The 60,948-nt window shown below is 34.6% G+C and overlaps 3 protein-coding genes across 3 annotated transcripts; 1 reads left to right on the forward strand and 2 right to left on the reverse strand.

Moving 5' to 3' along the window:
* The first annotated feature begins 23,941 nt into the window (after window positions 1-23,941).
* Window positions 23,942-25,521, forward strand: LOC147387460 (malonyl-coenzyme A:anthocyanin 3-O-glucoside-6''-O-malonyltransferase-like). Its single transcript, XM_086421915.1, has one exon. It carries the CDS (start codon window positions 24,004-24,006, stop codon window positions 25,363-25,365), a length of 1,362 nt encoding a protein of 453 aa, XP_086278041.1. The 5' UTR covers window positions 23,942-24,003; the 3' UTR covers window positions 25,366-25,521.
* Window positions 25,522-25,664: 143 nt separating this feature from the next.
* Window positions 25,665-48,147, reverse strand: LOC147387461 (zinc ion binding protein). The gene is made up of 25 exons (XM_086421914.1): window positions 47,963-48,147; window positions 46,656-46,763; window positions 45,714-45,900; window positions 44,698-44,910; window positions 44,454-44,593; window positions 44,182-44,277; window positions 43,661-43,728; window positions 41,666-41,767; window positions 41,308-41,452; window positions 40,474-40,617; window positions 40,262-40,381; window positions 40,057-40,113; window positions 37,718-37,777; window positions 36,023-36,130; window positions 35,424-35,566; window positions 33,361-33,439; window positions 31,824-31,886; window positions 31,447-31,577; window positions 30,098-30,203; window positions 28,887-29,075; window positions 28,207-28,434; window positions 27,430-27,585; window positions 26,927-27,088; window positions 26,194-26,313; window positions 25,665-26,052 (listed from the first exon to the last, which is right to left on the reverse strand). The coding sequence occupies exons 3-25, from the start codon at window positions 45,874-45,876 to the stop codon at window positions 25,876-25,878; spliced, it is 2,970 nt and encodes a 989-aa protein (XP_086278040.1). The 5' UTR covers window positions 45,877-45,900; window positions 46,656-46,763; window positions 47,963-48,147; the 3' UTR covers window positions 25,665-25,875.
* A 2,888-nt stretch (window positions 48,148-51,035) lies between these two features.
* LOC147387462 (cyclic nucleotide-gated ion channel 4-like) lies at window positions 51,036-59,802 on the reverse strand. The gene is made up of 7 exons (XM_086420960.1): window positions 59,193-59,802; window positions 56,989-57,204; window positions 55,316-55,626; window positions 54,606-54,714; window positions 53,562-53,798; window positions 51,843-51,929; window positions 51,036-51,752 (listed from the first exon to the last, which is right to left on the reverse strand). The coding sequence occupies exons 1-7, from the start codon at window positions 59,691-59,693 to the stop codon at window positions 51,237-51,239; spliced, it is 1,977 nt and encodes a 658-aa protein (XP_086277086.1). The 5' UTR covers window positions 59,694-59,802; the 3' UTR covers window positions 51,036-51,236.
* Window positions 59,803-60,948: the final 1,146 nt, after the last annotated feature.

Below are 60,948 nucleotides of genomic sequence, written 5' to 3' on the forward strand. Positions count from 1 at the left end.
ACTCTTAATTGTAGTGAGAACATCAAGAGTGACTGTATTAGTTTTCCCCCATTAGTTCTTATTATAACTTTGTTGAGAGGCCATTAAAGAAGGAATCAAGTTGCAGTTCTGTTTTACACTCTCTTCTCCGTCTATTATTTTCTTTATTTTTTGTTACAACTATGAACCTTGCAATGAATGGCTAGACTCTTCTTAGGGAGGTCAAGAATACCAGAGCAAATTCATCCCTCTAATGTAGTTTTAATTATATATTCTTGCTTTACATGTTAATTATTCTGAAAATTCTCCTATGAATAGATAATCTAACTTATATTTTTGATTCAAACTTTGATAGACATTGCTTAGATAAGTTCAAGAATGGCTATGTTCTGTGAAGAATTTAAATATAAGTTAGGCAATCTCAATTAAATCAGGATTTCCATGAATAACCTTCAATGATTAAACTGCTCCACCTTCCAATCCATGAACAATAACTTGCTACATGGATTGAGTTATTCTTAGAATTAATCTACATTATGGATGGTTTGCAAATGTTGAATTGACTTCTCTAAGTACCCTTTTCTTATATCTTCAATATCTATTTTCTGTTTTAATTTCAATTACAAGTTAATTTCCATTTTCTATTGTGTTACAAATCTGTTTTGTTTTCAATCAATCTGTTTTAAACTCTGTTTTGGTTTACAACTCGAATTACATCGATCAAGACAAATACAACTAACTATTTTTGACAAAATAATGGAATGTTTACCACTGAGCCGGCAAGATACAATGTATATCAAATGACTGAAATATTTTTTTGATTAGTTAGATTAGTAGATTATACTAACTTACATAGATCAAATCTTACCTTACCTTGACAATAGTTTCAAGACTTTTCCCAACTTTTCTATATCATAAATTTACAAGTCCATTGTATTGAAGAAATTCTCCTAAGAAGTTTTCCTCATAATCATCAAATCTTTACTCCAAATATTTGGTGTCGGCTAAGCGAATCCTATTCTTCCTTTCTATTATATTTAGAGCTACGGCTTATATTATTGAAAGCTCTTTCAGGCCTTTCTTTATTTTTTGAGAAGCTTCAACTTGTATATTTCTTTTAACTAGGGTTGTGATCAAACTTTGTTTAAATTTACTCATGTCATCTTAATTGAGTTTTTTTAGTACATTTTTATAATGCGTTCATTTATAATTTTATCTTTCCTTGTCTTTCCCCTCATCCATCTCAACAATTCTTGTCTTTGTTACATTGATCTATTAATAAGATGCTTCTTGAGAGTAACTATCATTTTGTAAAATTTTCACTTTAATTTGATTGCTATGTTAAGTCAAAAAGCATTCTAGAACCGGATTTCCACTTTAAACATCTGGCTATGATTTTATAGGTGTTAAGAAACCAAATACTCCAAAAGACCAATCTGTTGGAGAGTGGAAAAACTATGAATATATGGGGATCACGGGGTTTAACTGAGGCATGACACACCGGAGAGTGGAGGAAAATATGCACTCAACACTACCCCTCACCCATAAGGGTGGAAAGAATGGAACACATCGTTAAGTGTTGTGGTATCTGCCTCCCTTCCTAGGTATCAGGTACATGCTCACGTATCGTGCCCCAGTTCAACCCTATAACCCCTCTTATATTCATAGTTGCACTTTCCATATCATATCAGTCTTTTGGGGTAAATGGTTTGTTAATATGGTATCAGAGCGCTAGGTCACGGGTTTGAGGTTCCTCGAGGGAATTTTCCACCCTTATGGGTGAAGGGGAGTGTTGTGTTATCCGCCTTCGCTCTCGGGTGTCACGTGCGGACGTATCGTGCCCCAGTTTGATCCGTGACCCTCTTATAATCGTAGTTGTGCCTTCTCCATCAGATCGGTCTTTTGTGGTAAATGGTTTGTCAACACCCATGATGTATATGAACCTAGTGCTCTGATACCATATTTACCAACCAACTACTCCAAAAGACCATTTTGTTGGAGAGGGGGAGAATTAAGAAAATAAGGTCACAGGGTTTAACTGGAGTATGAAACACCCGAGAGTGGAGTAAAATATACACTCCACAATAGGAAGCATCTACCACAATCTCTCCATCCTAAATAATATTTTTTTTATTTAATGAAATCTTAGGTCTTAATACAGTGTTTACATTTATAATATACTAAGAAATAACTAAACATCAAACTTTAAGTGTGCTGATTTTAAAGACCATATTGATTGAATGAGTATTCATTTAATTACAAGACATAACAAGTTCTAAGCAAACAAGAGCTAATATAGATAAGATTGATAGATAGATATAATCTTCATTTAGGAAACCTTCTAATCTTGATGTAGCAAACAAGGGGAACATACTAAAAAGTCGAGTACTGATTTACATCGTTTGAAATTTAAGACATTTGAGATGCAATCATAGTTTAGTTGAACTCCATTGAAATCGGCTCAGGTATTCAAAGTATCTATTTAAAAGTTTTTATTCGAAGTTCAGTTTGTTACAAGAAAAAGATTGTAGACACAGTCTAGGTGTTTTCTATTGCCCTACAGAGATTCCTTACACTTAGTTGACATTTAGACACAAATTTGGGATAATTGCATTTTGAGCCATTTTGGCCTTCGAAGTTTTACAAATCTTTTGGAGAACTTTGAGACAATTACAATAACACTTATTTTGTTAGAGAATGTACTTTGAATTATATTATTTAATGACAATATTTTACATTCTCCAAGTTTATCACAGATAATTTAATTAGATCTAGTATTGCTTATTAGGCTAGTATTAGTTCTGCTAATCTGTAATTCATCCAAATCTTTTAAAATTGTTATGTGCAACATATAATAGAAAACTGAAACCATCTATGTCGATCAACAAATTGATCAAGTAATTTTGTTTCTATTATTGCTTGTTGTATTCTGATATTATAAATTCATATTGGGCACTTTTTCAACAACTAGTATCAGAGTGCCTGTGTATTGGGTCTTCATTCATGACAATTGGTATCAAAGAAAGAAGAATAACAACTTTGCAAGAATGATGATTGTGATCGAGTGATGAGTTTGTGCAATTTTGCAGGCAAACAACCATTGTATCCATTTTTTTCTTTGACATAAAAATTAGGAGCTACTAACATCCAATTTAAAGAATCTAGGCCTTGGGCTACTTGTAGACTGCTAAGTGAATGGAAGGCATAGTATGTTAAAAGATCGGTAAAAGGATGAGAAAATAAGATAAACAGTGTGTCATTATTGATCATACTACACATTATTAAATTGGATCCCTTCTAGGACATAAATGAAGCATATATATCCCTTTATTCATGCATGCATACTTCATTGTTCGATGAAAGCATCTCATCAACTCAATTGACAGTCCCAACAATGCAGAGCCATTGACCCACGAAGAGCTTGTTACAGTCTAGATTGGGGTTGATCCCATCAAAGAATTCTGTGGTAATGTTGAATAATTGAGTGATGGAGAAGCATGTGTCACCCTCTCCGACTCCCAAGACTAATTCACATTCTGGGCTTGATTGCAGCTTCTTGGACCCGACTACAGATTACAATGATCAAAAAAGAAAAAAGAGTCATCTCATCAATAATCATTAATTAATACTCATAATCCTTTTCTTAACCAACACAAATAGGAAACTTTTACTAAGATCCAAATATAAGAAAACAAATGACAATCATGATTAGACTATATCTGGATATACTGAAAGAAACCCGAACTCAACCTCTATCAAACATCTTTTATTACCCAAATCATAAATAAAGAAATCATACTTGTGTCCCCTTGATCTGCACCACTTGATTTTGGTGGGATCAAAGCCTATTGAATGATTAACAACATCCAGTCCAAGTACACTCTTAAATGAAAAAGTAATGGAGTTAGAGTTAGGGGGTATTCTGACTGGAAAACAAACATTGGAGTCGTGATTAACTCTCATTGTCAACTTTCAGAAGTTGAACTTCAAAACGTCAATGATCACATATAATCTAGTGGGTGACAACAGTGAGTTGCATGCCTTACTAGGACGTGATCATAACTTGATGTGAGTGCTTGATGCATAACAATTGGATTAGATGCAAATGAATATTAATTAATAATCTTTCGCCCGAAATTTAATTTCAAAAGATAAATCCAAGCTTACCACCAAATTGTCTTCCCTCGGCCATGGAGATAAGAACAAGAGCAGAGAGAATCAAAAAAAGATTAAGAAAAGTGGTTGCTTTAGCCATGGCTTTCCTTTACCTTTTCCTCAAGTGTTATGCTCACTCTGAATTACTCAATTGAAGGGTCTAAACATCTTAGTCATTTATAGTAAGTAAGATGTACATAGAAGAGACAGACACTTAAAATTACGATATTCTCAATGAAGAGGATGTAAGACAGAAAACCATTATTTTCTATATCAAACAATGATGCCGGCTTATAATATCTTATATTCTATAGTTTAATATAACTTTATTATCTTTGTATATTCTCATAAGCTCTACAATGCACATAATGTTGACAAAATAATGGAATGTTTGCTACTGATCTGGCCAATTACAATGTTACTGTAAGAACTGAATTATTTATTTATTTATTATAGATTGTTGAGTTTAGTCTCACATCGAACACTCATTGCTGTGTCTCTCTCCTTATAAGCTCCTGGGCCTCTCCACTCTTTGCCAATTGGTTTTGAGTCAGACCCCCAAAATTAATATAGATGAGATCAAATCTTACTTTACCCATACAACAGTATCAACTTTTCCCTACATTTCAGCAACCTAAATTTACATGTCCATGTACTTAAGAAATGCTCCATAAAGGTTTTTGTCATCATCTTCATCATCATCATCATCGAAGCTTTAGCCCAAATATTTGGGGTTGACTAAGAGAATCCTCTACCCTCCACCTAATTTTATTTAGAGAAATGTCTTTTGTCATTGAAATTGTATTCATATCCGCTTCTATTATCTTAATCTATGTTCTTTTGGACTTTTCTCTCATTTTCTTTTAGAAGCTTCAACTTGTATATTTTATTTTAACTAGCACTGTGATCAGGCTTCGATTAAATGTGCCCAAGTCATCTTAATCGATATTTTTTTACTTAGTTTATCATCTAATAGAGTTACTACATTTTCTCAAATGCGTTCATTTGTAATTTTAAGTTTCCTAATCTTACAACTCTTCTATCTCAACATGCCCATCACTCTCTTTCCATTTTAGCTCCTAATGCCACTTATTGCAGATATCTTCCTTCTGTCGCAGCCCTTCATCTTTTTCCTGGATCTCTGTCCAAGACCAAGTCCATCTTTGCTACGTCAATCTATTAATATGATTCTTCTTGACATTCCAACATTCAGCTCTATAAAAGCATAGATGGTCTTACTATCATCATAGAATTTTCCTTTTAAATTGATTGGTTGTTAAAATTCAACACCAGCCCAAATTGGAAAAACCCACATTTATTGTCCAAGCCCAATAGTTATTTATAGCCCAATTCTAGAATCTTCCTAGAAAAAACTCTAGATGTCTTTAGATAAGAGAAAAATAGAAGATTATAGAATTATAGATATTTTGGTAGAAAACTCTAGACTAATAGATATTTTTAGAAAGTTCTAGATGACAAAATTGTAACCACTAGATTAAGAATGTGTTGGCACAATCCTAACCATTAGTTAAGGAGGTGCTACTAGTATAAATAGGGGTAAGTCCTCTCATTTTGTAATCAAGTAGTAAGAAACAAGTTGTGAGAAATAAGTTGTGAGTAAGAAGTCTTGAGAGGTTGTAAAAAGTGTGAGTGTTTGTAAAAAGTGTGTTTTTCTTAATAGAGTGTTATTTTCTTCTTCAATTTGTGAGTGATATTTTTATTGAGAGTCTAGTACAAGTAAATTGTTTACTTGTTTATATCCAATATTTGTGCATTTAGAGTCAAGTACTCTAGATTTTTCCTCAACATTGGTATGCTAAGTCAACATCTTAGCATAGAGGGTCTTAAGCTCCAGCTTTGATTCTATAGGCAACATCTTCCAAAACCTCTCCATCCTTAAAATCTGTTTTACTTGATGAAATTCTAGGTCTTAATATGATGTTTACAGATATAATGTACTAAGAAATATCTAAACATCAGGCTTAAGTTTGCTGATTTTAAAGACTGAATGAGTATTTCTCACACTTCGCTGACATTCAGACCCAAATTTGAGATTATTGCATTTTGAGCTTAAAAGTTCATAAATCTTTTGGAGAAATTTGAAACAAGTACAACGACGCTTGTTCTGTTAAAAAATGTGCCTTGAGTTCTATTCTTTAACCCGTTGTCCATATTTTACATTCTCCAAGTTCATCACAGATAATTCAGCTGGATCTAGTATTGGGTATTTTTTTTTCACTAGAAATTGCAGCTTTTGATGACAATTCTGGTTATTAAGCTAGTATTTTTCTGTGAATATTTGTAATTCATCAGAAACTTTTAATCCTGTTATGTACAGCATATAATGGAAAAATGAAACCATCTTTGTCAGTCTACAGATGGATGGATCAACTAATATAATTATTGCTGTCGAATTCTGGTTTTATAAAATTGTGCTGTGCACTCTTTCAACAACTTGTGTCAGCGTGCCTCTGAACTGGGTCTCCATTTATAACAATTGGAATCTAATACCTTTCTTCTGCTTGGTACATGTGCAAAACTTCCCCCTTATTTGGAAACAGCCCTTGTGGAACAGTAGTAGTGACTTTTCAAGCATTCTATCCTTTTTTTTTTCATGAAAACTAGGAGCTAGTAACATCCAATCTCAAGATTCTAGGCCTTGGGTTAGGTGTAGAGTGTAAACTTCTAAGTGACACCAAACTTCCATTGGAGCTATACTAAACTCCCATAACTAAATCTGGGCTGAATTTTATCATAAATGGAAGGCATAGTATATATGTTAAATTTTATCGGTTTGATGGACCTACGTTCCTAGACTGCTTGAGAGCTCTCACATTTTTATTTTTATTTTTTTTAAATTTCCTACCTACTTCTGTAATGGGAGTGGATCATTTGTAGTTTTTTACCCCTACAAATTGAATAATAAGTATCTATCATTTTTTTCCTTTTATGAAAACTAGAAGTTAATAACATCCCATGCTCGAAAAATCTAGGCCTTGTCCAAACCACCATTGAAGCACTATCAAACTCCCATCATCATATTTGAGTAAATTTTCATCATAAACTGAAGACAAAAAAAAGATCAAAAGAATTGAAAAATGGTAGGAAGAACATTGAGAGAAATGAGTTTTGTTTATTGAGCATGCATGTTACAACATTTATTAAATAGAATCCCCCTACTTAGACACAAATATTGAAGCATATGTATCTCCTTTTATTCATGCATGTATTTACCACTACTAGAAAACTGTAACACATAAAACTCAATTGACAGTCCCAGCAATGCAGAGCCATTGACCCACAAAGAGCTTTGTACAGTCTAGATTTGGGTTGATCCCGTCAAAGAATTCCGTTGTAATGTTGAATAATTGAGTGATGGAGAAGCACGTGTCGCCCTCCCCTACTCCAAAGACTGATTCACATTCTGGGGTTGATTGTACCTTCCCGAACCCACCTGTTGATTACAATGATAAAAAAAGAAAAAAAATAAGGTTCATCTCATCAAGAATCATTAATTAATACCCATAATCCTTTTCTTAACCAACACAAACAGGAAAATTTTAAATATAGAAACCATTAACTTTCATGATAAGCATATATAACCTTCATTTTGTTCTAAGAGCCCATTATAAGAAAACAAATGGCGATCATGATTGGACTATATCTGGATATATATATATACTAATAGAAACCCGAACTCGACCTCTATCAAACATTTTTGTTTGAGTCGAAATGGAGTGACCTCAAAATTGACCTCATTTCACACTTTGCTGACGTGGAGATGCGCACAGAGCCATAGATGCTTTTCACTAGCATCTCAATGAAAAACATCTATGGTTCGTACACACCTCCACGTCAGCAAAGTGCGAAATGAGGTCAATCTTTGAGGTCACTCCAGCACTATTCCTTTTGTTTCCCAAATAATAAATAAAGAAATCATACTAGTGTCCCATCGATCTGCTCCACTTGATTTCTGTGGCCCAAAGCCTATTGAAGGATTTACAACATCCAGAGTCGAGTTGTAATTAACTATCACTGTCAACTTTAAGAAGTTATACCTCATAAGTTCAATGATCACAGATAATAAAGTGGGTGAGAGCAGTGAGCTGCATGTCTTAGTGGGACGTGATCATAATTCGATTTGGGTGCTTGATGCATAACAATTGGATTAGCTGAAAATGGATAATAATTAATCTTTCCTCAAAATTTAATTTCGGAAGGTAAATCCAAGCTTACCACCAAATAGTCTTCCCTCGGCCATGGAGATTAGAACAAGGACAGAGAGAACTAAAACAAGATTAAGAAACATGGTTGTCTTGCTTGCTTTCGCCATGGCTTTCCTTTACTTTTTCCTCAAGTGCTATGCTCAGTCTGAATTCAATTGCAAGATCTAAACATCTTAGTTTTTTATATAGTAAGATGTCCATGGAATAGTTAGACACTTACGCCAAAATCACGTTATTCTCAGTGAAGAGCATGTAAGACAGAAAACAATGATGCCGGCTTATAATATCCTGTAGTTTATAGTTTAATGTAACTTTATTATCTTTGTATTCGCATAAGCTGTACAATGCTCATGATGTTGACAAAATAATGTAATGTTTTGCCATTAAGTCGGCCAATTACAATGTAACTCGAACAACTGGATTATTTTAATTTTTATGATCGACTAGACTAATATATTCTACAAACATACAGAAATCAAATCTTAGCTTATGTAGACAACCGTGTCAAGACTTTGCCCAACTTATTGAAAGTGTATTCATTTACACTTTTAGTATCTCAATCCATGTTCTTTTGGTCCTTTCTGTGTGTGTGTGTGATAGAACCTTCAACTTGTATATTCTATTTTAACAAGGGCTGTGATCAGGCTTCGATTAAATAAGCCCAAATCATACTAATCAATTTTTTTTTAAAACTTAGTTTATCATATATTAGAGCTACTACATTTTCTCGAAACCGTTCATTTATGATTTTATCTATCCTAGTCTTTCCACTCATCCATCTCAGCATCCCCATAGTCGCTATGTCAATATGTTAATATGATGCTTCTTGACAGTCCAACATCCAGTTCTGTAAAGCATAGATGGTTTTACTATAGTCTTATAGAATTTCCCTCCAATTTGATTACTAGCACTCCATAACCACACTTCCACTTTAAGCATCCAACTCTGATTCTATAGGAAACACATTCCACAATCTCTCCATCCTTAGGAAGATCTTTTTAAATTAAATGAAATTGTATGTCTTAATTAAAGGGCTGATGAGTGGAGCTGTTCCATGGTCTTTGGACTGTTGGATGTATTGAATTCATAAAGAGCTTTCAAAGGTAGCTTGGAAAGACCAACATGTCTCCGTAGCTGATTCACTTGCAAAATTTGGAGTGCAAAGTTCAAGCTCTACTAAGTTTGACAGCATCAATAGCCTTCCTTTAATTACAAAAAAAAATGTCTCTCAGGGGATAGGCTTGCTTTAACTCAGATTAGAACTGTTAATTATGGGGGTTTCCCCTCTAGTATATTATTTGATTCATTAATATAATTGATAAATCTGGGGGTCCAACTCAAAACCAATTGGCAATGAGTGGAGAGGCCCAGGAGCTTATAAGGAGAGAGACAGGGCAACGAGTGTCCGATGTGGGACTAAACTCAACATGCCCCCGCATGTGTGGGCTGGATATATGAACTAGGTCACGTGGAGGAGAGAAGGAAGGCCCGCTCTAATACTATGATAAGTTTGGGGGTCCAACTCAAAACCAATTGGAAATGAGTGGAGAGGCCCAGGAGCTTATATAAAGAGAGAGACAAGGCAATGAGTGTCTGATGTGGGACTAACCTCAACAACAATCTTTGCTTGCTTGGCAAAAAAAGAAATTCTAAGTCTTAATTCGCTGTTTATGGTTACACAGTACTAAGAAATAACTACACATCAGACTTCAGTTTACTGATTTTAAGACCATATTGATGAACGAGTATTCACTCAATGCGAATCCCTTGGGCTTACAAGACAACAAGTTCTAAGCAAATGAGAAGTGACATAGATAAGATCAATAAACAGATACAATCTTCATCTAGGAAACCTTATGATCTTTTTGTAGCAAAAAAGGGGGATGCTTAGGTTAAACTCGAGTACTGATTTACATTGTTTGAGAGTTAGACATTTGAGATAAAACCACAGTTTAATTGAGCTCCACTGAAGTCGGCTCAGGTCTTAAAAGTATCTATTATATAAGTGTTACTGAAGTTCGTAGCAGGAAAGAGATTGTACACACAGTTAGGCTTTTTCTTAGGACCTACAGAGATTCCTCACACTTAGTAGACATATTGATCCACCCAAATTTGATTTGATAGCATTTTGACATTTGAAGTTCTATAAATCTTTTGGAGAAATTTGAGACAAGTACAACAGTACTTGTTCTATTCAACAATGCACCTTGAATTCTATTCTTTAACCCATTGGTCATATTTTTTCATTGTCCAAGTTCATCACAGATAATTCAGTTGGATCTAGTACTGGATATTAGGCTAGGATTGGTTCTGTGAATGTTTGTAATTCATCCAAATCTTTTAATCTTGTTATGTACAACATATAATGGAAAACTGATGAAACCATCCTTGTCATTCAACAGATGGATCGAGTAATTAATTTTTTTTGTCATTATTGCTAGTTGTACTCTGGTATTATAAAATTGTGATGGGCTCTCTTTCCTGTGAATCGGGTCTCCATTTATAACAATTGGAATCAAAGATACAAAAGAATGTAAGGGCTTGATCTGATAGTACACTTGAAAAACTTCCTCCTCATTTGGACCCAGCCCTTGCATACACAATAGTAACGACATTTCAAGCACGTTGATTGGGATCGAGTGTTGAATTCATACATTTTTTAAAGCCAAACAACCATTGCATCTTTTTTTCTCAAGATTCTAGGCCTTGGGTTAGGTGTAGACTGCTAAGGGACACCAAACTTCCATTGAAGCTCTAGTATGAAGCTCCCCATCACTAAATTTGAGCAGAATTTTACCGTAAATGGAAGGAAGGCATAGTATGTTAAATTTTATCTATTTGTTGGACTTACATTCCTAGACAGCTAGAGAGCTCTCACATTTTTTTTTTTTTTGATTTCCTGCCTACTCCATCGAAGTGCTATCAAACTCCCATCATTACATTTGACTAATTTTTCATCATAAACTGAAGGCATAAAAAGATCAAAAGAATTGAAAAATGATTGGAAAACAGAGAGAAATGATGAGTTTTGTTTATTGAACATGCATGTTACAACATTGATCAAATAGAATCCCTACTTAAGACACAAATGTATCTTCTTTTATTCATGCATGTATTTTAGACTACTAGAAGATAGTAACACATAGACTCAATTGACAGTCCCAGCAATGCAGAGCCATTGACCCACAAAGAGCTTTGTACAGTCTAGATTTGGGTTGATCCCATCAAAGAATTCTGTTGTAATGTTGAATAATTGAGTGATGGAGAAACAGGTGTCACCCTTCCCTACTCCGAAGACTACTTCACATTCTGGGGTTGATTGCACCTTCCCAAACCCAACTGCAGATTACAATGATAAATTTAAAATAATAATAATTAAAAAAAGTTCATCCCATCAAGAATCATTAATCAATATGCATATTAATCGTTTTCTTAACCAAGACAAACAGGAAAATTTTAAATAGAGAATCACACTAACTTTTATGATAAGCACATATAAGTACTTTAATTTTGTTCTAAGAGGCCAATATAAGAAAACAAATAACGATCATGATTGGACTATATCTGGATATATATACTGATAGAAACCCGAACTCAATTTTGGTGGCCCTAAAGCTTATTGAAAGATTTACAGCATCCAGTCCAAGTACAGTCTAAATTGACAAAGTACTCAAGTTGGAGTTAGGGGTGGATTTTGACAGGCAAACAAACATTGGAGTTATAATTAACTCTCACCATCAACTTTCAAAAGTTAAACTTAAGAAGTTCAATGATCACAGATAATTTACTGTGTGACAGCAGTGAGCTGCACGCCTTACTGGACGTGATCATAACTTGTTGCATAAAAATTGGATCAGTTGCAAATGGATAGTAATTAATAATCTTTTTCTCGAAATTTAATTTCGAAAGGTAAATCCAAGCTTACCACCAAATAGTCTTCCCTCGGTCATGGAGACAAGAACAAGAGCAGAGAGAACCAAAACAAGATTAAGAAAAATGGTTGTGTTGTTGTTTGCTTTAGCCATGGCTTTCCTTTACCTTTTCCTCAAGTGTTATGCTCACTCTGAATTACTCAATTGAAAGGTCTAAACATCTTAGTCATTTATAGTAAGTAAGATGCACATAGAAGAGACGGACACTTAAAATTACGTTATTCTCAATGAAGAGGATGTAAGACAGAAAACCATTATTTTCTATATAAAACCATGATGCCGGCTTGTAAACCATGATGCCAGCTTGTAATATCTTGTATTTTATAGTTTAATATAACTTTGTTATCTTTGTATTCTCAAAAGCTCTACAATGCACATAATGTTGACAAAATAATGGAATGTTTGCCACTGATCCGGTCAATTATAATGTTACTCTTAAGAACTTTCATATTTTTTTATGAAAGATTAGATTAATATATTCTACAAACAGAGATCAAATCTTACTTTACATATACAATAATGCAACAGTATCAAGACTTTTCCCTACTTAAGAAATGCTACATAAAGCTTCGTCTCATCATCATCAAAGCAAATCGTATACCTCCATTCAATTTTATTTAGAGTTGTGTCTTATGTTATTGAAATTGTTTTCATATCCATTTTTATCATCTTAATCTAAGTTCTTTTTGGCCTTTCTCTCATTTTTTTAGAACCTTCAACTTGTATATTCTATTTTAACTAGGGTTGTGACCAGGCTTCTTTTAAATGTGCCCAAGTCATCTTAATCGATATTTTTTTTACTTAGTTTATGTTTCCTAATCTTTCTATTTTATTCATCTCGACATGCCCATCTTTTTGCTACATCAACCTATTAATGTGATGCTTTTTGACCGTTGAACATTCGGCTCTATAAAGTAAAGATGTTCTTACTATTGTCTTCTAGAATTTTCTTTTCAAATTGATTGCTAGGCTAAGTCACATAGCACTTCCACTTTATTCATCCAGCTCTTTTTCTATAGGCAACATCTTCCATGATCTCTCCATCCTTGACAATATCTTTTTTACTTGATGAAATTCTAGGTCTTAACATGCTCTTCACAGTAATAATGTACTAAGAAATAATCTAAATATCGAACTTAAGTTCGCCGATTTTAAGGACTATATAGACTGAATGAGTAATCACTCAATGATGAATCCCTTGGGTTTTCAAGGGCATAACAAGTTATCAGAAAATGAGAAGTGACACGGATAAGGTTGATAGATAGATATAATCTTCATCTACGAAACCTTTTGATCTTAATGTAGCAAACCAGGGTGGCATAGGTTAAAGTCGAGTACCAATTTACAAAGTTTGAAAGTTACATGTTTGAGATACAATCACAAAAGTCGGCTCAGATCTTCAAAATATCTATTTTAAAATTGATACCGAAGTTCGTAGCAGGAAAGAGATTGTGAGCACACCGTCTAGGCTTTTTCTTTGGACCTACATAGATTCCTCACACTTAGCTGACAATCTGACCCACCCAAATTTGAGATGATTGAATTTTGATCCATTTTGACCTTTGAAGTTGTATAAATCTTTTGGAGAAATTTGAGATAAGTACAACAACACTTGTTCTGTTCAAGATGCAACTTGAATTCTCTCTTCGATAACCCGTTGGGCATACTTTATGTTCTTCAAGATGTTCATCACAGATAATTAATATATGGTACTAAAAATTGCAGCTTTTGATATGAGAATTCTGGTTATTACAATTGGTTCTGCGAATGTTTGTAACTCATCCGAATCTTTTAATCTGGTTATGTACAGCATATATAACAATTGGTATCAAAGATACAAGAATCTAATGGCTTTCTTCTCCATCCTTGACGACTTTTCAAGCATGATGATTGTGATCGAGTGGTCGTGACTTCATAGATTTTTGTGGACAAACAATCATTCTATCATTTTTTTTTCCTTCCTTGAAAGCTAGGATCTAGTAACATCAAATCTCATCATTCTAGACCTTGGTCTAGGTGTAGACTGCTAATTAAGTGATACCAAACTTCCATTGAAGCTCTAGTAGTCCCAATTTCCATCACCCAATTTGAGCAGAATTTATCGTAAATGGAAGGCATATTTCTTTTTGATGGGTAAGCTAGACTTAAACCCACGACTTCAAGGTTGCCTTGTAATGTGTCAAACCATTATGTTAAAAGATTGATAAAAAAGGATGAGAAAATAAGCTAACCAGTTTTTCATTATTGAGTCGAGCATGTTACAACCTTATTAAATTGAATCCCTTCTAGAGACATAAATGAGGCATATAATATAGATATTGAATCCCTTTATTCATTGATGCATTTATTTTCCATCACTAGAAGACAGTAACACAAACTCAATTGACAGTTCCAGCAATGCAGAGCCATTGTCCCACAAAGAGCTTTGTACAGTCTAGATTTGGGTTGATCCCGTCAAAGACTTCCGTGGTAATGTTGAATAGTTGAGTGATGGAGAAGCATGTGTCACCCTCCCCTACTCCAAACACTAATTCACATTCTGGGGTTGATTGCACTTTCCCGAAACTAACTGCAAATTTACATGACAAAAGAAGAAAAGGTTCATCAAATCAAGAATCAGAAACCGAGACAAGCAGGAAAAGTTTTAAGTATAAATTTGTTTTTGAAATACTGCACAGTCTTATATCTCTAATAACACCTTATGAACTGTTGGGTGCCTTGCACCCTTCCCTCTACATGATCATTACTTGATATGGGTGCTTTGATGCTTAACAATGGTATTAGTGGTTAATGGCTAATTAATATTCCCTCCAAATTTAATTAAAAGATGGTAAATCCAAGCTTACCACCAAATAATCCTCCCTCGGCCACAGAGACAAGAACAAGAACAGAAAGAACCAAAACAAGATTAAGAAACATGGTTGTGTTGTTGTTTGCCTTAGCCATGACTTTCCTTGACTTTTTCTCAAGTTCTTTGTCTACTCTAAAGTCTAGACATCATAACTATTTATAGCAAGAAGTCCATGAAGGAGACAGATACTTATGCCAAAATTCTGATATTATCCATGAAGAACATGTAAGACAGAAAATCATTATTTTCTATTTTAAATGATGAAGCCGGCTTTTATTAGTGTGGAGAACAAGATAGATTAATTGAGTAAATTATGGAATGTTTCCCTCTGAGCCGGCCAATTACATTGCAACTCTAATGATTATGAATTTATTTTTGTGATCAATCAGATTAATATCTTCCACTGCAATACAAAGATGAAATCTTCTCTTATCAGGACAAGTTAGAAGTGTCAAGACTTCCAAACTTTTCTACAACCTAAACTTACAAGTCCATTGTAGATCAGGCAGTTAAGTATTTTCTGAAGAAAGGCTCCTTGGGAAGGTCTTTTCTACTTAAAATGATAGTTGACATGTATATTGTACCAACAAAATAACTAGACTCGCTGATTTGTTGACAGCTTTGGACCAAACAAATGGGCAGTTATGGACCTTGCAAGACAGGCTTAATTTTCCTGTTTTTTAACTTTGACATCCAACAACTTTAATGTATTCCAAGGACAATTAAGAAATAAACTGCCTTGTAGCCAATTCAATGCTATGGGACTCATAAAATATTGTTGGTAGGTCTTTATCCCAGATAAGAAATTTGGACTATATTAGATTGATACGCAGAAAGGCTGGGATGCTTGTTTGGGTGCAGGTCGGTTGGCTCAAACTTGATTGATTGATCCACTATGCTCGAGCTTGACTTTTTCAGAACAATGTATGAAGAAAATAGCAAACCAATAAAATTTAAAGTAAAAGAACACCAAGATTTACGTGATTTGGCTTTAAAGCCTACATCCCCGGCCATTATCAGATCTTCACTACGAGAAGGGGAACAAGTACAAGAAAAACACTTAAGTTGGAATACCAAACCCCATCCCTGAAACCGACACATATAAAAGGCACATAAATAACAGGCGTGACAACAGGCTTGGTATCGGGCAATCCGATTTGTCCAAATCCGAACTTAATATGATTATAATTTAAAACTATTTCTTATCTTGACTTCTTTCACACTAATAATTCATATTTCAATATGTATGCTTTTCTTTATCTATATATTAAAACTCATGTATGTTTATTTTCATTAGACAAATAATTGCTTTGTTATTAATGCTGTATTTCAAGTGTAATTTTATATTGTCATACAAATATTACAACTTTAAATGTTTTTTCTTTTCTTATAAATAAAAAATAATTATCTTAGTTAATTTTATTATTTTTCTTCTCTCTTTAAATTTGATTATAATTTTATGTATATAAACTTTTGAAACATATTTTTAGGAAAAATAATTGTAAATTTTAAGACACCCCACTTATCTTTATATACCCTTACCAATACCAAGTTACCTAGTATTAATGTGGAATGAATTAATCCGAACAACCCGACTTGGCTAGGGTTTGGGTTGAGCATTTCATGCCCGAGGTTGAGTTGGGCAAGGTCACGGGGTTGGTGTTTGTCAAGTTTGGGTTGGGCACTGAGTGATCCCGAGTTGCAGCAGTCGGACACAATAAAGCATGTATCCCTTTATTCATCATGCATGTCACCCTCCCCTACACACTATTCACATTCTGGGGTAGATTGCGCCTTCCCGAACCCAACTACAGATTACATGATCAAAAAAGGAAAGATTAATCACATCAAAAGAAAATAACATCCATGGTTAATTTATTAACCAAGACATACAAATTGGGAAAAGTACACAAAGCAGGGCAGGATGCAAGAAGCCAAAATTATCATGCCCTACACATTTTAAAATTTTATACTGTTTGGCCATGTGGATTCCCACTTTGGCCAAATAACACCTTAGCCCTCTAGGGTTCATTGCTTAGATAAAAATTTTAAAAGAAACAAAAATTAAAAATTAAAATCTGGTGCAATCAAAGGTTTTGAAAATGGACACCATTCAAATCCCAAATTTAAAATTCAAGTCCAACAGTGAAAAAATTACGTTATTTGATTAAATGTTTTTGAAAGTTCTTTAAAAAAAATTACTCTATTAATTATCAGATCATGTTTTTGGAACATAGGTAGCCATGCATGGAACTTTACCAAGTCAAGAAAGAGTTTTTCAAAGGTGTAAAAGTAAAGGAAACGTTGTACAATAGGAATCTTGTTTCGTAAAAATATTCATTATTAAATAGGGGGCATCTCCCCTATGTACTAAACTAGCGGATGCCTGTGCCTACGGCAAGTGTGTGACACGTGCACATATTCCTTCCCTCTTGAATTTTCCTTACTAATTAAAAATTTAATTAAATCGGTAAAACATCAAACCAAATAAATCAAACAATTACATTGAAAAAACACAGCCTCTAGATGCAATGGAAAAAAATAATTATATTTTGAAGAAAATAGAGTTGAAACTTCTTTTTTTTATTGGTCTTTAATCAAGTTTAGGAGTTACACTTTTCATAAATTTCAAAACGGTGGTAAATGTTAAAAAAATTACTAGTTAAGATGGCTTGATGTTCACTTTTCAAAAAAGTTAATAAATTTACATATAATTATTAAATTATCACATGTAAGTTTTATAAACAAATATCTCTTACAATTACAAAATATATATATATATATATGGGTGGCGTTGAAGGGCCAATTTTTTGGCAAAACATTTTTCAAAACATGAGTTAGAAGTTTTGGAATGGGCTGATTTTTGGTGAGGATGATCTCTACGGTGAGGAGATCATCCTCACCAAAAATCAGCCCATTCCAAAATTTCTTACCCCATCAAAAATAGTTATAAAAAATGGACGGTCCACGATTTTTCAACTTGTAAACATGGGTTAGAAGTTTTGGAATGGGCTGATTTTTGGTGAGGATGATCTCCTCACCATAGAAATCATCCTCACCAAAAATCAACCCATTCCAAACCTTCTAACTCATGTTTTGAAAAATGTTTTGCCAAAAAGTTGGCCCTTGAACGTGACCCTATATATATATATAGGGGGGCGTTCGCTGGCTAACGGTTTGGCAAACGGATTGGCAAACTTTTTTCAATCGTTGGATATAGGATAATCGGACGGACCAGATTCAAAATAACAGCTGATCGGTTAAGTTATAAAAGTATAACTTATTTATCGCGCCATCCCTCTCTTTCATAATAATTAGTGTTTCCTCCCTCCTCTTTTAAAATCCGATCGAACATAACAGGGAGTTCTCTCTCTCTCCATCATCAAGAACTCTCTCTCCATCGTCTCTCTTTGAACATAGCAGGGAGTTCTTTTCGAACTCTCTCTCTCCATCATCACTCTTCGAACTTAATTGCAGCCGAAATCCTAGAGAAGAGTTTTGCAGCGAAATGAGATCGTGCGAGGGTGAGGTAGTTGCAGCGTTCGTGTTCATGTGAGAGAGAGGGTTTCAGCGTTCATGTTTCGTCGATGGAGTTGCAGCGAGGTCAGCCGTTCATGTTTCGTCGATGGAGTTGCAGCAAGGTCAGCCAATCATGTTTCGTCAATGGGTTTCAGTGCGAGGGTTTCAGCGTGAGTAAGTGTGTGTGTGTGTGTGAGAGAGAGAGAGAGAGAGAGAGAGAGGCAGCGAGAGTGAGAGAGAGTGTGAGAGAGGGCGAGAGTGAGAGAGAGGGTGAGAGCGAGTGAGAGAGGACGAAGAGAGGAGTGAGTTCGAAGAGAGAGAGAGAGAACAGAGAGTTCTGTTCTCTCTGGTTTAAAGAGGAGAGGGAGGAAGCATGAAATACTCAATTTTTAAGGGATGGCGCTATAAATATGTAACTTCTTATTATAACGCGTGAAATTAAATAACGTCTGTTCGATTACGTTAGATCCAGCGGTTAAAAAAAGTTTGCCAAAATGTTTGCTAAAACGTTAGCCCGCGAACGCCACCCATATATATATATATATATATATATATGGGTAGCGATCAATGGCCAACAGTTTGGCAAACATTTTGGCAAACACATTTTTCAAAACATGGGTCCCGTTCGGCACCCTAAGTTTTACCACACACTTTAACAAACGCGTTTTGTCTTACATGGGTTAGAAGTTTCGGAATTAGCTGATTTTTGGTGAGGATGATCTCTATGGTGAGGAGATCATCCTCACCAAAAATCAGTTCATTCCAAAACTTCTAACCCCATCAAAATTGATTTACAAAAAATGGACGGTCCACGATTTTTCAACGTGTAAACATGGGGCTAAACATTTCGGAATGGGCTGATTTTTGGGGAGGATGATCTTCTAATCATAGAGATCATCCTCACCAAAAATCAGCTCATTCCAAAACTTCTAACCCATGTAGGACAAAAAACGTTTGTTAAAGTGTGTGGTAAAACTTAGGGTGCTGAACATTTCCCATATATATATATATGTCGATATAAAAAAATTACAAACAATCACACTCATATAAAAATCATGACCCCACCTCTTGCCCAAATAAAAATAAAATGGGAGAGAAAGAGTGTGTGTGTGTGTGTTAAGCGTAAGACCTTTCCTCCCTCCTACTGTTTTCGTGTGGTCATTTTTTGAAAAAAAAATGATTTTGGATTTCAAGAATGGAGATGATGGTTTAAGAGAAATGGAGGGTGAGGTAGTTTCAGATAGTTAATTGGTTTTAGGTAGATATTTTTGTTTTGTTTGAGTAGGAAACAATATCCACCTTAGGATCTTCTCTAATAAATCTAATACCGTAGATTATGTTTATGTCTGAGACAAAAACCCTATTTTGTATAATAGACAATTTAAAAACGCCTATGGCATGGTAACATTGGCTTCTTAATTACTCCTGTTTTGTATAAAAGTATCAATAAGTTTTTGTAAAGCACCTATAATGAAGAATTAAGAGGGACCATGGCGTGTTGTGTTGGAAGATTAAGAAAGATTATTGTGTGGTTGTTTGCCTTAGCCATAGCTGTCATTGACTATTTTCTCAAGCTAATTCTGTGGTGTAAAGTCTAAAACATCGTAGTTATTTATAGTACAGTAAGACGCCCATGAAAGAGATGGACATAACTTAACACCAAAATTCCGTTATAATTTTCAATGAAGAGCATGTAATATAGAAATTAAACCATTACTTAATTTGTGGGTTAACGGTGAGGCGAGCTTCTAATATGTTGTTCTTTATAGTTCTATCTAATTTTAATATCTTTGTATCATTCATTAGCAATTTGTGGAGGACAAGACACATTTTATTAGAGAATAAGATGCACTGTATTAAAATGCATGAGATACATTATATAATTGTTAGTGTATCTTACCCAAATGGAAGGTTGTGACGAAAGATATTCTAGAATATATATTGATATTTAGAATATATCAATTAGGATATTCTAGAATATTTATATTAGGTAGTTTTCATATATCTTGGTTGATGTAATGCCTATAAATACCCTATTGGGACTTTTGTAATATTCATCCAAGAATCTCAATAAATTCAATTTCTACATGGTATCAGAGCTCAAGCTCCACTGAGCACATCGATCTTGGTGTGTCATTCTTCGGCGATGGCGCCATTGCCATCGCCGAACCTTAATCATTTTGTTATGTTATTAGTATTTTTTTCAATAAAAATACCGTCTTTCTCTATGTTTCGGATCTAGATATCTTTTATTCTCTTCTTTTCTATTATTCTAAGTTTTTTGTTTTTCCAATAAAAATCACAACTCCTTCTATATCTCTACAAATCTCCCAATTTCACACATTCATGTTACATGATCTCATTTTTTTTTTCCTATATAAAATCTCTCCAACGAGAGTTTTTTCATTTAAATGGCACAATCCTACTTTTTATGCTTCTGGGAGAGATCATGACAGATTTGGTCTAATAAGCCACCGGCTCCGACAGACTCAAAACGAGCGGGATGCGACAGTGATGGACTTCATAGACAGACGGTGACCTCCAGCAAGCACAATTGACACTTCGACGATCAATAAACATATCCATTATTGAGATCAAGCAATTATTCAACAAAACCAATTGCATATTCCTTTTTCAAAGGACCATGCAATTGTGGGAGGATATTAGAGAATAAGATGCACTGTATTAAAATGCATGAGATACATTATATCATTGTTAGTGTATCTTACCCAAATGGAAGGTTGTGACGAAAGATATTCTAGAATATATATTGATATTTAGAATATATCAATTAGGATATTCTAGAATATTTATATTAGGTAGTTTTCATATATCTTGGTTGATGTAATGCCTATAAATACCCTATTGGGACTTTTGTAATATTCATCCAAGAATCTCAATAAATTCAATTTCTACACATTTGATAGAAAGATAAACAGACGTTGAGTTGGAGTCACGATCACATTTATTGCAATACCATACTGTGTAGGTGACGACCTCCGACTAATTAAGAGACCAACAACGGTATGGAAAAAGTAAATTAATTGCAACTTTTATAAATAATAATAACAACTTACATGACTTAATTGGAAAACTTTCATGAGATTGGGACATACGATCGTAGGGATTAGTCCCATCCCAACAAGGTGGGAATACCCTATATTGTCAAAAAAAAAATAAAACAAAATCTTACATGACATAAGTTGTACACGACCGTACGTACTTGACAATTATAATTGAACACTCTAGTTTAATTTTTAACGACTATTAGAATGCTAGTGAACCAAGTTTCGGTTCATAGCAATCGGTATCAAAACTACAAGATTATACATGAGTGATTCTGTCACGCCATCCCTTCCATATCAAGCGTGGTTGGTTTAAGGGGTCGAGCCACTTTGAGAATGTTTGAATTTTATCCTTCTTTACACCTCGGCTATATTTTTTATTATGAACCCAACCAATTGGTCCTTATAACATTATAGGATTGTTATTTTCATTTTACTGAAGAAAATATGGCTTTGGTGCAAAATCCTAATTGGACCATACTTGGGTTAGACCAAATAACAAAATATATACATAGTTCAACTACTGGTTACGCCCACATGTATTGAAACTTGATAAATTTGGTGGTCCAGCCCAAAATCAATTCGTAATGAGTGGAGAGGATTAAGAGCTTATAAGAAGAAAAACAAGGTAATTTGTGTCTAATGTGGGACTAAACTCAACATGCCCCCGAAATGTGTGTGTGCTGTATTGAACCAAAACACGTGAAGATATGACTTAAATGATGTGGAGGAGAGAAAGGCCCGCTCTGATATCTTGATAAATTTAAGAGGCCAACTCAAAATCAATTGACAATGTGTGAAGAGTCCCATGAACTTATAAAGAAAGAGAGACAAGGCAATTTGTATATGAAGTGGGACTAAACTCGACAAAACCTTTTTCCACTCTGGCTGTTATATAAGTTATTGGGTTGGACTACCCATCAGACCTAGGTCCCAAACCCGACTCATGACTCGGATGAGTGGACTCGGTCATCTTGTCTCTATTGTGCTAGTCCATTTTTATTTGTGTGGACGCTAGTGTTGATTGATATGTGTTTGTCGTGATGTCACTCCCCATGACACCTGAGGAAAGTCATAATCACGTGCCAACCACCGTTGAGTAGAACAACAATCCCAACCATCTCTTTCCCTTCCAACCATTTTTAAACATATGGGTCTTGTTGACGCGTGGCCTTAAGTGCGATAAATACACTTTTGAAATTGAATTTAATTATTGCACTTTAACATGTGCCCCCACCAAAATTTTTAAGGGTGCACAGGTACCCACTATATTTTGAAATTGATGACAAGCCCCCCTTGATCCTGGTCTTCTCTTACAGACTGTAGAAAATTGTTCTAAATGCCCCCAATCTTCAAACTTTACCGAAGTTGGTCATCTTCAAGCTCTTTGATCGACAAATCAATGCATTAATCCGTGATTTGCAAATTCATCATCCCAGCCTCAAGATTATATCTTTTTTAACATTCAAATCTCAATAACAAGATTGGATTTTAGGGAGGTTAGAATTGATGGATTTTTTGACAAAATCATTATCTTTACTCTTATAACGAGATACAACGGAGCATATTTGTTTCGACACCAAAATTTGAGTGGTCATAAAAGCACCCCACTTTTACATTTAAATTTAATGTAATCATGGTTATTTTGGTATAATAATAAAAAAATTGTAACCTATGATGGTATAATCACGTCACTTACTTTTCAAAATTACAAAAATATATTATTTTTACTAGGTAATCTTAAAAAAATCTTTAATCAATATTTTAAATTACAAATGAGTCATTTTTATGCTTGTGCACATGCCACCTTCTACTTTATATGATACCCAAAAAAAATTTGAAACTTTTTCAAATTTATCCAAATTAAATCAAATTAACCCTAAAATAATTGTCAAATCTGAACCTGTTTGCCATGCAATGGGTTAAAGCGAGGTTGAAAAAGAAAGATTAGTGATGACGCTGAATTGATTAAAAATAATATAACATAGATGTTGAAGAAATTCAAGATGAATGGTTTTTCAAATAAAAATAAAAGGTTTTCCACTAGAGGTTGTAGATGAGGATATTTAGGTCATTTTTCATTTTTCTACAAAAGAAGACTGTGATCATGCCAGCATGTCTTCATTTAGAAAACATAAAGTGGAAGAATATTTCTGACTGACCTTTTTTTCTCTACAATATATATATCTGGTTTGTGAACTTAAATCATAACAAAACACATCTCATCCCCACTACTCCCCTCTCCCTTCTTTCTTTGACACACATACACACACATAATGGCCTTGCCTTACACAGTGGCACTACTTGAGCAATGCCAAGTCTCACCGCCACCAGCCTCTGTCCCCCAAACATCTCTCCCTCTCTCCTTCTTTGACCTACACTTCATAGGCTTATCACCTGTCCGTAATCTTTACTTCTATGAGTTCCAACACCCCAAGACTCACTTCATGGAATCCGTTCTTCCCAATATCAAACACTCTCTCTCCCTCACTCTCCAACACTTCTTTCCTCTTGCTGGACACCTCACTTGGCTTCCGAACTCCACCAAACCCGAAATCCGTTACACCGACGGTGACTTCGTTCTACTAACCGTTGCCGAATCCAATTACGATTTCAACCATCTCTCCGCCAACCATGCCCGACCCGCAAGTGAATTCTACCCTCTTGTCCCTCCAATGTCAAATGTATCCGGCACACAAGTAGTTGAATATCCTCTACTTGCCTTGCAAGTGACATTGTTTCCCAACTCGGGCATCTGCATTGGTGTCACCATTAGCCATGTCGCTGCGGATGGTCTTTCATCTATCCATTTCATCAAATCTTGGGCATCAATTTGTAAATTAGGAGGAGAAAACTACCCTATAACGTCAGAGTCGCTCCCATTCTACGATAGGACCGTGATCAAGGATCCAAAAGGACTTGAAATGATTTACTTGAACGAGTTATCAAAGCGCAATGTCTCTCAACAAAATTTCAAAATTCCCAATATTCCCAATATTCCAATTGATACTGTTCTAACTACTTTCGTAATGGGTCCTCCTGAAATCGAGAAACTCAAGCAATGGGTCTTGAATCGACTCGAGATCTCACCATCACCACTTCATTTATCTAAACTCGTACTAACATGTGCTTTATTCTGGGTTTGCTTGACTAAAACACGAGGAGGAGGAGATGTTGTGTACATAGATATAGCTATGGATTGCAGGACTCGACTCGATCATCCAATACCGATAACGTATTTTGGTAATTGTTTGATGCCTTGTTTCATAGGTGCAAAGAGGAATGACTTAATTGGAGAAGATGGGATAGCTATTGCGGTCGAGTCAATTTCGAAGTCAATTAAAAGGATGAACGAAGGGGTCTTGGAAAATGCCGAGAACTTCTTTACAATTCTTAGGTCGATGATGTCTGATGGAGCTGTTGTTATTGCTGGATCACCCAAACTTGGGGTTTATGAGATGGATTTTGGGTGGGGAACGCCAAAGAAGGTAGAAGTGACTTCAATCGATTCTGGAGCCATGTACGTGTGCGAAAGCCGAGATGGGGAAGGAGGAGTTGAGTTTAGTTTGGCTCTCAACAAGCTTGAAATGGATGCTTTTGCTTCTCACTTCAATGAAACTCTCAAGAATCTTCCATGATGTGAGCTTAAGAAGAGGGGGGTATTTTTATTGAAAATTTATGTTTTAGAGGTTAGATAATGTGGTTCTCTCATGTCTTCACTATCCAGTCTTATAAAAAATAAATATGTACTACTTCCTAATTATAAAAAAAAATTAATGGGTAATTTTGATAAACTCCTCTGGGTTTAGGTGAATATTTGAGATACCCACCTACATCTTCAGACTGATGGCGTAGCCCCTTTGATTGCGGTCTCCTGTGAGAGACTAACTCAAAATAATCCAAATCTCCAAATGATAAGAAAGGGACAAATGAGAAATGGGTGCAAGAAGCAAATCCCTAAAATTTACACCGAAAGGCACGATTAAGATTAAAAGTTGCATCTTACAACATACAACACTATCTTGTTTGACTACCCAAAAACAAATAAATAAATGCCATCCGGGTGTGAGATCCATACCCAGAAACCTCACCCTATGCACCAGATAGCCAAACGTGGTCACACTAGCACGCATAAACAATCATAAAAATCAAATAGCTATATGCAGGCTCTTCTGACCTCCAAGCTGATGTGGAGGCTTTATCTCCCATGAAGTAGCATGCCGTGCCTCCTCAGGAAGTATAAATGGCATCGAGATCTCCCGAATCATCAGGTCGCCACAAAACGGGCATTCACTGGCTATTGCATCATCAAGCTGCGATCGGAGCTATTCGTCAAACAAACAAGAGTTCATCAATTGAATTGAACAAGACTGGCTACAAGTTCACATATCAGAGATGCATGATTTGCCATATTCATCATAAAGACTGGCATTTCAATGGAAGTTGTAACACAGCAAAAAACCAACCTTATCTTTTGGGTTCATGCTGGTAATGGATTGTTCCTCGGTAAAGGTACCATTTGAATCTTTTGGGGCTTTGCCACCTAGTAGGCTAAGCTTCTTCTGAAGATCTAATATATATTCTGCCTGCACCCATTGTCAAATTAATTTTATAAATTCAACAGAAGTGATCTTAAAAAAAAATCAATAAAAAAAAAAAAAAAGCAGACGTTCATTCCTTCTAAATAAGTGACGGCGGTCCCGAATGGGAAAATAACAAAAAGCACTCAGTTCTACATAGTATGTAACTGAAATATTTCATGGGGGGTTAAGCTCTTTAGCTCAATTAGAAGGTACTTCGTATCATCTGTGAGGCCTTAGTGTGATCCCATGCTTACATAACAACAAAAAACGTAATAATTGTGGATGAAATCCTAGAGAACTCTTTTAAGTTAACACAGCACAAGTGCATATCACGATGATCTGGCCGCTTTTCCGATTCTTGCAAATTTATTTAATGTTTTATGTAAGAAAATAGAAAAGAATTGACAAAAGCTATTTATTAGGGAAAGTTCAGGTATCCAAGAAGACCTTGACAACTTCCTGGAGATTAGGGAGTTAATAATTAATACAAAGTTCATGGGAACCATCTTTGAGGTTGATGAGAGAAATAAATACATCTAAAGGTGTATTTTAGCAATTGAATTCGAATTGAAGAAAGAAATGGAATTGTATATGAAATAAATTACTGGAAACTTACATTAGCTTGGCTGCTACAACGTGTAACATGAGCAATCAGACATTGAGAATGAAAGGCATGCCCGCAAGGAAAGACATAGAAAGGAGCCATGGGTCCTACCGATGTATAACCACTTACCATCCGACGTGCTCCCCCTACAGTCAAGATTTTCTTTCTACAAACCTGATGACAAATATATATTAGATGTGCTATAAAAGATGCAAGAGCAATATGGTTAATACGAGGTCAGACGTGTTCCCAAAAATAGAAAATTTCTTCAAAAACTGTGCAGGCTGACACAAGTATCATCTTTCTCCATTCCAAAGTTCTACACAAATGAGAGTCTAAGCTGAGCCAGCTAAAACAGATCTTATGTCAATAGAACATAAATTCCGGAGTAACCAGGTGGAACACTACCAAGCCAAGCTAAAGAATTGGATTTCATTCTAGTTTACCATTGACCTACAGAATATAAATTTTTGAAACCAATTAGTATTAACTACAGAATTTATTAAGATCAATACCTCACAGCTTTCATCACATTCAATAACAGCATATCTTTGAGCAAGAGCACTAATATCATTCCTTATGTTGTCTGCACCATGTGTTGCATCATTCATCTCCTCTTTCAGTTGTTCAATTTGTTTGTTGTAGTCCTCCAGTGATGAGCAAATTGCCTCCTAAAAGAGCATTGAAGAAATTCAACATTTAAATTAATATATATATTGAAAGATAAATAATATTGAGAGTTGGACCCCTAGTAACTGAAAAAGGGATTCAAGTGGCACTGACTAAAGTTACTCAATTTTAAGGGACTGTTTGTAAATAGTATTCTAAAAATATTTTATTTTGATAAAAAGTACTGAAAATACCATTTTCTAGAAAAATCTATTTCGATTAACAATACTGCAAAAATGCTTTCTTACTTCTTCTCTGGGCCTAAAACACAGATTGGAAAGAGTGAGAAGCAGGGCAGGCAGGGAGTAGAGTTTCATTCTTCAGTCCCTCAAAGTTGCAGCAAAAGAAGCATTGTCTCTCTTGGAAAGAAAATGAATTGTTTTTTATTTTAATAAACATGTTTTTTCCCCGGAAGAACTTTTTTTTTAATGATAATTACAACTTCAAGAAAACTTTTCTTTTGAAAATTATTTTTGTGTCAAAGAAGATTGTCAGCACAAAAATTGCAAACAAAACAAACCCTTTACAGTTTATTTCAATGTATTACATAAATTATCGGTTAAAAAATCAACTATGTCAAATATTTCATGCAAATTAGAATGCTTGAAAACTAATTTTATTACCTTGAAATCATCAATCAGAGCGAAGTCTGGAAAAAATGGTAAAATGTCCTCAATCTTTAATAAGCCATCAGTCTCTTTGAGAAATGCTATTGCTCTTCGTATATTCTCTCTTTTAGCTCCCTTTTCCTGCTCAATGACATGCTTTGCTACCATTAGCCAGAGTTTCTTCCTCAAGTCTTCATCATCTTCAGCCTTATCAGCTTCCGCCATGGCAAGCTCCAGGTCTACCTAGTGCACAAAAAAGTGAAGCCTTTATGTAACAACTACATATAAGCCTTCTGGAAGATCTATATATACACACAATAATAATGTCTATCAAAAAGAGCATGCCAGAGAATTTTAATATATAAGACAATTGGGTGAAACATCTCTAAGAGGCTCAGATACCTTGGTTCCAAAAAAAAAAAAAAAAATTGTTTTGAGCATGAAGTACAAAATATGAAAAACTAAAACCTCCACACATCCCAGATCCCCCGTTTTTGCTAAAATAGTACATACCAATGATGTCTCAAATCTCTTCACTTGGACCCCAATATTTGGGACAAATGGTGGAGGTGGTGGTACTTAACACTAGTTGTAGTTTACGTAAATTACACAAGAAACAAAAGTAAAACATTAAATGGAACAATAGGCATGGTGAGGAAAAAAGCGACCAATTTCGAAAGCATTATGACTATCACCTGGAGGGCAAGAGCAACAGCCTCTTCATGCATGGACATCATGCTGTATATGTGGACACAAGCACGCATCCGCTTTTCCTTGAGGCAAAGGCGCAATGCATACTTGGGATCATAAAAGAACTCTGGACCATTTGCTTGCCCTTTGCCAGACTTGCATTGTAGGAAACGCAGGAGTGCACTATCATCCTCCTGATTGTAACCTCACAAGATAAACTAACATGAGAAACCTTATAAGCATTACAAGTTTATCAGTGATAAAGAGATGCACATAGATAGACAGATCCTACATTCTGAAGTAGCAGCACACAACAACTGTGTTAAAGGCTAACAAGGTCATCCATTCTTGTAAAAGGTAGCATATTGGAAAAAATAATCAAATATCATACAATATAAGAAGATATCATGATGTTCAGATGGAAGCATTATTTTCTCAAATTCAAACTTCAAACCTCTGGGGCACTCTCTGATGCTCTGAGGCAGTAATGCTTCCATCTCCCTGGATGCTCTTGCATTTAATGTTTTCCTTGTTTCATACTTCAATTCAAACGTGTTTAAATATGCTGCTGACTCAATCAAAAAACATCCTTTTTAGTCTTTAACTCACTCTTTTAGAACATTCAATCTACATGTTCTATCTAATTGAGCTGTTACCGGGCTTGGTTGCAATGACCAAACCAACTAAATCGGTTTTCCCTTAGTTTATACTTCCTTTTTTTTTTAATTATGGATTTAATGGTCCATATCTAAATTTTCGGTGTTTTACAAGGCAGAGAGATAAAAGTAATTTATAAGTATCTAGAAATTACTCTGTGCTTGTATTCAATTCATTTCCTATTTCATCAACAGAAAAATCATTCCCGTATGAAAAGTATTGTTTCTCAGCCTTCATAGTGAACTTTAACATAAATCAGCACATGACAATAAAACCCTATGGGATACCCAAAAAAAATGTAGATCAAAAAATTCCATACAAGTATACCAGCAAAATGAAACAATTGTGCAGAGTATAACAATGGACGATTGACAAGTGATGAACCAGAACTGGTACAAAACGCTTCTGTAAACATGAATAGGTGTCGGTAACATCCTATATTTGATGTTGCAAAGTCTTTTTGGAGAAATATGATGACAAAAATTGATGTCACAAAGAAAAGGTAAATGCATACAACCAGAAAAAAACAAATGATATTATTAAAGCTAGTAACTCCAACCTGCTTCGCGTACAATGAGAGCAATAAGTTGTGCACACCAGTATCCTCATTAAGCAAACGATGGACACAAAATTCCAGATATTTGATAACTTCATGTGTTTCATTCCTGCAGCCAATATATTAAAACAGGGTTACTGATAAAGTCATGACTATATTTTGATATAATCGGTGAATGAAAAAAAGTCACAAATTAATCACCACTTTTTCAATAAATAGCTAAATGTGGTCAGATGACATCCAACAGATAAGTGGGAATATACATTGATCGTAAATAAATATCTCAAAAGCTTAAAATCCTATAAGTTAATACAGCCCAGGTACCTCTTAAGTTCCACCATATATGTCACGGATGCAGGAGCCATAAATAAAAGATGGTGGCCAAATTTTAGATAACACATTTTTCATACTCATAAATAATTTGCAGCCTTAATCTGTATACCTATCAGTTCAAAACCACATCCTACCCATATTTTTCACCATAGAGAAGCATAAAACCTCAGCTCATTTTCTTTTGTTATTCTCAATACATTGGTGTTTCCTGTCTTCAGTCATAGCATTATTTCAAAGTTAGCATCTTAAAGCAATCTTTGAAAGGAGCATCCAATGCACGATGTTTAACCCCTTTTTCCATGTGTTGGGGTGTTTGATTGGAGTGAAATAGTAGAATCTTTGAAGAGGAGGTATGCACGATGTTCGTATGTTCATTTTGGGGCTAATCCTCTCTTGGAACAGGGTTTTTTAAGGAATTTAGAGAACTCTTGTCAAGTATTATTTTTTGTGATGATATGATGAATAAGTGTTGCGTAGTTTGTTTGCCTTTCTATTTTCGTTTTTATTGTTTTGCGGCCATGTCGGCCTGCTTTTCCCTTTCTCTTCAATAAAATCCTTAATCTATCAAAAACAGAGAAGCATAAAACTTAAATATCAGTCATAAAATTAAGTGCTAACAAACAAGGATACAGTCAAAATTCAATTGAAGAAAAAAAATCTCAACACTTCCTATGCTTTTATCTAAAATTCAAACTGACTTTGTCCAGCTTCCCCATTTTAACCTAACACAAAACATTGAAAACTCAATTGAGATGAGGTGACACTCAATAGGGATGATCTAGGGATTTTAATAGTCAGAAAATGTAATTACCGCTTATCTCATAAATGCTTGCAAAGGCTTTTAAAAAGACTTCCTTCAAACGTGACGAAGAACGAAAAGTTTAAGGATCACCTTCAAGTTTATCTAGGACCCAATTTAAACATCATAGGATACAAAAGAACATAGAATAATGGTCATTGCTTTAACAATAAGAATGAACATGATATTGATTAAATATGCAAGTCTAAGTAACCATTACTTTGCATGAGGTTCACTTGAATAACGCATCATTGCAGGAATCAATCTCCTTGGGTTGAGGTTGCTTGTAGCCATCCATGATTCGACAGTCTCATATGCATCAAGCATGATTAGATCTGGGCCAAATTTGTACTGCAAATTAAGGAAAGATTAATATTGTAAGTATATGAAAAGAAGTAACACAACACACCAGAAGACTAGAGGCCATTCTCTACTGTAAACTATCACAACTCAAGCAGCTCAGACATTGAAAACACAGAAAGAAAAAACGAAAAAAGTGGTACTAGGAATATCATGGGAAAAAAAAATTATCCAGTGTTTTTTTTTTTTGATAACCAAAAATGATCCAGTTTTAAATAATCAAGCATATTATCATACCTGCAAATCTATAGGAACTGCAGGTTTCTGAAGCACTTCCAAGGCTTTCTTTGCTTCTCCTTGCTGATCAAATACAGGGGAAAAAAAGGGTATCAGTTTCAATTTGATGCTCACTTATATTACCGTGGTTAGAAACTAATCAGCTAGCAATCTAGTGAACTAAATGTAACTCTTCAAGATGCCCACTTAGGTCGCTAAATACCTTGGAAAACTTTGAAGATATTTTTCTTGGAGATTAAGGCGTGAAAATCTTATAAAGAAAGAATGAAGTACGTAATTCATCATGTGAACTAGAAGTTGGTGTATCAGCCAAAGAAGTATGGGGTGGGGCATTAGGCTTGAGGAGGTTGAGGTAATATTAATGCATTTCTTGGAAATTAGTTTAGGCAATATAGCAGAAGGTTAACAATTTATGGAGGCAAGCGATGTCACTACATTGCGTTGAGAGGTTATGAAATCATGTTGAGCAAATATTTAGAAAGGAATTATCAAGGCTCGGGAAGATTTCATCAAATTACCAGATTTGCAATGGGAAAGGCGTGCAATTAGATTTTAGTAAGCTTCGAGATGATTGTCCTCATCTTTTTTAGTTTGCTCCCTATGAAGGGACTAACCGTAAACAATGTATGTGGATTTTGGTGTCCAATTTTCATGAAGTACTTTTTCGACAGGTAGATTTAGAATCTATCGATCTTCCCCATCATTTAGGAGAAATACCTATCACCACTGCTAGAGAAGATCCTTTTTTATGGAAAAAGCAAAGAGGAGATAAAAGGCCTCTATGATTGAGAAATTTGGGGGAAGCCAGTGTCCCCTACGGTGCAGGCTTTTAGATGGGGTCTTGGACAAAGTGTGATTCATGGATGCTCTTATTCATAAGAAAATAATGATACTGAATATACATATGCAATCGGAAAAAGGAACATCAAGAGAAAAATGATCATCTTTCCATTTGCTGCAAGTTTAGGGATGCAGAGAACTTTTCCTTGTTATCCAAGAGTGACTGAATATATAGGAGATCTGCTGAAATTTTCCTAAATAAATAAATCTGCTATAAGTTTGGTATAATGAACCCTGTGATGCTTGTGGAACGACTATGAAACAGTGTTCCTTATGCTTTTTTGTTGGGGTGCTTGGAAAAAAACATATAGGAAGGAGCTCTGAAAATTGAGGTAGATCATTGCCATAGCTTGCCAGCTCACAAGGCAACTTACGAAGCAATGGGTGATCATACTAAAGAAAATAATTTTCCACTTAAACAGAAATTAGGTTTTACTAAAAATAAAAATGATTGCAACAGTTAAATAGTCAAGTATTTGAATAATTCACTTATTCTCAAAAAATGTAGTCAATGCCCTAGTTGCACTTCGCACTACTGCCAACTACACAACGTATGAATTTTTCATGTCCAACATCATGTAATTGGGCCTCGGTAGGTTTTAAAGGTAAAATAGTTGAGTTTATAACAGGAATAAATGAAATTTGATGCTACTTTGAAATAGTGTCATTATGTTAAAGGAGAGGGGGGGAAACATACCTGAATGTAATGGTGAACCACAATTTCATAGTGCTCCTTCAGATTAGCAAAATAGACAAGCTCATCAACCCTACCATAGCTGCAATAAATTGGAAATATAAACAAATGATTCTAACTTGATTTCCATTTATCAGAGACAATGCAAACTAAGAGACATCTTAAGAAATGGAGTTACACAATTTAAAGAACAAGCATTCAATAGCACGATAGACTAGCTCATCAACCCTACCATAGCTACGGGTGAAGCATTAACAAGTAATTTTAACATAATTTCAGATAACTGAGATGAGACAGGCTAGAAAAGGATACTTAAAGAAATGAGATAAATTGATCTTAGTGTGTGGATGATAAACTAAAGGAAAGGGAATTGAGATAGCTGCTTACAGCAACAGTTAGAAGGAATGTGAAAGTTAAAGGCTTTAAGAAGGAGAGAGGAAAACCAAAAAGAATGTTGATTGAGGTAGTGGCAGTACATATGAACAAACTAGAATTAACAGAAGACATGGCTTTAGACAGAAGTGAATATTCCCCCAAATCTATTGGATAATGCTTTGATGATGATGATGATCAAAGATCCATTAATCCATAAGACATCCACCAAATTCATGTAGGTCAAGTTTCATAGTGAAATGCAACTATACTTGAAGTAATTATCGAAAGTTTATCTTACAAAGCAAAACATAATAGCTCTCTGTAAGCAGCAGAGATCCTCAGACATACACGTCTATCAAACAGATTTGACAAATCCACATATTAGACAAGAACCTTTGCCCAAATAATGAGGAAGACCACACCCCTAGTAGGGTGGATCTCTTTGCGATGGAGGCTGATCAAGGGTAGTTTGTATTCAAAGAATTAAGTTCAGATGTAACTTCTAGTTGTTCTTTTTTTTTTTTTCCCCCACCTATTATTTTTATTGGATGAAATTATAATAACCCCATAATATAGGCTCATATAAGACTGAACATTTGTTGGATGAAGCTTATATCTTCAGTGAAGCTCCCTCTTTAGTATCTCACCCACTCAATCTTCAAGAACTACTTTCCCCCCTAAACATTAATTTACATCCATCATGACTTCGTCAAATCCATTACCCATCTAATTGCATCTGCTTTTGCAAGTTTTTTGTTATTTTAACGTTACAACCCCATTTCTTATTGAATTAACCAACCAATACATCATTGGATTTTTTTTATTTGGTTACCAAGAAAATCTAAATTTAAAATCTATGCTAAAAAAACAGAATAGCAAAGAGTTGTGAGCTCATTTCTTTTCTTTGTTTGGGGTGGATTGTTGTATACCGGGCTCGGTTAGAGAAGTTTAGGGTGAATGGATTCAATTGGAGTTGAGCTTTTGGCACTCTACAAGGTTGCTTTGGAGCATTAATCCGTTTGCAATTTGTTGGGGAATTTGGAAAGATAAGTATGCAAGAACTTTTGAAGGAAAGGCTCAACCAACTCAAGAGTTGATCAAAATGACTCTCGGGTTTTTACTATTTTGGTGCAACATTTTCAAAGAGTTTTTTTAGGACTCCATTATTCAGTGGGATAGCATTTGTAACATTTCAGTTTCCTAAGTTGTTGTTTTTCCTTTTTCTTGTTTTATTTTCTTACTTGGTGGGTCATCTCAACCTGCCCAGTTGTTGCTGCTGTTTTTTCTTTCCTTATCAATCAAAAAAAAAAAAAAAACAGAATAGAAGACCAATGAATTTTCAATGACCTACTAAAGAGAAAACCATCTTTCTTTTAGTAATACAATCAAGGAGCTATCTAGACACAATTTTCACTAGATTTATCCCTCTCTTTTTGCAACTAAAGACTTATTTAGTCTTCATGAAACGAGAAGAGTGTCAATCCAAAAGGCACATCCTACCATACACCCAAATGCATCTCTACAATATATGTAAAAGTACAAAGCAGTAGAACCAATCACTGCTCAGAAATACACAACTGCATGAAATGTACACATTGCAGAACTAAGGGCAGTACACGCAATAAAACCGATAGCTAGGCAAAAAATTCTCAGAAGATTTTGCAAGCAACTCACGTAAGAAGAAAGTCTACCTTTCCAGTAGCCTCATTGTTGTTGCTTCATCCAATACATCCTTAGAATCATTGAGAAAAGCACGAAACTCCTTGATAACAGATTGGTACTCCGAATTACGATTTTCTGAAGCTGTGTCGTCCTCCAACAGTAGTCGATTGATCTACAAAATTAATATGCAACCCAAGTACCAACAATGATATATCAACTACTTAAAGTATAGAAGAAAATATCTATATATTTATTATTTAATTATTTTTAAATATCTTGAAATATTGAAGAAAAATCTGTAAGTAGATTTACTAGGTTTATGGTTTTGGAGAGAAAGAAGAGAAAGACAGCTGGAGCAAAAGTATTGAGTGATTTCTTACCACTCAAACAGATATATTAAATATCTCTGTCTCAGTAGAGACAAAAACAAAACATTGAAGGAAAGTCTCAGGTTTGCCTTGAATAGTCTCAGTATTACTCAGTTTGTCCATACTATTTTCGGACGAGATGGCATCAATTTTTCTTCTAATCGAGACTATGCCTCAAGGAGACATCTTAAAATCAAGGCCGCAGTTCAACAAACACCAAATCAGGAGTCCTCTATAATTAAAGGAAAACAAAAAACAACCTTGTCCAAGTATAATTCAGTGGCCCATGTGGAAATCATTGTTACTTGGCACTTATCATCCTTTGTAAGATTATCAAGCTTACGCAATAAGAAAGTCCTTAGGGCATCCTGCATGGAAGACCAAACAAGACTTAAGTGTGCACTAAAAGTTAAAATCCAAAATCAAAGCAAAGGAAGAGGAGTCCTTCCATGAATAATTTTTGGGGGTAGTAGAAGATAATACAACTGATCGGAAAGTCTATGTTTAAATAGAAAACGATATGCATCTAAAAAAATGTCCTTAGCTTAAGCTTCAAATAAGATATCAAGATGTTTCTTAGATTTGCACATTTCAGATCAAGTGACATACAGATGATCTATTTCTAGCACAAATCATAAGCAAACATCAGCTGAAAATTTGATACTCAAGGTATGATAACTATAGAAGCGCGCAAGACCAAACAGAAGAAAAACAATTCAAATGGAATCAGAATATTAAATGTCTGCTATAACCAAGAAGTTCCTTCTAAAGAAATCAATAGTTGATTAAGCCTTTCAAGACTGAGAACAGTACCACAAATAATAAGTTAATATAGACCTTCCAAGAGCCCAATCATTTGAACTCTGAACCACTCACTACCAAAGATGAAAAACTAAGCTTTGTGTATTTACAAATGAAATTATTGTTGGTAATATCGAATTCATATCATCGTGATTCCATTTTTATTAAACTCAATTTTTCAATGGTTTTTTCCTTTCTTCTTTACCACCTCTTTTTCATTTTTCAATCAAACATACACTCGCTATTTATGTAACATTAATCCCAATTCATTTACTACAAACATTGATTGATTACTTGAAAGCAGAATTTAAGTAGGAGGCATGAGGTAAGGCTTGGGACCTTGAAAGCATGAGGGATTATGTGACAAGGTATGAGGCATAAGCCTCGGAACACACACAATAGTAAATGATATAAACACTAATAAATAAATGAAATATATAGCAATATTTGGATGATAAACAATGAGATTTATGCATGAGACAGCATGCCTGGTGCATGCACCTCAACACACTTCACACATTCCTTAGCAAGTATCACATTCACTTCACTGGCCACATGCCTTGCGAGGAACACCTCGAGGCCTTTGCTTTAAGCCACACCTCACCTCACATACCTTTTTAAGCACCACTGGAAATGATAAAATCAGGTATTCGAACTGTGATCGATATTCACGTATTACTATTTTCCAATTTATTAACGTTTTTCATACCTTAGGGATAGAATAACATATTACGAATTTCCAATTTTTCCAAAAAAAATCATTAATCCAAATTAAATTGTTATACCTCAATGACATTTTGTTACATAGGTCAGATCTTGTTAATTCCATATTTCCAAACGAAAAAAAGGAGATAGGTTCAAGAAAGATGGGGAATTGAATTAGACTGTTAGTCATACCATAAAAAAAATGCAAATAACAAATGTAAGCTTCATGGGAATCATTTTCTTTCCCACTCCTACAATAGAAAAGGAAAGAATGCATTTGTATAAAGTTCATAATATGGCTAACGAATCTCATGGACACTAAAAAATAAATTCCTTCATTAGGATTAGATTCTCTACCACTAAAAGTTAATATGTTCAATTTTTTAATCTAAACCTAAGCATTCACGACTCCAATTATTTAGAACATGAACAAAGGGCACCAAAGATACCTGTTCACCAATGCTAATAAACTTCAAAGTGATCTCTTCAAATGATAGCACATAATTAATCTGCAGCAAACAAGGCCATCAGTTACCAATGTATGTCCTTCTCAACTAAAGAACACATTACTTCATCACATGATATTTGAAGTGATAAATAGGTACCATATGATGTATGAATTCATAAAGATAAAGATATGTGTTTTCTTTGAGGATTTTGTTTTTAGATGGGGCTCTATGTGCGATTGCTAGGCACTTTTTTCCTTTCTTTTGGTTGGCCATCTCAACTGGCATTTGTATCTCTTTGTTTTTTTTTTAAATTTACACTTATCAAAATAAGAAAAAGATAAAACAAAATAGCGGTGCCATAAAGTAAAGAAGCATCTTTGATTGAATAACAACTTTCTTAGGATTTATCTTACCTCTAAAAAACAAGTCTTTGCAACAGATATGGGCATCATAAAAATAGACATATGGTACCCGATATTTTTTGTTTTTTGTTGTTTTTTTTTTTGGTGCATGGATTGGGGGGGAGCTAGGCTGACTATATGGTACAATAATGACCTCCTGGATGCTATTTTTCAAAGCTAGTCTTCTACCCAATGAGAAACAAATTTTCATCCAACAAGCTTTTCCCTTTTCTTTTGAAAAGTAACAATAAGAACTTATTAATACTAAAAATGCCATGTTATGCATTAGAGAAGAGATTTTTTTATTTGATATTAAAATTTTATTTATTTAAAAAAGGGAACAAGATGACACCATAGTACAAACTTATCAAAATGGAGTGAGGGAAGCCCTCCATCAAAGTGTCTACTTGCATTACCTCCAGCCATAGGATCTACAACATCATTAGCTGACAAGCGGATATGAAAGAGGATAAAAAAAATCCACCCTCTCACTAGTTCCTTTACGTAAATAATATTTGTCAACTCCAAGGGTATCATCCACATCCCCTTCCCTTTGAATTTCGCTAGTGAAGTTTCTTCTACCAATAGAGGCTCTCTGACAAGCCCAATTTCCTTTTCATTATTTTAATCAATGAATTTCAAATTCTCTGAGTCCCTAAAGGAAGCCCAAGCTAGGAAATCGGAAACCTCCCATGCAACTAAACCAAACCAATCATCCAATGCTATGTTCTATTCATCTTCTCCAATACCCAATAGGGAAAAAAACACTTCACTGAGTTAACTTGTACCATATAAAACGCCCTGCAACAATAATGAATACGTCACAAGCATGAAACCTACTCTATTGAAGAAAACAAAATGTTTGGGTCACTAGAAAATTGAAGGTGTGACAAAAGAGGGGGACCCTCACCCACTCTAGATGTGTCAATCATATAATAGATGGTCTCCTTCCCATAGGCCCCACGAACTTCCAAAGAAGCCTTCCTAGAAGTCATTGATAAGCATAGGAAAAGAGGCCATTGAATTGCAAGCCATAAACCAGTTTCTCATTTGATGCCAAAGCTCAACATCCCCCTAATGAAGTCTATGAAATTCCATTTGACATGGTCATATGCCATTTATAAGTCAATCTTACTAACCACCATACCACCTACTTGAATTTTCGAATTGATACACTCTCAATCAAGACACTAGCAAAATTTTATCTAGCTTTAATGGAATCACCTTTAATAAGCCCAAACCACTTCATTAAATGACTAGAACAAAATACTATAATTCATTCTTAGTCTAGTGACCTGAAGTCAATTTGTGGGGGTTCATCCTCCATTTTCAACTGAATCTTCGTATCCCCAACTAAGGAATTTAATTAAAATTATATGTTTTTTAATATTGATAATCAAAGTTATATGTTGATTAAAAGAAATAAAGAGAAGTGGAAAACAACAGAGTTTTGATGACTAAAATGTCTGCTGCGAGAATTCAATTAGTAGAAAAAGAGTTTGAGATTAAACTTTAAGGCGTCCAATCAAAAGACAAGGCAATCCGGTTGACCCTTGACTAATTTTTCCTAATGTTTCGTATGGCTGAGACCAAAAACAGAGATATCTAAATCAAGAAACACCGAGACCAGCCATGATTTGGGAACCATGACACAAATGACTTTAGGTGGTGATAACAACTTTTTTGAAACTGCAGATAATGAGTTGCAATTTAGTGAAGCTCCAACCTTGTTGGACAGTCCAATTAGTTAAAATTAGAAATGAAAACAAAAGTAAATTGAATATTTTTATTCAACGTGCATATTCTGGCTCTTCTACTTTCAACACTTCCCAACAAGTGGAAGAAGTAATGTGATAAAAGGTCTAAGAAGTAAATTAAGACATGAAAATTCTCATACGATTCAGCATAAATAGATAAATCAGGAAATAGACAACTCACTTTTGAATAAAAGGATGCTGCTCTAAAAAAATCTTTTGTGGAGAAAGCAGCTTCCGCCTGCAAAACAAATTGTTTTAGTTCTTCATACTGCAAAAGACTACAAAACCTAGTACAAGAATGTCAACAAGTCAATTTCACGTCATTTTGTTAAGTCATATGCCGGTATAAATACTAGACTATGCACACGAAATTAATAAGCTCTGACCTGCACCAGATATACTTGGTCTCTCTGAAAGGGGTCCCGGCAATGGGCTAAAGCTGCAGTATATTCCTTCATGTTCAGATACACCTTCCACATATCTCGGCCTTCGTCATGAACGGAAACCTGCAATATTCTTAAAATCATTATTGAATTTTCTAGAAAAGGTAAAGACTGCACAAATCTAAAGACAGATAATGTCACCAGAAGTCATAAACCTGAAAGATGGAGTTCTGGTCGTAAGCATAGAATAAACCAGCAGTGGCATCACTGCACAATCCAATGATCCCTCTTGAAGCTGAGTCAGATGCGTGATCAAACTGCAGTTCTTCTATAATCTGTTCACTAATTCTGTTTACAACCTACAAAATATATCAACATAAAAAACAATTTCAAACACTTATCAATAAACTGTCCGCTAGTGCGATCGAAGATAATGGACATGAAATGTGTATCCAAAGGGGTGTATATATTATATAGTAGCATCAAAAGAAGTAATGGAAAAAATTCAGATCCTCAAACTTGTATAGTAATACCACAGACCAGGTTCAAACCCCACCCCTTCACACTTTATCTATCAACAAAAAAAAAAATAGTGTTGAGCATTCAACTCTAGTAGTTGATTGGAACTCTGTTGTCAAAAGCTGCACCTAGGCCCTGCTTTGGCCTCCTAGACCATCCAAGTGCCTAGGCTGGTAGTAGGCCCCGCACGCTTTAAGCGGGATTTCAAAAAGTGGGGTTAAAGAAAACAATAACCTGAAAATAGAATTATAAAGAAGTCAAAGAGCTGTCTTTTGGACTTCCATCATCAAAGAATTTTATGAACTTGAAGCAGCTTTTCTTCTAGTTGGGGGCCTTTTGTCCAGAGACGGCCATTTTGTACATTTAAGTTGTTTTCCTTCAGGTTGTTCTCTTTTTGCAGTTTTCTCCTTCCTAAATTATTGTTCTTCGATATTTTTCCCTCTTGAATGAACACATCATTACTAATTCTTTTACTCAAAAAATCGGAAAAAGAAGAATACGGAATTGTGACTAACTGACTACGTGCACACCTTGACCTTATCTCCAATGAGAAGGAGAAAATGAAATTCTGATACAGCAAGCGATCTAGGTTTAACTGGTTCAGCACCTTCATTTAACTTTGAATAGTCCAACAAGGCTTTGTTTTCCACAAAATTTGCATCTCCATTTGGTGAACTACTCAAGAAATTTCCAAAAAAAAAAGAAACAGAAATAAGAAAAAGTATCAGCACAAAACAAGAATCTATATTAAGAAACAAAATATTCTGAATAGTAAGGAAATGAAGTAACATTTTTCTAGCAGAACCTCAAGTTGAATAATCCATAAGTGGCAAATACAAATGTTTATGCAGATTGCTCCATTAGCAGAAGAAAAAAAAAAAAAGGTACCTATGTTGTGCTCCAAAATTTAGGTCACCGTGATAAATGCCTGCCCCAGAAAGCCAGGCAAAATGTGCAGCTCTTCTTTGCATGATAAAGAAATGCAATTCACTACAAGATACAGAAAACAAGGAATAAATCTCAATCTTTGAACACAAAAAAAGACACAAAAAGCACTGTTAAAACATATTAACGAAAAAGAAGAAGGAACTCATGAATGCACGACTACAAAAGCAAGGCTGAAGTCTTGGTCTTAAGCTATGTCTAGATCAGCTTAAAACCAAGACTTCTCAACTAAGATGGCACAATCACACCCCAGAGGCCAAGATGTCTCAACAAAGAACATGGCAACCAAGATTAAACATAAACTGTCATCCACACAACATATCTACAACAAATATAATAACATATCCATTAAATGGTACACCAACGTAATGTCCAACACATGTTTAACATCATGGATCCAACAACCAACCTCCAAACCCTTTAAAGATGGTACAATGAAAGAAACGCACAGTAAGATTCTGGCATGGAGGCATGTTTCCAGAATGTGGGTTTGCATGACCTTCGGCAACCATTATTTTCGACTGTCCACGTTACACTACCATAAAAAATACTATAATAGAAAACTACAAATTCTGAATTGAGACTTATAGCCCATAACTCCTCAACATATAGTGTATTGGATAGTTAGATGTTTAGGAGACAAGCAACAAGCTCAACTCAACTTTAGGATGTGGTCATGAGGCCACAGAATAACATTACTAATATGAGAAACTCAAATAGGCAGTTATGTATTCCCACTATGAAGATGGCTTATAAGACATTAATTTGGTGAAGCATGGGCATTAATTTGGACTTGTAGCTCAATAAACCTGCAGTGGAACCATGAGAGCACCACATAGGATTCGCTTTAATGACATATCAGTATACAATTTTTTCCTTCTTGTTTTGCTTCCATATTAAAGAAAATAAAAGAGTTTTCTTATGGATTGGTGATGAGAATAAACTCCACCTGGTAGAGTTGAATAAGGTCTATGTCCTTTAAGGTCCATGAAGCGTTGTTTTGTTTTTTCGTTAAGCATAAATTTTATTTAAAACAAGAGGAAAATACAACAGTTGGTCGAGATGACCAACCAAAAGAAAACAAAAACAGCTAGCTACTGCATAAAAAATCCCTCCCCACAAAACACAAATTCCTCAAAGAAGACACCCTTGAATTCGGGGCATAGCTTGCACCAAAAAAACAGCAGCCCCAAAATACTCAACACAACATCTTGAAGAGAAGCCACCCCTATGAAAAGTCTCCTATTCCTTTCCAACCATAATCCCCAAGTAGTAGCAAAAGGAAGGAACCTCCAAAGAATTTTCTTTCTCCCGTAGAACATGGACCAATCCCAACTTTGAAATGAAGATAACAAAGAACTAGGAAATACCCAAGCTATTTTAAAAAACCTGAAGAAGTGAGACCAAATAGAATAGGAAAAGTGCATTGATTTACTCTGCAATATGAAGGTATAGGACAAAAGGTGATTCAGCTGCAGAAATGCATGAAGGTGATAGGGGGCAGTCTCATAGAACTTTTGATTTAGAAGGAATCCAAATCATTAAGAAATGGAACAGGTAACAACCTTGCTGAAACATCTTTGAAGAAGATAAATAATGTTCTTGATAGATAAAAGATTTTATTGAAAATAAGGAAAATGGAAACGGCAGCCAATATGGCATAAGAACCGAAACAATGAAATACAGCTGTTAACAAAGCAATGAAATACAGAAATTACGCTACATAATATAAATGTTGCAGATACGAGATATTTCTAGGTTCTCTGTTTACTCATATAACTCCAATTCATCACTTGGTGAACAAAATCAATTGCCTTTCTGGTAAGAGAAAGAAGCAACAACATGCATATTAGCATAAAGAGTAGCACACTTAATATGAGAGAAATATGTTTGTTACTCATAACTTCAAACACTAAAAATAAGCACAAAAGAACTTGCCTGTTTGGAATTTCTCCAGGAAGTTCCATAAAATGCACAGCACGGTCCAAGTAACTAGCAAATACAGTCTACAAAAGCCACAAACATCAATAAATATAGATTTACAAAAACAAGAATTTTTCTTTGGCTAAGAAACTCTGAAAGAATACATGTGATTTTTTTAATACATGTTGCAAAAGTTCAATTTTGAAAAAGGAATACCAAATAATATAAATAAGCATACACTTCCAAAAATCAGAATTATTCTACGGCTAAGAAAATCTGAAAGAATATTGTTTCAAGTGAGAACCATAAAGCTAAATTTACTAGGAAATAGAATTATTATATTAAACAAAAATTTGCACATAAACAATACATAACTTCAAATTTTAGTTTCAAAATATATAAGACCTAGTTGCACCAACATTAGAATTAGACTCCAATCTCTAAATCACAAATGAGAAAATTGGATATTCATAGTATGTGAATCAGAACAAAGTTGATAATGCTACAAACAGACCTATTACAAGATATTGACTTACATCCAATAATCCCATTCCTGTGAAAGAATAAAGTCGGGTAGGAGTAATAGCCATCACATAATATCTAGTTGCATTACCAATGGTAGCTGTTTCCATCTGTAGAATATGAGAACAATAAAGAATTCAGCACCTACTTCAGCCATGGAGATAGATAAAAGAATTTTATGAAAATCAATACAAGACTAGATTCTGATTCCCAATAGATGATGAAGGATCAAATGAAACACAATTTCCTGGTTTGTTAGTACAAGCACAAAAATGCTTTCTAATACCTGCAAACCCATGAAGGCTTCTGGAAGCTCTGCTAGTTCAAACAAAAACTTTACATACTTCTCCTTCTTATCCTTCTCGTCAACAGCAATCTCATAAAGTTGACCATTATCCGTACCAAGAATGATTTCCCGTGTAGAAGCTGGACATGGAATATGGTTTAAAAAGAACAGATTACTAATATGTACGATCTTCAGACCCCGAGAACAGATTAGAACAAGTGAAGCACCAATAATTCATGGTTACCTTCTGTTATCTGTTGCCTGTTCCAGGCAACAGCATTAATAATGAGACCTTTTAATTTGTTTAAAATTCTGGGTTTGCTCCATTTTGCATGTGTATAGTATGTCTCAGCATCTCCGCTGCTTAGAACAGTAGCTATACAATGGCTTCCACCAGGATCAACAAAAACTCTGTGCACAGGTTGGTCCCCAGTTCTGCCAGTAGACAGATCAAGATCTGCAATTAAATGGAAAAAGGGGAATATAACCATTGCCGTATATGTCACTGCTATGGGGTCAAATGCCACGTTTTTTGGAGAATTCAGTAGATTGGGATAGCCATTGAAACTATGAAAACAGAAGCATAAATGAAGCAGATTAAGAGTTTACACAATTGCAGACCAATTTCAAGAATAAAAATAACTGATGCTCGTACAGTGTCAAGCATGTGTCTGGGTCCATATATCTGATGAATATATAATTTTATTTATATCATTTAATTATTTTTCAAATTGTAATTTATTTTTTTGAAAAAATATTTGTGTACACTGAACTGATTCACAATAAAGGATTTCTTGTTGATGACCCCTGTAGTTGGGGCAAGGCATTGTGAAATGTGAGTGATGATGTGATGACAATAACAGGAAAATAAAATAATTGGGAGTCATATTAACAAGAACCCGACTATCATCTTGTGCAAAACTATTACACCAATGGACATTTCGAATGGTACCATAAAGTCACTAGCTAGTAGGCTCACCTGAAAGCCAAAGGCCTACAATTTGCAAAAGAGGGAAAAAAGCAAATAAAGAAATTTGAAAACCATTTGGCAAAAACCCAAAAAAGGCAATTCAAGTGGTGGGAAACAAGTGGTCAAGAATTTACAAAAAATAAAATAAAAATGTATCACTTTTATAGGTATTTATTATTGTATCTCTAACCAAGCATCCCTAAAATGAATTTATTGATTAGATTACTAAATTAGATCCTTTAAAGAGGGTGGAAGACAATCTAGTAAAATATATAGGCTGGAGAACATACCATAAGAATCTCCTACTCCAAAATCATGTCGAATAACCCATCCTTTACTTGTTCCCAATACAATGACATCATTCCCAGCAGCCATGCATGTAATAAATCCATGGCCCTTTGCTGCGTATCTTTCAAGAAGATCGACCAGAAAGACATGTCCCGCCTTATCCATATTTAAATTTGAGAGATTACAAACCTACCAAGTAACAAAACATTGTTACTTTGGAATATAAACATACTTCATAAATACCAATAAAAAATAAATACATTGTCTAAATTATACAAATGTATTGCAATGTTATAGTACACCCAGTATATTGTCCAAGTCTAGTATACATGATGTTTAATTTGATGGTATCAACTAATTTCTTTCTTCTTTTTTCCCTTGTAAATGATGTAAAATGTGAATGAAGATGGTCTTGTCGTGATCTTTGTGGTGATCTATTGGTATGAAATTTCTCAGAAAACAATCTACAACTCAAGGACCTTGAATTGAAACATTTGAATCCAAACCCAATTTAAACTTCCAGATATAAATTAAATTATTTGAATAAGTGAACTAAATGAAGTGATTTGATATAAATATGTAATTTTCAACCAACTGTTAAAAGAAAAACCATCTCGATCTGCAACCATTTAATCAAATACAGCAAAACAAGAAACCCATTGGTTTTGCATATAAGTTTTAAAGAAAAAAGTGAGACCTGTTGATTATCTAAAATAATAAAACTTAATCAGACATTTATACCCGAAAAGGGGGTTTTGATTGATCAAGAACCTTAAGAATTGTGCAATGTTACCTTCCTAGATCAACTTCAGTACACATTACAAATTAGGGTCAATTCTAAAAGGAGGGTTTAGTAAAGCCGGATATGAGCTTGTCTTAATGAAGAGTGTATGCAATTTTATGGTGTAAAATATGAAAGCAAGCACAGATTATTTGTAGCATACCTGAGGGTTAACCAGATTCAAGAACAGATCTCAATTTGAAAAAAACAATCATTTTTTCTTGAAACCCATCCTCCCCTCGAGTTCTACTGAGAAGGGAGAAGGCACTGCCTGAGAAAAACAAAACAAAAAAATTATTCCTTTCAAACCCTAAAACAAGATAAATGAAAATAAAAATAAAAAGATATTTATATATTATCGATTTCGGATCGGATATTATCGAATCGAATTCATTGATATCCGAATCCGTATCCGAAATGTTATCGGATATTCAAAACTATCCAAATCCGATATCCGAAAATTTCGAATAATATCCGATTTTTCGGATTCGAATTCGGATTTCGGCTATCCATTGACACCCCTAGTTTGAGAACCATCCTCACTTTTGGAAAAAGACCAGAATGCCCTTTAATTATTGTTTTGAGCTCTTCTAAGTCCTAATAAAATATCATGCTCTAAAGTATGATTTGTGAGTCCTAAATTTTGAAAAATGACCACGACATCCTTTTACGTAGCTCAGATCCTATCTTTGTTATTCATTTCTATTGTTTTAGGAGCAAATCAACATAAATTTCCCAATTGGGTCTTATTAGTCATTCCTTTAAATGGTTCTGTGCTTAATTACCCAACAACCCAAACATGAGACCTCTTAGCAAGTTCAAAACAATAGAAAACCCCTAACTCTTTATCCTCTCTTTTTTTAAACTAAATCTTACCATCATTCAGTCTGGTCATGGGATTCCAGTAAGCTTGAACAAGGTAAAGTTTGTTTTTTTTTCTAATCTCACCTTAGTAAGAAACCTGTTGTTTCTTTGAAACTAGTCTTTTTTTTTTTTGGTTCTCCTGTCTCCTCAAAGGTTCATAATTTCCATTGAACTCAGAAGGAAAAAAAGAAAAAAAATAACCCATTTCATGCATCCTCACAAAAACAGCTAAATTAAACAAAAATTATACAGACACCACAGAAATTGTCTCAAAAGCTTCTAAAAGGCCTCAAAGATGTCAATTTGCATAGTCCAAGCAACCCATGCTCTCAAGTCATTTTCCCTTCTTATTTCCATACCAACAAAGAATCAACCAAGAATGGCAACCCAGATTCCAACACTGCTATCAGTTATAAAAATGGTGATTTGCTTGGATGATTACCCCTCACTTGACAGGATAGGAATATATCAGGATAAATTAAGATACCCAAATCAACTAATACCAAGTAATTAAGAACAAAAACCCAATTGGGTAGTCAATGAAACACAAAAAGCCAACGAATCTAAACAGAATTAAAACATAAAATAAAAAAGTAGATATGGTACCTCTGAATTTGAAGCAGAAATAATAGATTTGAGTTTTGAGAAATTATTTGTTTGTTTTATGAGCTCTCAATCTTCTCCACGTTAACAAGCAAAATCTCATTGCAGAATGGGCGATGGCGATGGCTGTGAACGAAGAAGATTAAGACGGTCTTTGTGCTCCCCGCGAGAGCAAAAACTAGAACACCGGTTTTGTTTCCTTCCCAAACCAAAAAGGAGATGATATTGGAACCCCAACTTTTACTTACTACACCTCAATTCCTTCGATTATGTATGACATGACACCCCATTAAAGACTTATATTTACATGAGTGCTAATTGTAACAACATGAAAAAGATTAGTATAAAATAATAAATAAATTAGATTTTGTGATTATCTTCGTCGATAATCAATTCATTTGAATCTGATGAAAAATGGTACAAAAATCGCAAACGCTTTTGCAATTCCAAACTCCGTGATCTTCACCTCAAATATCTTACATTTTAATGCATCGAGTACTTATGGAAGTATTCAACAATTTAATTTTTTTTACAGAAAAGTAAAAGATTGTGGTATTATGAATTCTAATATTGACATTATCATCATGATACTTTCGTGATTTCAACTAGATTCTTAAAACGTTTAGTATATAGATCAATTAAAATCTCAACTTTTGATGAATCAAATGATTATAATTAAACTCATAGAATCTCATATGATTCTCAAGTCAGAGGAACAATGTGAACACCCGCAAAATGATCAGCCCAAACTTCATTCAAAGAGACCAAAATTATGTGACCAATCACATATTTAGTGAGAGAAAGTTTAAATGATTTTACGTGCAATTATCTAATATATGCCAACACATACTCAAATACCGATGGAACTACCATACATCGATGAGAAAATCTCAAATCCATAGAAAGGATTATCATGCATGTGAAAGCCATGCAAAATGAGTTGCCCCCAAACTCAATTCCTAGCTTTGGTAAAAATTTGAAGTTTACAAGGATCCACTGTATTTGGATTTCTTCCATGAACTTATCATGGTCTAAAATCACCTACAATGTTGTCTCAGGAACACACATTCATATCTTATGAATGTTAAAAATAGTTACCCATAATATATAATAATCGCATAATCATATTATAAATTAAAATTTTGCATAGTACCTTGAAAAGGTTACCTACATATACTCAAATAAGGATTAAACCATACCTAACTCCTGAATTAAAAAGATTGTCTCAAAATACAATTTGCTTGTATGGACATAATAACACTAATATCAATATGATTACATTATTCTATTGAGTTTATATGGATTCAAAAAATCAGTTAATATAAATTTAAAAAAAATTAATAAATGAATACAATATGATATAACTAAGAAAATATAAAGTAATCTTCACCTGTGATGTGAATTACACTATAGCAATGATATAATGTATCTCATGTACATTACGGTGGTAGAAGTGAAAAGATCAATCAAAAGCAAAGAAAAAAAAATGTACACTGTACTAGTTGTAAGGGTGATCACAATTTCTTTGATTGTAGGAATTTTTGTAATTATTAATAAATAGTAGTCATATTTTGTTCTATAATTACAGAAGTGTAAAAGAAAATTTACATTTTTTTTCTTGTGTGTGTGTGTGTTTTTTTTTTTTTTTTTTTTTTTTTTGGGGGGGGGGGGGTCTATTAGTTATTGTACAACTACAAAATTTATCATTTTGAAAAAGAAAAAAAAAAGTTTTACCAAATTGGTAAAAAGCTAGTTTTCTTAATATTTTGAAAACCTCGTCAGTAATATACCCATCTTTCTCCACCATTTTGGTAAATTTGTCGCATGACAATGCTTGTTTGAGACCAACTTTGGAGGGGACCGCATTTTATAAGTGAATAGAGGAAGGATGAATTACATTTGAGGTTCCATGTCTCATTCGTAGAACCGACCAATCTGTCGCGATGGGTCTCAATTGTCCTAATGTTCTAAAAAATCAAGTTGATAGCATTGTGTCCATGAAAATTGAAACATAAGAATGTAGAAACTATGACAGTTGAAAGAGGAAGATTCAAATATATTTGTTGATGATAGAGTGAATCGAAGTATTTCCTTCTGTTATATATAGATTTGCAATTGAGAAAATTTTCCCTTCATTGCAAGAAACACACAATATATGGCAAATATACAAGTTATATAAAATCTAAAATTAAGTCGATTTCATAAATCATATATTGGATGAGTATGCTAGTGTGTTGTCTACATGGTTTTAAAACTCGTTATGATCTCTAGTCTTTTCTCTCATCCATGAACGAGATCGAGTCATCTCGGACGAGATTTTAAAAATGCCTTAGAATTGGAACAAACCATGTCTTTGAGACGACTTGTCAACTCGTCTCGTTGGTGGATGACACCGAGACAACTCGGATGAGTCATCTCGGTCTTGGACAAGATTTGAAACCATGGTTTGCTATGCTTGTATGCAAGCCATCTGTCTATTTTAATCTCGAACCGTCAACTATGGTATCATTTTAGCGCTCAGAGTCATCTATTGAAATACTCTTGAGCCATTTGATCTGATGATGATCAAACTAGTGTCTTAAATAAGCTCAACCTTTATGCCTTAGAGGGGAAAGCTGACATCCAAGACTTCAATGGGACATCATTAACATTCTAAGATCATAATTTTTTTCCCTAGAACTCTTATATAACAAAAAGGAAAAAGAAAAAAAAAAAAATTTATTCTCCGATGCAGAAAACAATGACTTTATCGTCATTGTAACATGTCTTTATTATTGTAATGAGAGAAGGTCGAGTAGAAGTGGTTCCACACTAAAATCTGGAGTCAATAAAATACCTTCTTCTGTACATTTAAACTTAATATCATTAGGGTCATGTTCATCACAAGCTAATGAAATCACAATCCCATTACCTTATAATCACATTAGTTAGTTTTAAACTTTTTTATGTTACCTACAAAAATATTTTTAGGTACAAAGTCCTTTATAATACATGTGCATTGCCTATGCCAACCACTCGTTTTTAATTAATTTCCAATGATTTTGTGATTAAAAAATGTCATTACACATTCACAATATAATCCTTAATATTCTAAGATTGCTTTTAGGGGAAAAAAACACGATTTTGGAGAAGCAAGTGACTGTTCTTTAGCTAGTAATAGCTAGATATTACATCAAAGCTATTATGAAGCTGTACTAAAATGTCCAAAGAGAGCCCATGATCAGTTCTCTTAATGCATATTGATGTAAGTCTTGAAAACAACATATACGCCATCCCCTCAATAGCAAAAGTCATCTTGATTTGGCTTTGGTGAGGTTAACAGAGCCGTATAGAGCCTCAATCTGTCCTCCCCTAGTGAAGAACAACGCGATAGTGGTCTTCTTGGCCGTATAAATGACAACGATGTGAGAGTTAAGCGATGTTTGTACCTCCTCCAAGCCAGTTGAATCGCCACAGCAGCCCAAGTCCTCCACCCCGGTGAATAGTACCGTGCACTCCTCTTTACTCTCTCGTTAACGAATGTGTAACGAAAATGTTGGGTAACATACTTGACATCTTGGGCTTCTAGCCCGAATGCCTCCGTGGTTTCAAGTGTCACTAAGGTCGACGATGAAGGAGGTAAGCGTTCGACAAATGGTTGTCGAAGACACCATGATAATAGCTCATCACCACTGAAGTTCCCAGGACCCAACATGCAACAACTCTTTACGCCATCTCGTAAAATTTGGCTACTCTGTAGATGACCCCTTACAACAAATAACATTCTCTGAACTGGGTCACCTTCTCTAGCTATCTGCATGAAGTAATTCAAATAGAGTGAGATTTTCATGTACGTAGTGATGGAATTTGAACTCATTTGAGTTGACTCAGTGTGTTAACTCACCGTTTCTCCCTTTGGGAATATGAGGGACTTCACACGGTCACATATGTTCTCTAGAACTAACTCATCCATATGTTGAAATAAAGGTACCTGGAAACACATTTAAGACTACCCTTAAAAAACACAAATGTAAATATCATCAATGTGCCAAAAAAAAAAAAAAAATGGATTTTCTGATGGATATTTCTCGGGTTTGGATTCGGCAATTATTCGATGGTTTTAGTTCAGTTTAATTCAAATAAATCTGGGAATTTTTTGGGATTTATAAAAATGACGTTTTTGGGTTTCTTCCCAAAAACACATCATCTTCAATCCCCCTAAATATTGGCCTTATCTTGCTCTTGAGATTTGAAGTTTGAAAAAGATGATGGGCTTTTAGGGAAGAATCAAAATCAAATATCTTATTTTGAAAATAGAAAGTAAAAGAATGTTTAATGAGATTTTAAAAGAATAATGGAAATTTAAAAACAAATAATCAAAGTTGCCAAAAAAACAAATAAACTTTTATATCAGTAGAACACCATTAGGTGGTCTGTTGGGCTTTTGATTTGTAGGCCAAAAGAGTCAAAATTGCAATTCTGAAGAAAGTTTTGGATGGGCCTTACAATTCTTTCCACATTTTTATCTCTAGAGCATGTAAGATATTTACAGCCTAAAACTTCAAATCGAAGTTAGTAGTCTCTAAAATCATGTTTATTTCATAAATATCTTTAAAATGATAATTTTATTTGTTTTTAACGCACAAAAGAAATAACGTTTCTAAACGACGTAAAACACTTGCATCAAAATCATCCTTTTTTTTTAATAAATTCGTCTGAAACTATCCAATTTAACTTTTTAATGGTAAAAGCGATATCATCAACGTCAAATTATTCAATGCTACTTTGATAAATATCATAAAATATTACAAAATTATCATTGAACCACGAAAATGATGACATTGTTTTTTCTTACTTCGAGAAGTCGAAATAAGTAAAAAATCAATTTATGTAAAACCTAGTATGATTTTGAAACATTTTCTTGGACCACTTTTATCCAATGCTTCCGAAAAATCAATTTACGTAAAAACCTATTACGATTTTGATAATCCATTATGAGGCTCAAAATCAATTATTGACCAAATAATGTATTATCTATATAATTGAATTTGTCCATTAGCAACAACAACAAAATAAACAGATTCTTGAATCCAGAACAAGCAGTGTTTTTCGATACTGTAAATTGTGAAATTATAATCAGTTTTGACGGATTCCTTACCAAACAAGCCTTGCTGTTACCAAAAAAAAAATTAATCTAAAAAAAAAATTATGAACAAAAAAATTTGTTTTTTTGCTCTTTTTGTTTCTTTTCTCAGAATGTTTGTGTCGTTTGGTGCATCGTCACGAGCTATGAAAGACAAACATTCCCAAGAAGTTAAAATTTCTCAGTGAAAATCATTTATTTTTGAATCACAACAAACTAGTTTTCAAGTTCCAATATTGTGGATTTCCAATCCATGATTGTAGGGGCCACAGTGATTGAAATTGACAACACATCAGCATGAACACTATCAATCATTGTACATGGAGGGATCCACAATGTTGGAATTATGAGCTATTTAAAAATAAAATAACCCATGGGCCCCAAAATATTAGGCCCAATCAATTATTATCTAATTGGGCCCATATACTAATCATGCAAGCCCATGCACAAAGATGACAAAAGATTATGATCTGGTGCTACCTGTCTCACTAAGTCTAGGCAGAGATGGTACTTGATGTCTCTCCTGAGTCCCTCAGGAAGATTCCTGATCATCTCGCATTCATCGACCCCACGCATTGCAGCCCATCGTTGCCGTTCATAGTAGCGTACTCTTTGCCTGAAACGTTGAGGCAAGTGTCTCCGCCGCATCCACCATTCAACATTCCTCATCTTCAAATGCATTGCTTGCTTTTTAGAGGTGGTTGCATGTAAGAAAACCTGCATCAAGTAGCACACAAACATTTCCCAACAGTAATTTAAAGAGATCATAAGCCGTGAGACATGGGAACCAAGTTTTTGGCCCCACAACTCAAAGATGGTATGATTGTAAATTGGAACAATGCATGTGTGCCACGTAGACGGAAAAAAGGGAGGATGGTCTCTTCTCGTCCTCCCACCCTGACGTGCTCCTCTTAATGTCCATAGTACACGACTCTCACGTGCCCATGCAAGTTTAGGTGGTACTGTTAAACGGTGGGCCCAAACTACTGTATCAGTAAAAGTTTATGATGATCATCTTGTATTTGGAATACTTGCGGAGTGAAAAGGACAGAACAGAAGCAGACATTACGATGCGTAATACACCCCATGCGTACAGAAGAGAGATACCATTAGGAATCTACAATACCATACTTCGCAAGTTCTGTACTCCCGGAAGCTGGATTTTAATCCAAGTCCCGATTTCATTTGGTGCCACGTGGTGCACTCTTCAGTCTATATAACCGTTAAATTTCTATGGGTTGGAAGTAGAGAAATTAACCCATGATGAAAAATAATAAATTCCAAACATTTAAGGTTCAATAGAGCCGAAAGAGTGCCATTTGGCACACAAAAAGAAACTGGTAGTTGTATTGGAATCCGACTCCAGGAGTACAGGATATGTATGCACTCCCTTTTAAATCAATGGGCCCAATCAAAAGTGATCAGACGGTGTTGATCAATGGGGACCTTGGACTATACACTGATGAGATCAGTTACACATCAAGTTTGATATTAAATTTTGTTAGTTTAGCTCTTAAGTCTTACCTTGATATTTCCAATCAACATAGTCACCAAAATGAGCCCACTTGTTAGAATGATTATGTTGAAAACAACTTCTAGCCACTCTGTTGTGCTCTCAAGGTTCCCAAACGTGCTGATGAGAAACATATACAGTAAATTAATTTTATATACATACAGAATAAATGTACAAAAGAAGTAAAAAATTTCTCATTAGGGTTTTTGATTCTCTATGTAAAACTATTAAGGTTCCATATGTAATTGCATCCAATTCACCTTACGATAACACTTGGAAGTACGGATGTGAGTTGGACCTCATCAGTTTGCTTATTGACAAAGCCTTATCCAAAAAATTTAGGGTCAACAGAGTGATCGGATTTTATTCCTCCATTCCTCTTGGTCCAAAGTGAAGTCTTCTATTATTGAAAGTGAAATCATGCCTATCGACACTACCTTAAAAAAGGGGTAAATTGACACAATTCTTTTAAACATTACATAAAGAAAGAAAAAAAAAAGAGCTAAATTCGACAGACCTTGACGTCGAATTTATCCTTTCTTTCACGTAATGCGATATTGGGATCTCAAACATGAATAACTTTTCATTTTCCTTTTAAATCTATTTAATGCTATATAATCTACCAACCCCAAATCTTTAGAATAAAACTTCGATGATAACGAGCATTATATAATCTAGTAACACTTTACCATGAGTCAAAATTAAGAAATTTGTGTCTTACCTTAGAGTCATTAAGCCCCAAAAGATGGGAAATAATATCTTCTCCAAACGGCTATTGTTCTTAAACAGCTGCACTGTCCATTTGTAAGCTCCATAATCGAAATTATCGGCACTTTCTATACACATAGATCTAACACGTTTGTTCTCTGCCCAAGCTAGTCTTGCTATATCTTTCACCATGGTTGTTCCATAATAAATAGGCTCTTCACATGCTAATGTCCTTAGCCCACACCCATGCGTGGTCCTACATTGCTCTCTTAGGCATTTTGCAGCCCTTTGGATTCCAAGCAAGTACCAACACGCACCAGCTGCCTATTGACATGTGAATCAAGTTAGATTTATCAATCATGTGATCATGAAACCTTAGAGGAGAATGACAAAGGCAATAAAAAGAAAATAATGTACACTAAACAAAGTATTATTTACATATAAATGGTCCCCATAGTATTAAAACTCTACCCTCTAGAGTAATTTATCACCACTTAGAAAGAAATTACGTATCCAACATTTCTCCACATGCTTCTATCAAAAGCTCATAACCCCTAAAATCTTAGCTTCTTTGTTCAATTTCACTCTCGTGCGTGTAAACCTAAGATGAATTATCAAAATATTATATATTTCATGGGTCCCTATCCGTGGCCAACAGTTTGGCAAACATTTTGGCAAACACTTTTTCAAAACATGGGTTAGAGGTCTTGGAATGGGCTGATTTTTGGTGAGGATGATCTCTACGGTGAGGAGATCATCCTCACCAAAAATCAGCTCATTCCAAAACTTCTAGCCCCATTTTACAAGTTGAAAAATCATGAACCGTCCATTTTTTGTAAACCATTTTTGATGAGGTTAGAAGTTTTGGAATGGGCTGATTTTTGGTGAGGATTTGGTGATGATGATCTCCTCACCATAGAGATCATCCTCACCAAAAATCAGCCCATTCCAAGACCTCTAACCCATGTTTTGAAAAATGTGTTTGCCAAACTTTTGGCCATTGAACACTACTCATATTTCATATACTAAAGTTGTCCCTATCTAATTCACCTAATGATGAGTCATTTGGTGGAGCTTTCATTTGGGGACCAAAAGTTCCATCCAAAGTAGTCGTCTTTGCTTAGCCAACTTTGCGCTTGTGGAAAAATCATAGTAAGCTATGTCATGCAAAAATAAGCAAAAAAGCAAAATGTTAAAAGCATCAATAATCAAATGGTAGGTCGTTGTGCCATCAAATTCCCTACAATTGTCCCATTTCTTTTTCTTATTCCACGTGTTTTGGATTTTTCATTGTTATGGGTTATTTATTTTCTAGTTGGTGATCATATTATGATTTTAATTAATATTAGAGGAAGAATCATATTAGCTATTTTTTGATGTGTGTGGAAAGAGAGAAATCCTAGAGCTTTTGTAGAGGAAAATATGATGAATGAGGTAATTTTAGACATAAAAGCAACCTTGTTTCTTTAATTTGGTTCAAGTTGAACAAGGATTTCAAAAAGAAAATACTACTTAGTAAGCCTAAGCTTCGATCAATAATATCCCTATATATATAGAAAGAAAAACATATTGATCTCTATGGTACCTCCAATATAGATAAGAAATTTATCGAAACTGTTAAGTGACATAGACTCAAAATTAGAGAAGTTATCGATATCGTGATATTGAAGAGGAACAAATACTCACATGTGATGCAACAAAGTATGCGATCATGTTAAGTGCAATACCCCACCAAACAGTGCCAAAAATATATCCAGAGAAGGTTTGCATACGACGTAAGAGGCAGACGGAGTGGTAGATTTTTGGGAGATATTGGAAAAGGAACGTTATCAAGAACACCGTCATCACCACCGTCGTTGATCCTCTATCCAACAGAGAGGGAATTGCTACCCATAGTATAATCTGAAAAAAAAATGTGATTAATCCTTAATAAAGTCAAGTAGGATATGTTAACAGTAGTGCAAGAGACATAAAGTGAAGGTACTGGCTTATAAACTTAGAGTATCTATTAGCATAGATTCCCTGGTATGTAGTACTGCATTATTGTTCATTATTTTCGAAAGAAAATGTTTTAGCGGTATGGGATCTTTTTCTTTCTATGTTTGGAACTGAAATTGAGAGAGAAAGAGAGAGAGAGATCAATAATACATGTCCTCCATGGCTGTATACTAACACTCCAAAATAAAATTTTGAATCCAAAAGGGCAAGTCTAATATTCCATATTGATGAGGGAGGTAAAGGGAAAAAAACCCAGTTTTGTCTAGATGATACCTTTCCTTTAAGAGTCGTGCTACACTGACTTTGATCAACACTGTGTTCAAAAATGTGCTGATGTGGCAGTACACAGAATCACAGATTTCTTTCCTCGAGATACAAGGAAAGTAATCTATGATTCTCCGAGCACTGCGACAGCAGCGTTGAAGGCTTACAACAATGTTTGTTCAAATTTTAGAAACTAATTTTATGGTTCAAAGGTACAAGTCATGAAGTTAAATTTAGATAATGAGAAAAAGTAGAAAAATTCTTCAAATCAAGGCAAGTTAGCTTTATTCTTTGTGGAGATTTTAAAAAAGAAGTTATGTATGCCCAATGTTGTAAAAAAGCAAATCAATGAATGGGGCAAAAATTTTCATATTGGTTGGACAGTGGTCGGATCTAATTCAATTTGGGACCAACCACAACAAATCCAGAGATTAGGGTTCAGCTAAACGACTCTAGTTTGTCTATTCAACGTTGTCCAAAACCCAAGTCTATTATTTTTTAGAGTGAGTTCATATCTGTTTCTGCATCTACAATATTTTGGGTCTAACACTCATTCCTCTAGAACCTTCAACTCAAATTTTACTTTTAAAGAATTTGGTGGGCACAAAAACACCATGTAACCTTTTGACATTAATAAAGGGAATTTGGTGGCACAGAAAACCATTCAAGGATATAATGAGAATGTGGATGCACATAGTGAAAAAGCAAAAAATGTGTATATTGGGTTGCTAAACAAGCAAGGTTAATTAAAAATTGTACAACTAACATAATCAAGCTCGATAGATTATATATAAGAAATCTACTAATGCCTTGAATAAGAAATTAATTATACTTACAAAAATTTCTTAACTACATACCAAAAAAAAAAAAAAAACACACACACACACAGAAAATAAGTGGATACGATTCATTAATTTCTTCAAAGTTCAATGAGAAGAGGCATTTAGAATGCCTCTTAACATTTTCTTGAAGCCACTCTCGACTTCGTCCTATTGGAGAACCCAAATGAAATCAAGATCTTCTCATCCTCAATCTTCGAATGTATAAATATGCATAAGATCTATTGAATCATTGATATCGGTATATCAATCTCATGATAATATAATAATTAAATATCATTAATTGGACCACAACTTCTCATCTTTTTATGAGATACATTGGTAGTGATTCCATGTATCTCATGCAGATTTATACACTTTTCTTCCATACTATCTTCTATGGATGTACTTGAGAGTAACACCAAAAACCTCTGAAACCCATTTTCTATATGAAATATATATGTATTTTAAACCCAAGTTATTACTCATATTTTCATTCCCATTATACCCTTTCTTTTTCAGATGGTTTGAGAAACAGACAGAGTGAGGGCGTGGCTCATACTGCACTGCATACAGCTACTGCCCAGCATGCATAACAACAACTTAGTATGTTTGCACTTGTCATGCTTAGCAGACTAGTGTACAAAATACCTTACCAAATGGAATAAATAAAAAGATTCTTCTTCTTTTGCTATGTAATAGCATCAAATACTTGTAATTTCAAAATTCTATTTTAAATGAAATTAAGAGTACTTATGATTGATGATGATCATCTTCATAATGATAAGTGGAGTTGGAAGGAAAACTCACCTGAGGCAAAGGAGCGATGACGAAAAGGTCTAAGAACAAGCCCTTTTTACTCTTCAAGTATCGAAGTGTCACTGATGGAGGAGTACTAGTAGTGTTGTGGCCATGTGAGGAGTGATTCACCATCTTGAGTTGCAACCACATGTTCCACACATGCAAGGCATCGGTCATGCAACGGACCACAGTCACCATAATAGCGAACCATCCATCGACAAAGAGACACATGCATGTATCACTTATTGAGAGAGAATAGAAGAAGAGAGGATCAACAAAGAGACCTGTGGCACATACAAGAAGGAAGATAAGATTCCATTCTTGAACCCACTTTGATCTTGGATCCAAAACTCTTCCTACAAACCAACTTCCTCTTCGACGACTCCCACACGTGCCATACATGGGTATACATCCATCTGAGCTCTCCTCTTCTTCATCATCATCAACACTATCATCTTCATCATGTATGTGAGGAGCATGTGAGGTTTCTTCTTCTTCGGAACTTTCCATACTGTGTGTGTGAGAGAGAGAGAGAGAGGTCTGAGCGTTTGATGATATCTGTGGGAATAATTTTGGAGAGACTGAACTCTAACATATACACAGGTAAGCACAATAATTATATTGGTGGAACTTGTAACAGATGGGCATGGACAAGGTGTTGTCACTAAATTACCAATGTGCCCTTGATTTGGGTCTTATTTTGCCGTCAATTTATGACAAATGACAAAATTGTCCTCCCCTCCCCACTTTCCTTGAAAGATAAGTCACTTTTTCTTTATGATACCTATTATTCATGCTAAAAATACCTCATTTACCAAATCAATCAGTCAAATGAAGTGATTTCTCTTTTACTTGAATGAAAAAAAAAATAGGCTGATTTAGACATGTGATTATGTGTGGTCAGTCTTCAAAGAAAGATTAATAGAAAAAAATGACATAAATATTTTCTTCCTCAAATTTCAGCTAAAAACCTCTGATTTTTCCAAAAAAAAAAAGAAGAAAAAATGTACATCTTGGAACTCTGCAACCTATGTAAATTCTTTTACTTCTTTGAACTCGTCTACAAGCTGTTTCCAAAAACAAAAAAAAATTACTTTGATTTTCTTATATACGAAAATCATCATTTTTAACATATCGAGAAAGTCAATATTATTCTTAATGTTTGAAGGGTGAAAGAGACAGAATCTTGCACTTGAAGATAGAAGGTAACCATACAAATTAAAGACAATAATGGATTTTGGAGATAAAATACCAATTCATAAATAAATAAACCTCGTCCGCTTTTGAATTATTGAAATCATAATTTCACTTGAGACCGAAAGTCTCAAAAAAACCCCCAAAAGGGGGATTGGGAATTTTTTGATAGAAGATCATAGTGTATTTTTTTTTTCTTCTAGAAATGAAAAATACATCCACCAAGTTTTGGTTGTGCCTTCACTTCCCACTATTACGGATACGAAAATTAGCAAAAAAAAAAAATTGATTCAATTGTCAACTGTTCTTATCAGAAATAGGATTAATCATCCAAGGTTGAACTTGAGGGAATTTATATATTTTTTTATAAGTCTCTTACAAACAACCGATGTCAAGGGGTATATCTTTAGTTTAAAACCATAGGGTATCTTGCATAGTAATAAAAAACAACGATTTAGAAAAAAAAAATACGCTTTTAAAATGTGTCTTGCATCCGTGACAATAAAAAAAAAAAATGTGACTTTTTCATTTGTGACAAAAAATAAATACGTTGTTTTATTCTTACCAATTT

This window comes from Akebia trifoliata, chromosome 13 (assembly GCF_017979445.1).
Source record: "Akebia trifoliata isolate Shusen 1 chromosome 13, ASM1797944v1, whole genome shotgun sequence".
NCBI classification, from domain to species: Eukaryota; Viridiplantae; Streptophyta; class Magnoliopsida; order Ranunculales; family Lardizabalaceae; genus Akebia; species Akebia trifoliata.

Excerpts from the sequence above, each read along its gene's own strand:
- LOC147387462 (XM_086420960.1), bottom strand. The coding sequence starts at position 59,693 with ATGGAAAGTTCCGAAGAAGAAGAAACCTCACATGCTCCTCACATACAT. Across the intron at positions 54,715-55,315 it reads TGGGGCTTAATGACTCTAAG|CACGTTTGGGAACCTTGAGA; the intron begins GTAAGACACAAA and ends GTTTCTCATCAG. Across the intron at positions 51,753-51,842 it reads TATTCCCAAAGGGAGAAACG|ATAGCTAGAGAAGGTGACCC; the intron begins GTGAGTTAACAC and ends TACTTCATGCAG.
- LOC147387460 (XM_086421915.1), top strand. The coding sequence starts at position 24,004 with ATGGCCTTGCCTTACACAGTGGCACTACTTGAGCAATGCCAAGTCTCA.
- LOC147387461 (XM_086421914.1), bottom strand. The coding sequence starts at position 45,876 with ATGGATAAGGCGGGACATGTCTTTCTGGTCGATCTTCTTGAAAGATAC. Across the intron at positions 31,578-31,823 it reads CAGTTCCTATAGATTTGCAG|TACAAATTTGGCCCAGATCT; the intron begins GTATGATAATAT and ends CTTAATTTGCAG. Across the intron at positions 27,089-27,429 it reads AATGTGATGAAAGCTGTGAG|GTTTGTAGAAAGAAAATCTT; the intron begins GTATTGATCTTA and ends ATTTGTCATCAG.